Here is a 72,089-nt window from a genome sequence, read left to right on the forward strand (position 1 = left end):
CTCCCCCCCCCTTCACCCGCTCGACACCAACCGGGGGGCCTCCACTCCTTTTATCGCTTGGGGCCTCCAACACCCTAAATCCGCCACTGCATAAACAGACTACATAAGCAGGCAGTCTGCCTGCTCTCATGGTTGAAAGGTCTGAAGTTACCCTTAACAACTTCAACCCCCGTTTCACGGTGGTCGGCTGTTTCAACAACGGTAAAACGTGAAGAAAAACCTCTAACTTGCTTTACCGCAAATATTGATCAACTATGTTTGAAATTGAAACGATAAACAAAGTTTCAGGGAATAGATAACAAAATAGAGGACACAGGACATAGGCTTTGATGCCGTGTTTGAACGGTTTTTTAGTGTTGGGTAAAGTGCTACTGTACCCACTGTACGCATAGCACAGTGCGGATGCGCTAGCACTTTTCACACCTTGCGCACACTTCGCGCAGTACACACTCTTCGCAGAGATATCAGAGTTACATATTTTTTTTTAAATATAAAATAGTAGGATTTTTATACCTGGTTACAGGGTTTTTTTTCCAGGGGTTCTCATAGTTGTGGGCCACTTCCTTGATTATTTTCAATGGAAAGTGAACTTCATATGGTGGAAATTGACACCATTTTGGACAGGGTGGAGAAAGCCATACCTGTTTGTACAGGCTCCAAGAAACCTCCTATTGGATTTGGCCAACGAGGATGTTATAGAGCCCAAATCCTATTACATTAAGTTCATTACATTTGGCGTAAGAAAGAGTTGATACAGGGTTTTCCATTCCAATTAACAAATTGTAGTGACCGGAGGAGGAAATACGCTTTTCGGATCTCATTAATACGCCACGCACTCACAGTATATGTGTTCCAGCTGACAGTTCTAACTCAACTGACAATTTATTTTTCTTCACTTCTATTCCTTGTCCTTCTCTCACTGTTGATACAACTATCCATTTATGTCTTTTTTTCTCGCTCTCTCTCTTCCTCCCATACCTTATAATCCCTACACAAATATCCACAGTTTACTAGCAATCCTTGATTTGAAAAACACGATTGTCTACTACTTACAAACAAGTCAAGTCGTTTTTGGTACACTGTCCAATTCAATTTCACAATTGTCGTCTTCGAAAACACACGTCAGATACGGCACAGTTTGTTTTGGTTTTGGCTGGAACGGAATTTATTGTTTCGATAATAGATTGATATGTTTGTTCGTATCTATTTTCGTCGTTTTCAAAACTATGACGTTTCATACGTGGATCGTGTAACATTGCTTGATTTACAATCGTGTTTCGAAACATGGGATCAAATCTTTCATCAAGAACATTAATAAAATAGTTTTCTAATATTCAAACTGAACATTTTAATTCTTCGTTCAATAAATCAGAAGGTTAAGTGATGAGAATTTTTATAAGAGGTCCGATGTGTGATAATGTAATAATACTATTTTTTTTCTGATGAAGCATTTATTGCAGCGAAGTTTTGTAAAATTTTGATTGCCTGTTCTATCACTATCCAGTCTTTGTTTGTAGAGAAGTTTTCATCTTGATTGTATCTTAACAAGATAGTAATGGTATTTTGTTCTTTAAAAAACATTCCGCAAGTCGAATTCCAACGAGTAACTATGTCTTGTTTTAGATTAAGAATGGGAGAATTCAACTGGGTTGGCTCTTCAGAATGTTTTTAAGTTGCCGTACTGCCGTTTTTTAAAGAACGTGTAGCGACCTTGGCTTGGTCGCAACGATTTCGGCTGGTAATGCGGCGGCTACTAATACGGCGGCCGATGATAAGGAGGTGGTCAACGATTACGAGCGCGACCGACCGAATGAACGAAACCGAAGATGACGAAGAGGACAATATCGGGGTGATCGACGAGATGGAGAGAAACTGCGTCTCTCTTAGCTGGTGACGGTCGTAGTGTACGGATCGAATGAGAAGCCGAATAAATTGTAGATTAAACTTAAAACTACCTTTTAGTCTTTTCAAACGATTGCTTTTTCTATCGACTTTTTTACAACTAAACTTAAAGTATGCAAAAAACAAAAAATGATCTACATGTTTTAATTCTCTTGCAGCTGATGACCTTTCAGTTACAATAGCAACTACTTCTTCATTGGCACAACAACCTGTAGAGACCAGACCGCCATCTGGCGCTAGAATAATCAAGCGATCGTGACAGTCTAGGATAAAGACACGGATCTCCGCGAAGCGCACTCACCAGGCACACGAACGTGTCAAGGTGACGTGCGCCGCGTGTCCAGCGCTTCACTTCCTGCTGTCAGCGAGCATATTCTTTCTCTTTCAACACCGACCTCGAAGACGAACAGACCTCTTCCTTCGCTCCGCGATCGTAAAACTCCTCGACTCAAATCAATCTAGAATGAACGTACGCAACCGTTCTGAATAATAGAGTAGAATAAAATCCATCATTACGAACTCACAAAACTAACCGCGTTCGCGATTAAAATTAGGGAAAATGTTAGATTCGAAATACTTAACCCCCCTAAAAACCGTTGTCGGCCAAGGCCTGCCTGCCCACTTGTGAAGTGAGCTTAGCTTTCAGTGACTTATTGTTACCATAGCAAGATAGTCAGTCTTACGTATGGGGGCACGATGCATTGGGGGCTTGAACCCATGACGGGCATGTTGTTACGTCGTTCGAGTTGATTCATTTAATGATGTATGTACTGCCTAGATCGTTTTCGTTGCTATGTACACTGGCTCAAACGCTTCAACATATTCTTTTACGGATTGCCATTGTTCTATAATGTCTGTAAGTAGAAGAAATTATCAGATTTAATTAAAACCAACCTTTTGATGAGTTGAATAATACAACCTAGTTCCGAGTACTGTTGGCCCAGGTCACTGAAGAGTTCCTCACGCTCACTAAAATATTTCAGCATTTCAAAAATGCCTCCCCATCTCGTTTTGGAGTATAACGGTGGATTTGACTCTTCGCTAAACATGGACTTGTTTGCTATTTTACGGCAGTTGTTTGCTACCAATATACATTTGCGTAGTTCCACATCGTATGCCTTCATCACATCACTCACCGAAAGCTGCATAGTATGTACAGCACATCTCACTAACCATCGTCGTCCGTTGGTGTGTTTAACAGGGTTTGAAGTTCGGATTGCAATTGCTTAACAGCAGCTATCATGTTCGCCCCGTTATCGCAAGTTACCGTGAATATCTGCTCTAGTGAAACATTGTATAGAGCGAGTATTTCCAATATCTTGCTTTTCAATAATAATCCAGTGTGTCTATTGTTTTATTCCAGCATGCCTTTAGAAGCATTGATATTTTCATTTTGGAAGCATGTTCAAAGATTGAAAGAATATAAATCAAATTGAAATTATTTTTGCGGTTGATAATTAATTTTAATTTTTCTAAGACGTATTACCTATGGTGTAAATTACAACATCTTTTTTCATTGTGTCATAAAATTGTATGTTCACTCCTCTGTGTCGTCCGAGCTGGGTTGCACTGTCGATCTTGAGACAAAGTAGTTTTCCTTTAACTACCGAGGATATTTCACTCCGAACTTTTCCTGCAGCAGCTCCTGACAAGGTGGCAGACAAGGTTCTGACGATTCAGCTGTATTTTTTATGCATCACATATAGGTTGAAGGATTATCCTCAAACCTTCCCATTCGACGCAGAGCATGGGTACATTATCCATGCATATTAATTTGATCATGCCTTCTAATAATTTTTGTCGGTCGATGATTACTGGAACTTTCGCAATTTTTTTTTTTGCTTCGATGGAGCTGCAGCTTCTTCTTGCATGAGTCCACATGATTTAGCCATCACTGGGTGAGCCGTTTGTATGTGTCGGATGAAGTTCCCCGGATCATACTTTTCGCTCTTTTGGCGGTATTTGCAACCATTAACATTGTCAATAGTGCACACCATATGTCCATTTTCCACAGCCACGCAGTCATCGATCAATATACTGCGTAGATTCGAAAGAGGCGAAAGAACTCCGCAGGAGCCAAAGCCTCTCTAAACCATACTAACAACAACAACAACTGCGTAGATTTCGTTTCCCTCCCGATGTGCTGGCCGTAATTTTTTCGACCATTGCTCTAATGTTTCGTAATTAATATCACACTCAAAATTATCCACTTTTTCACTTAATATTACACTCAACTTGCTACGTGTTTTGATCAAGATTCGAGCGATAATCGTATTGACACAAACAAAAACTAGTGAAACGAAAGCCTTTTCATCGCAAGCTTTGTTGTAGTTTGACATGAATACGGCCATTTGCAATACGACACAGTTCACGATTCATACAGGTTGGCGAATGTCAACTGAATGTATCTTGAAAATGTCTTCATGTCAAATGACATTTTTTGACGGGAATGTCAAATGACAGAGAGAGATGCTGATGGGAAGCTTCAAATCCAATGAATGTTTACGATTTTATGTCGATGAATATCACCGTTCGCATCACTGTAGAAGGCTCTCTTCTCATCATCGGTGCTCCCAAGATGCGGACTGTGCATATTTATAATGCTCAGGGTGAAGAATCTGCCACGATTCCTCAACCTGCATGTCCGTTTGTTGATCGGTTGCCACCCGATCACTCTCTGCTGCTTGTCACCTAGCACCATGTACCGAGCTCGCGCGTTACCGTAGTTTCCTACCAATTTTGGTTGGGGACTTAAATCAACGGAAGAACCTCGCTAAACAATTCGTTCGAACAGTTTTTTTACGCGAAATTGCTTTCCATATTGGTCAATTTCATCGCTCCCTCATAAACGATATTTTTTGTGGAATTTTGAACAAGAAATTTTAATGTTAAGGCCTGTAGTAAGCTTTAATTTATGCTGTCCGAGCTTTTGGTCGGGTGCTATACATATAATTGCTAAAATTATGGGCGAAAAAACTGCTTGCTCTCACAATCTGCTTATATGCTATGATGCTGGGGCTATGAAGTTGTACAGAGTGAGAGGCCTCATGCGAGCTCTCCGACTGTTCGAATTTGTTTAGCGGGAATACCGTAATTTAAAAATTAAACAAAAAGGCAAGAATGCTATCGATTACTTTAGTATCCGACGTTGTATCAATTTCCTTTAATTAAACTCTTCCTTAAATACATAATTTCTCAAGCCAACTCAACATCGTAACACTATTTTTCGAACATGTAAAACGATTGTCAACATCGTACAAACAATTCGAATCCGTGAATTCTTTTCGATTTGGTAACACTAGGTTTTGAACGCGTAAAATCCCAACTCGAATCTGGAAAATGTATAATGGGTGACAAGACAGCCAACATACATTTTCCAGATTCGCCTAGTGTTACCAAATCGAAAAGAGTTTACCGATTCGAATTGTATGTATGATGTTGACAATCGTTTAACATGTTCGAAAAATAGTGTTACGTTGTTGAGCTGGCTTGAGAAACTCTGTAAATTTGGATATTTCGCACTGAATTTATATGCAAGATATCCCATTATGTAATGCAGTCCATCACTTTCATGTTCTGATATGTCTAAATTGCTGCTACTAACGCAGCCAAAAATTTCATTTTCAGCGTTGTTACTTTCCGCCAGGTTGTTAACTTCTTCACTCAAAATTTCTGGCAGTGTTTGAGGAATATCTGCAATGTAAAATAACGTGGCAGACAGATATTCCTCATTGTGCTTTCCTTCGTTGTTTGGTGTGTTGCTGTTATTTGAATTATTTTTTACTTCATATGATGTGTGATTTTTCTAAATAGTATTCGTCTTTCCCAAAATCATTCTTCGAATTCTGTATAAACAACTTAACGGTTAAGGATAATCGTATATTTCTCCTTGTTGACGAATTTGTGACAAAAATATCCTAAGAACATCTTGGTTGAGCTGAGAATGAGATGAACATAATGATAAAGAGGATTCATGACACAATTGAAATCAAATAATGTTAAATAATATTTACCTTATGCGTTGATATAAATATTATTTGATGTTTTTCTTTCATGGCTTCAAACAGCATTCTTAGTGATGTAATATGCATCAATATTGATTTTTGAAAAAAAAAAATGCATATTATTTTTACCTGTTGGTATTGCTTTCGACATGAGATCAAACATATCGTTTAACGCTTGATTTTGATTTTCATTTGCATTAAACGATTTTTTATAGGATTTTATGGATTTTTGCTACCGGAGTGTACGAATTTGAAATATTGAACCAAAGATCAAGTTTTCCAACAAAATCGGCTGATTGTTTGGCATCTGTACGGGTCGGAAAATATATCCTTAAAGCTGTAGCAGTGTTTCGCGATATTAGCTCAGCTGCTTTACGTACATTTTGCCGCTCTTGTGGGGACATGTGATGTTGGGTGAGCTTAAACAACTGAGTTGTCGCGGATTTAGTTCTTTCGAGGACTAATTCACGAAGAATATGAGTACTTATATGATTGTTTTTAAATTTAAAACCGGTGTCTAGTAACGAATTTCTAGTTAATTTTAGTAAGGAAGGTGCATCCGGAAAAACATAAACTTTTTTTTTTTGGTTGCTTAGTGAGGAAAGTGAGGACTTAGGTAATTATGTGCACCAAAGTCTTTCCCGCATCCAACATTCGCCTGACAATTATCACTAACTATTGGTTGCTTCCAATTTCTGAAGAGACCCCAAGCCATTACTACTTGCCAAATAGCTATAAGGTTCAACAATTTCATTAGCTGTTGGATCATATTCAAAATTCTTACATACTTTCATCTCATCAAAGCTCAAGACGCATTCTCGATCAATCTCAGAAAATTCACCAGCAAAATTTTCGATAAAAATTAATTTGTCGTTGAGGATTCCTTGCTTAAGATCCAGTTTTCTTGCGTAGCGTTGCAATGTTGATATGGATGGCATCGTTATATTTAAATCAAATATTACAGTTGCGTACGAGCTGTCGAACAGATCGGACGTGTTTTTCGGTTGCTGCGCGCGTACGACAAACACCTACAATAGCAACTTCGAGATAGTACGTGTGTGTGCCATGTGGCCTGGCGCAATGAGAAGAGACAGAGGAAAAGAGAATGAGCAAAACCGATCGCGATCGAACAGCGAGAGTTCGAGAGATTCAAAACGCTCCAAAATAAATGTGGTAAACAGTGTGGAAGAAAGAGAGGCTCTTACCACTACTAGTATGGATACTGGTGAATTCTTCGAAGTTCATCGCAAAGGACAAAAGCGCGTCCAAAACGCTCAACCCATCGTCAACGATGGTGCCTCAACATCTGCTTCCCCGAAGCAAACCACACAAACCAATACAAGATTACCACCTATTGTGGTTAAATCTCTGTCTCTTGCCTCCCTACGCCCGGAGCTGCAAGCTAGAAAACTATACGCAGAATTTCAACTCAGTGGTATAGGATTTTTCGCAAAAAATCTTGCTGATCATCGTACAATAATCAACACGCTCGAAAGCAAAAAAGCTGAGTTCTCCGCGCATGATTTGAAAGAGGATCGACCCTTCAAAGCTGTCATTCGGGGTCTCCTACTAATGGAAATAGATGATATCGTAGATGAACTTAAAATCAGCTATAAGCTAGAGGTAACGGAAGTTCATCGCATCAAGAGAAGAGATGAAACAAACCAAAATTACCATCAACAGCTCTATCTTGCCCACTTCAAACGAGGCTCGTGTTCAATGAACAAGCTCCAAGCTGTACGAACGATCCAATCGGTAATCATCAAGTGGGAATCCTACCGAGGCGGCCACAAAGGTCCCACCCAATGTCTGCGATGCCAAGGTTTCGGACATGGCACCCGTAACTGCCGCATCCTTCCACGTTGTGCGATCTGCGCGGAACCCCACCTTACTGACATTTGTAACGTAAACAATCTTAAAAGTACAGTTGCAAAATGTGCCAACTGCGGAGCCAGTCATCGAGCGCGCGGTGTGGAATGCCCCCAGCGTGCCAAATATCAACAAATACGCAAACTGGCGAATGAACGCGGCCACAGACACCATACTGCTGCCGAAAAACCAAGAGCTCCTCCTCCGAATCTCTCCTCACAAGTGCATTTTCCCTCCGCAGGCATGCCGTCTTCTGCTTCTGCGTCTTCTGCTTTCCAGTACAACCTGACTCAACGCTTGATTGACGCAAAGAAAGTGGCTCCTGAACCGATACCCACTGAAAACGAAAACTTACACGACACAACTACACTCTTGCAAATTTTTAAAGAAACGAGTTCAAAGCTCCGTGCCTGCAAAACAAAGGCCGATCAAATCGCCGTTCTAGGTGAACTTATCATGACCTATGAATAAGCTTAGAATTATAATATGGAACGCCCAATCGGTAAAAGCCAAAGCTATACCACTGAATGACTTTCTACTCCAACAGAACATCGACATTGCACTTCTGGTAGAAACGTTTCTTAAACCGGATCTGAACCTTTTCATCGCAAACTTTATCATACATAGACTCGATCGGCCGGGGGAAACAAGAGGAGGTGGAGTAGCGATTGCAATCAGGAAATCGATTCAACATAGTTTACTCCCACATTTCAATACCAGCGTCATCGAGGCAATAGGTATTAAAATTGAAGGGCTAACTGGAAAATTTAATCTAATATCGGCCTACTGTCCTAAACAATGTTCGCCTTCCAGCGGTACGGCCTCTTTGTTCAAAAAAGATCACCTAACATTGCTTAATACCAATACCCGTACGATAATTGGAGCTGATCTGAACGCTCGAAACACACTTTGGGGTAATGTCAAAAACAACACAAATGGAGCAATACTTTCAGAATTATCACTACTCGGAAGTTTTACATTTGAATACCCAGACAGCTACACCCATATCCCACACCGAGGAAACCCGAGTATAATTGATTTTTTCATAACTAATACCACTATCAGCAAACCGATAACAATTCGGATCACTTTCCGGTACTGACCGAAATCGATAGCAGCGATCCACCAACAAAGCGTTTCAACTATCATCAAGCTGACTGGGCTCGATTCGGTCAAGTTATTGACCTACACATCGCTAGCAAGGAAGTACAAACAACTTCCAACATCGATAAGGCTATCGAAACTCTAGAAAGGTCCATAAAGACTGCTGAAAAAGAGTGTATACCTGAAGTTATAATCAGGAACAAGATAATCCAACTCGATACAGAGACTAAGCAATTCATCGGTAAGAGAAATATGTTGAGACGGCAACATCAGCGAACCGGAAATATCATTTTTAAACAGCAAGCGTCATTTCTAAGTAGATTAATTTCCTTCAAAGTTGATGAGATTCGCAACCGTAACTTTGCAAACCATTTAGAAAAGCTTAAACCATATTCTAATGCTTTCTGGAAAATAGCCAAAGTTTGTGCAAAAAAACCAAGACAACAGTTCGGTTTTCGACCGGGTCACTCGACTATACACCAACTAGTTCGATTGCGCAACACTGTCGAGCACAAAAAACAACATGCAAGGTCCACAGCTGTCATTATGCTAGACTTTGAAAAAGCTTTTGACAACGTGTGGCATGATGGGCTGCTCTCAAAAATGATCAACAAAGGAATTCCAACCTTCATCATTAAAGTGATTCGGAGTTATCTTTGCCAGAGATCCTTTCGAGTCTCTTTAGGTAAACAGTTCTCTGGAAACACCATCATTCCGGCTGGAGTTCCACAAGGAAGTATTCTGGCCCCCACACTCTTCATGATATACCTGTGGCGACCACGTTATAGCCTCACCACAGTCCGGAGCTGACGTCAACCGTCAATTCAAAATATCGGGCACTCTAATTCGAACACCCCGCTGCGCAAAGCGACGCAAGAAATCATGGAGTTCTGAGAATTTTATCATGCCTTCCTTTTCTCTCCAACGGCAAATTTGTCGAGCAGCTCGTCGAGCTACCCGTCCTTGGCTCCGCCTCATACCCCTCGCCTGAGCGCGCTGCCGAAGGTTTGAATGTGTTGGTGCGTCAGACGGCCAATCGCTGTCAGCCGTCGTCCGTGCTTTTTCCCTCCATAGCGCTATCTCTTTCTCGCGTGTGGACAATGCTCGCGGGCTGTTGTGGCGCCTAAAAATGCCGTTAAAAAACATTGCGGCGATGAAGTTGCATTTTCACAAATCAAACCAAAAAAGCGCAATAAGTTCAATTGCTGCAATGTAAAAAAGACTAAGGAATCGCTAGCGCACGATGGAGGGTTTGCTGTGCAACACGCAGAACCCTAATTCGCTCTAACACGTTTCTAACACTAAGCTTTTGCTTTCGTCTGTTGTGGATTACATAGATATGCTAAGCATCCTGCGCATGATTGTGAGTGTGCGTGTGTATGCAAAACTGTCGCCAAATGTAATTTCTTCCGGAATGTTATGATCCATCGGTCAAAGAAAGGAAGAAAGGAAGGTGTTCGTGAAAGGCGGAAAGACGAATTAGGACCCCTACGATCATCGGTCACAGGCCCTAAAATTGTTGTCGCCATGGGGGGAGGGGAGGTGCAAATGGTTCTCCAGCCACGGAGCCCCAACGACCATCTTTCCGGGGGCCCTTGTCGTTAATACTCTGTCCACTTGTAAACATACGGCATACTACAGACTAGAGATCATCGGCGACCGCCTAGTCCGCCTACCGTTAGGTCCGCCGCTGGTTCATGACGGTGTTATTTTTTATCGTGGAGGTGCATCCTTCCCCCTGCCTGCAGCGTATGCATCGAGCAGGAGACAGTGTGGCAGAATGCAAGTTACCCGCTGGATAGGAGCGGTCGCGCGGCAACGCCATCATTCCGCACATCTGTATGCCCGTCGTGGGTTCTAACCGCGTATGAACCGTTCGCCGTAGCAAGAGCTGACTATCCGGCTACGTGGTACTCAAGTCCTGAAATGGCCGGCATGACCGCGTAGGCCATTACGCCAATAATAATAATAATAATAAGAAGAAGAAGAAGAAGAAGAACTTTGCATAGCAGTCCACACTCGGGGAAGGTTTTTGTTTTGACTGTGGTGCTACCGGGTCTGATGCTGTGGCGCGACAAATGCACGGAATGCACTCGACTAAAACATGAACCTACCGATCCGAACCCATTCCAAGGCATTGCCGGTCAACCGGCGTCATGATAACTACTCCAAACCAACAAGCCACCAGATTCTGGACGGACAGGTGCAGCACCATACGCGCACCGTAATAAACAAATCCAGAATCCTCTTTTGTATGGATTCAATTCAAAATGTTGTTTCCACTGGCATCCGCTAGCTGAATTAGAAATAAATGTGCAACATATCACACGCACGTTTGCTTTGACCGTGTGTCTTTGTAATACCCCCAACAGCAGAGCCGATCGCAAAGATGCCAATGCCAAGGGTTGTGTTGTTTCTCAGGTAGCGAGATCGAAAATGCGTGGTATTTTGTAGCCGCAGCGGATGAAAATGTACGCATCAGAATCAAAAAGTTTTGGGGTTTCCAAACGCACGCACACACACAAACACACAAACACGCGCGCGCAAACTCACACACAAACACGCGCACGCAAACTCGCACACACACATACACACACGCGCGCGCGCACACATGCATGAACGCGCGCACGCCAGCACGCACGCACGCACACACACGAGCATGAAAGCGCGCACGCCAGCACGCACCCACGAAAGCGCGCTCGCGAGCACGCACCCCCGAAGTCGCGCAAGCACGCACTCCCCCCCCCCCCCCCCTCCACGCATGATCGATTACGGCTACCTTTTCGGTAGAACGGTTGGTTCAGCTTTCTTGTAGCATCCTCATCCCTAGCGCCGGGCGGGGTGGGGAATCGCGACATGATAGAGTGAACGGTCACTTTCCCCGCGCTGTGTGTGTGCATGTGTGTGACGAGACCCGAAAACGCGAGACAGATTTCGGCACATTAAAAAAAATATTTTATTGCCACTATACACTGTGCTACATGATGCTTAGAAGGTCGTTGAAGCATCAAAAATGTTCAAATTAAAAAATATTAGATTAGTGTTAGACGTTCTCCTACTCTTGTTTTAAATAGGCTTCTTCACCCTCAACTGGCAGGGGCATCGAATGGTCTCATCAGCAGCGGCACGAAATAAAATAAACCATCAATACACCGATAACACTTTGAATCCCAATCCAGCTTCTCCCACAGCGTCTCAAGGTCACACACTAATTAATAAATGCTAACACCCACCAATAACAATACACAACCGCAATGCACATATGAGTATCAACGCATACGCCACAACAGCCAATCAGCTGGCGGCGGAAGGCACGGGCAGAAGCGCAAGTAAGGCAAGGCAGGGTGAGGGAGGCGAAATGGACGAACTATTTATGGCGGCGGAGCAAAAAAAACGGTCAAAAAAATTTAAAAAAATTGGAGCCCATTTTTTCGTCCGCTTCTTCCTCTCCTCTCCCTCCTTCACCCTGGCTTGCCTTACTTGAGCTTCAGCCCGTGCCTTCCGCCGCCAGCTGATTGGGTGTTGTGGTGTATGCGTTGATACTTATATGTGCATTGCGGTTGTGTATTGTTATTGGTGGGTGTTAGCATTTATTAATTTGTGTGTGACCTTGAGACGCTGTGGGAGAAGCTGGATTGGGATTCAAAGTGTATCGGTGTATTGATGGTTTATTTTATTTCGTGCTGCTTCTGATGAGACCATTCGATGCCCCTGCTAGTTGAGGGTGAAGAAGCCTATTTAAAACAAGCGTAGGAGAACGTCTAACACTAATCTAATATTTTTTTTATTTGAACATGTTTGATGCTTCAACGACCTTCTAAGCATCATGTAGCACAATGTATAGTGGCTATAATTTTTTTTGTTAATGTGCCGAAATTTGTCTCGAGTTTTCGGGTCTCGACACACACACACAGCGCGTAGAAAGTGACCGTTCACTCTATCATGCCGCGATCCCCCACCCCACCCGGCGCTTTGAATGAGGATGCGCTACAAGAAGGCTGAACCAGCCGTTCTACCGAAAAGGTAGCCGCACTCGCTCGTGCGGGAAGGGGGGGGGGGGGGGGGTCTAGTGAGGGGGGGGGGGGAGTGCGTGCCTGCGCGACTTCGGGGGTGCGTGCTCGCGAGCACGCTTTCGTGGGTGCGTGCTGGCGTGCCCGCGTTTATGCAAGTGTGTGTGTGTGTGTGTGTGTGTGTGTGTGTGTGTGTGTGTTTGTGTGTGTGTGTGTGTGTGTGTGTGTGTGTGTGTGTGTGAGTGTGTGTGTGTGTGTGTGTGTGTGTGTGTGTGTGTGTGTGTGTGTGTGTGTGTGTGTGTGTGTGTGTGTGTGTGTGTGTGTGTGTGTGTGTGCGTGTGTGTGTGTGTGTGTGTGTGCGTGTGCGAGTTTGCGCGCGCGTGTTTGTGTGTGAGTTTGCGCGCGCGTGTTTGTGTGTTTGTGTGTGTGCGTGCGTTTGGAAACCCCAAAACTATTTGATTCTGATGCGTACATCTTCATCCGCTGCGGCTACAACGTCCACGCATTTTCGATCTCGCTACCTGAGAGACAACACAACCATTGGCATTGGCATCTTTGCGATCGGCTCTGCTGTTGGGGGTATTAAAAAGACACATGATTTAAGCAAACGTGCGTGTTATTTTTGGCACATTTATTTCTAATTCAGCTAGCGGATGCAAGTGGAAACAACATTTTGAATTGAATCCATGCAAAAGAGGATTCTGGATTTGTTTATTACGGTGCGCGTATGATGCTGCACCTGTCCGTCCAGAATCTGGTGGCTTGTTGGTTTGGAGTAGTTATCATGACGCCGATTGACCGGCAATGCCTTGGAATGGGTTCGGATCGGTAGGCTCATGTTTTGGTCGAGTGCATTCCGTGCATTTGTCGCGCCACAGCAGTAGACCCGGCAGCAACAAAATCAAGACAAACTCTTACCCGGGTGTGGACTGCTACGCTTAGTTCTTTTTATTATTATTATTATTATTATTATTATTATTATTGGCGTAATAGCCAACGCGATCATGCCGGCCTTTTCACGACTTGAGTACCACGTAGCCGGATAGTCACCTCTTGCTACGGCGGACGGTTCATACGCGGTTAGAACCCACGACGGGGTTACTGCCACACTGTCTCCTGCTCGATGTATACGCTGCAGGCAGGGGGAAGGATGGACCTCCACGATAAAAAAAAACACCGTCATGAACCAGCGGCGGACCTAACGGTAGGCGGACTAGGCGGTCGCCGATGATCTCTACAAGTGGACAGAGTATTAACGACAAGGGCCCCCGGAAAGATGGTCGTTAGGGCTCCGTGGCTGGAGAACCATTTGCACCTCCCCTCCCCCCATGGCGACAACAATTTTAGGGCCTGTGACTAACGATCGTAGGGGTCCCATGGCCAAGCCCCCCGCCCCCCCCCCCCCCCCCATCCAGGATGCTGGTTTCACAATCAGGTTGCGTTCTTGATGCTGGTGGAACGGAAAGTGCGAAAATCAGCGCCGGGCTGAACGTGTAAATGCGAATTAGAGTTCTGCGCGTTACACAGCAAACCCTCCAGCTTGAGCTAGCGTTTCCTTGGTCATTTTTACATTGCAGCAATTGAACTTATTGCGCTTTTTTGGTTTGATTTGTGAAAATGCAACTTCATCGCCGCGATGTTTGTTAACGGCATTTTTAGGCGCCACAACAGCTCGAGAGCATTGACCACACGCGAGAATGAGATAGCACTAGGGAGGGAAAGAGCACGGACGATGGCTGACAGCGATTGGCCGTCTGACGCACCAACACATCCAAACCTTCGGCAGCGTGCTCAGGCGAGGGGAATGAGGCGGAGCCAGGGACGGGCAGCTCGACGAGCTGCTCGACAAATTTGCCGTTGGAGAGAAAAAGAGGGCATGATAAAATTCTCAGAACGCCTTGATTTCTTCCGTTGCTTTGCACAGCGGGAAGAGCAACGATTCCATCGTTCCAGCCCGGACAAAAGAAAGCGCTCCTTGTAAAGCCGTTGACTGCCGCCATTTTGCACGTTCGACGCCATTGACAGCCGCCATTTTTGTCTCGCTGAAGTAAGCCCAACTCCCGACTACCACGTCACTTCTTTTGTTCTCGCTTCTCGTGAAACCACGTGCTCGCAAGCGAATGAAAGATGATGCAACATAGTCCAGAACAAAGTGGGTATATGGACTAGGTGGGCTTATAGGTTTGGCGGGAAGGCCATATTGGACGAACGAATGACAGGAGGGGATTCGATTGTGATACGTAGTTTTTCACCTACACTACGACACATCAACCAAAACAGCCATTGGAATTCTCACGCATACATCAACAAATGATCGAATCCCCTCCTGTCATTTCGTTTTCATTTTTCTACAGCCCGGCTGTCAAATTGTTCGGGATAAGCCCACCTGTATAATAAACCCACTTTGGTCCAGAACGCCAACCCGCTCCCCAAGCGGCAACGCACGATGCACCCCCGGTGAACACGGAGAGAACTGGCACGTCCCAAGCAACAAATGTCATGACAGCAGCAGAAACGGCAAGTGATCCTCGAGTGGAAGCAGCACAGGCCGCTCGACTGAGTGTACCCGAAATGGACCTGCACAATTTGCCTGCGTACTTTTGTGCACTGGAGCATTGGTTCGCCGCGACCGGAATCACCGCCAAAATGGACCATAAGCGCTACCACGTATTGATGGCCCAAATTCCTCTTCGAGTGTATAACGAAATCCAACCGATAATCGAGAATGTACCTGCGACGGAACGGTACAATTACATCAAGCGGAACATCCTCCAGCATTTCGGGGAATCCCAGCGTAGCCGCCTCCATCGTCTCCTATACGGCATGGACTTAGGGGACCGCAAGCCATCCCAGCTGCTAGCTGAAATGCACCGAGCCTCCAGCGACACGTTGGCCAGTACGCTCCTCACCGACCTTTGGATCAACAAGCTTCCGCCACATGTGCAATCGGCCGTCGTTGCTGCACCCGAAAGTGTAACTGAGAAAGCTGCCGTCGCCGATACTATGATGGAGTGCCTGTCCGCATCCAACAACACCAGTGTGCACCATGCCGTAGCCGGGGTGCGCACCACACCCAACGATTTCGAGCAACGCATTTCGCGCCAGGTGGACGAACTCACACAGCAACTTAACGACTTCATCACAGAGTGTCGTAACCGTGACCAACACCAAAGTCGACCGCGCCCACGTCCACCAGTGTCATCTCGTATCGGTACAGAACCATCTGATGGAGAGTGCTACTACCATCGACGTTACGGAACAGCCGCCCGGACCTTCCGTCAGCCCTGTTCGTTTCCAGCCCCTGTCAGCCAGCGCGTCGGCCAGCCGTCGTCTTCAGCCTGAGGATACGCTGGAGATATCGGATCGCAGGTGGCTACCATCTCACCTGTGAGCAGTCGGTTGATGGTGATCGACCGACGAACCAACCAACGTTACCTGATCGATACTGGTGCCGATGTCTCCGTGTTACCGAAGCCAGCCAACTACACCCCCCCGACGCCGTCCACCATGCGACTGTTTGCAGCCAACGGTACTCCGATCATGGTATTTGGTGAGTCCCTCCGTACACTTGATTTTAGTTTACGCCGCCCCTTTGTGTGGAATTTTATTATCGCGGACGTAAGCTCTGCTATCATTGGAGCGGACTTTCTTCGCCATTACCATCTTCTAGTAGACCTTCGACAGCGCTGTTTGGTGGATGCCCAAACCAACCTACGTGTGCCAGGACTTCCGGATACCACTCGACAAACCGCCGTCAAGGTGTGCGACGCAAATTCACCGATGGCCGACCTGCTGAACGAGTTTCCTACACTCATCACAAACTCACCGGGTGTGCGGATGCAATCCGAGGTGGTACATCGTATCGAAACAACGGGTCCTCCAACTTTCGCCCGTTCGCGTCGTCTTCCACCCGACAAGTACCAAGCAGCCAAAGCAGAATTCGACTCCCTCGTGCAGCTAGGAATTTGCAGACCGTCCAGTAGCAGTTGGGCCAGCCCGCTGCATATGGTTAAAAAGGCTGATGGTTCCTGGCATCCGTGCGGTGATTATCGGTCCCTCAACGCGCGTACCACCCCTGACCGGTATCCATTGCCTTATCTACAAGACTTCACGATGCAACTGGGAGGAAAAACCGTTTTCTCAAAGGTGGATCTACAGAAAGCCTACCACCAGATCTCCATCCATCCAGAGGACATTCCGAAGACAGCGATCATCACTCCTTTCGGCCTATTTGAGTACGTGACGATGCCCTTCGGATTACGCAATGCGGCGCAGACGTTCCAACGGCTAATCCACGATGTGCTACGCGGCTTGAACTTTGTGTTTCCCTATATCGACGACATTATAGTGGCCTCGAAGACACCAGAAGAACATCGCGAACACCTGCGACTGCTATTTGCTCGCCTCACGCAGCACGGTTTGACCATCAACCTTGCGAAGTGCGAGTTTGCCCAGCCTGAGATCTCCTTCCTGGGACACCGTGTTACGTCTGAAGGCATCCTACCACTGGAAGAGAAAGTCGACACCATACGTCAGTTCCCGAAGCCAAACACTGTCATGGAGCTTAAGCGATTTTTGGCGATGATCAACTTCTACAGGCGCTTCATCCCCCACGCGCTGCGAGCACAAGGACCGCTCCTGGAGATGATTCCCGGCAACAAACGGCGAGATAAGTCATCGCTGACGTGGACCCCAGCTACCGACACGGCCTTTGAGGACTGCAAGCGGCAACTTGCACAGGCTACCATGCTGGTACACCCTGTACCATCCGCCGAACTATCACTGTGGTGTGATACTTCCGATTTCGCTGCCGGCGCCGCCTTACATCAGGTCATCGACGGGCAGATGCAGCCGCTCGGTTTCTTCTCCCGAAAGTTCGACAACGCACAGCGCCGATATTCCACGTACGATCGCGAACTAGCAGCTGTTTACTTGGCCGTCCGGTATTTTCGTCATCAGTTGGAAGGACGTCCTTTCCATATTTACACGGATCATAAACCTCTGATTTATGCTTTCCGCCAGTCGCTGGATAAGGCCTCTCCTAGACAAGCACGGCACCTTGACTTTATTGGCCAGTTCACCACCGACATCCGACATGTTGAAGGCCAGGAAAACGTCACTGCCGACTTGCTGTCCCGAATCGAACCCATCCAGTCATCAACATCCATCGACTACGAGAAATTGGCCGAAGACCAGACCCGAGATCCCGAGCTCGCCGACATCCTCAGCGGGAAAACAAGGACGGACCTGGTCCTTCAACGAGTTCCAATACCTGGCAGCAGCAAGGCTTTGTACTGCGATTGCCCCACCGGCATCATTCGTCCGTATGTCACGAAACCGTTTCGTCAACAACTACTACGCGCGGTTCATCAGATGAGTCATCCCGGAGCGAAAACTACCACGAAGCTGATGACGGAGAGATTCGTCTGGCTGAACATCCGCCGAGATACGCGAGATTTCGTCCGCCACTGCTTAGCGTGTCAGGCTACGAAGGTGCAACGCCATACCCGCAGCCCTCTAGGACGCTACCCGGTACCGGATGCTAGGTTCGCACACATCAACCTGGACCTGGTTGGACCGTTCCCGATCAGCAATGGACATCGTTACTGCCTCACCATCATCGATCGCTTCACACGCTGGCCAGAAGCTATTCCCATCCCTGACATAACATCAACGACTGTAGCCGCAGCCCTACTCAGTGGATGGATAGCTCGCTTTGGCGTTCCATCGTTCATCACCACGGATCAAGGCAGGCAGTTCGAGTCGACGCTTTTCGCGGAGCTGAACCAGTTACTGGGCATCAAACATCTACGCACAACGGCTTATCATCCGCAGGCCAACGGCTTGATAGAACGATGGCACCGTACGCTGAAGACAGCTATTTGTACCAAAAACACCGCTCATTGGACCGACCACCTTCCCATCATACTCCTTGGATTGCGCACAGCGTACAAAGACGACATCAAAGCTTCGCCAGCAGAGCTGGTTTATGGAAGCACGCTAAAGATCCCAGCGGAGTTTTTTAATAGCAGCCCGATGACCAGCCTGCCAGACACCACCGAGTTCACCAAGTCGCTTAAGTATGCCATGAACACCATTCGCCCATCACAAACGGCCTGGCATGACAAAGCAACACCCTTCGTCCATTCGGATCTTCGGACATGCAGCCACGTCTTCGTCCGGAATGACACCGTCCGCCCAGCCCTTACCCCGCCGTACCAAGGGCCTTACAAGGTGCTTAGGCGTAGTGACAAGTCATTCGAAGTCCTGATCAACGAGAGGGCAACTAACATCTCTATTGACCGCCTGAAACCGTGCTACTCACTCCAGCAACCCGAGCCAGTGACACAGCTTACGCCACCATCTGCAGAAGAGTATACGCAACCCCCACCAGCGCTACCACCACCAGCTTCACCACCATCAGCGCCACCACCACCAACTTCACCACCACCGACAGAACCGTCACCTCCGAACGACTTCTCGACCGGAGTTACGCGTTCACAGCGACGTGTCATCATCCCCGTTCGTTACCGGTAACTCCAGTCTAGCAGGGGATCACTGTGGCGACCACGTTATAGCCTCACCACAGTCCGGAGCTGACGTCAACCGTCAATTCAAAATATCGGGCACTCTAATTCGAACACCCTAATTCAACCCAAGTAGAAAAATCGAGCAGTTTTTTGTTCTTTTCTATTTGACATCTCCCGTTTTCAGCTTAGCGGGAGATGGGATTGCACGCACACATGTCCAAGTTTTCGCGGAGACACGCACACATTGAAACCAATGGCAAATAGGTGACAGCAGGCGAAAAAAAATATAGGTTATGTGATTGTAAACATTCTATTTATTCCAGCCTTCGCATCGGATTGAAACCGCGCCTACTTTCTCAAGTTTCCCAGTGCATTGACTCCGTACATAGCTGTGAATTATAGTAGAGAATATTATATACAGGTTGGTTATTAAATTTTGTGTACTTACGCAGATTTGATCGCAGTTCCATCGTTCAGCCGGCACTACCTCAATGAGATGTACTGCTTTCCGGATTTGCGTGAGCTGCGTTAATTGAGAACAAAAGTAATTGAATTGGTTTTACCTTTATAGGAAAATGTCTGAAGCGCCGGTCAACAACAGCAACAACAACAACAACAACGATAGCAACAACAACATCGTAAAACATCAGCATAAAAACCATCTCATACAAATTGGTCCAGCAGAAAGACAGCAATCGCGCGTTCCGGTTAGTGTATCTCCAGGTGACACATTAAATTCACCTCCCCTGCTTGTTCGCACCACGTCCTTATCCTTTCCAAGTTCTTCAGGAGTTCACAACATTTCATTCCCTTCTCTGCCCCCCAAAATCACAACTCCCAATCCAATCCCAGTCCCTCCACGTACCTCTTCGTTGTTCCGTCCAACTTCGATTGTGCAAAACGTTTCGTTCCGGCATTCTGTTTCCCTCCCTCTCAGTCCTACCGTGCCACCACGCACGACTTCTCTGTCCCTTCCATGTTCTCCTGTACAACCACCTGTGCCAATCCGTCCTGATCCAATAGTTTTCGATCGATCAAGTTCCTTGCTCAATTCTTCCGTTGCTTCGCATGTTCCCGTCGTACCTCCTCGAACCAGTTCCTTACCCATTTCCAACACCAATCATCCGACCCTTAAAAAAAATCACCTGGAGATACACAGTTAGACCGTTCAGAAAAGAAAATAGATATTTTATCAAAAGTATGTTGCCACACTTCACAAGAGGTCAGCCTAGTTTTAAAAAATACAAGCGGCATGAAAAATTCTGAGAGCTTACAGGGACACTTTAAAAGATTAGAAACCCTAGAAATGCTTGAGGAAATGGAGGAAAAACTGAAAACGAACAGCATTTTCATGGCAGAAACAATATACCTGCTTGTAAATATATTGAAAGGTATCAGTGATGTTAATGAAAGATTATCCAGCACGTTAGATCTACTCTTTGATAGAGAGTTCTTTTCGTTGTTTACGTGGTCAGGAAAAAGCATACCAGAACCAAAACTACCTTTGGAAAAATATATACATGTAATAGCTCTTTTCAAATTTGTAGGCGGTAGTAACATGGTATCAGTTTCAGATGGAACTGTAAAAGATTTTCTAGTTAAGAAACTTAACCATGGAAAGGCACGAAGTGATGTGAAAGGGTTACGACATACGGTAAAACGTAAAAAAGAAGCTTAGATTTAGATAGATATAATGGTCCATTAATTGTAAAAGTTTTTTTATTGAATTAATGATTTAGGCATTTATACAATTAGGATATGAGTTGTGATTCAAGTTGTGATATGAACTATGTTGGAGTAAACGTATATGAATTTTATAAGTAAAAATTATATATGAAATACCAACAATGTGTTCTAGTTCTTAAGGCATTTCCTCCTTGCATTTTGCCTTATCCCGGGCATACTCGGCTATTTTATTCTAATCATTTTAATACAAAACTAAACTAATAAAAATATTTACATAAACTTAAACCTTTACTACCTATTCTAAGCCTAACAGCTTACATATAACAATTAAGATCTAACTTTCAAATGTATGTAAAAGAGGACTGAAATAAAATGTATTACCCTGATCTAAACTAACTGCCACTAGCTTGCATTTAATTTCTTTTAATTCTATCCTGACTATTTCCTGTGATAAATCTTCTACCCTAGCTGTAAAGTTATAAATAATCGCCGAGCTACATGGTTGGCTAAAAGTGGGTTGTTTCTCCTTTAAGAGTCGTCCTTCTATAAAATATGAATCTGATGACTTTTCTGCAGTACAATACCTTACTATCTGATCCTCCTGTGTTAAAAACCATCCATTTCTATTGCCTTTTCTTAACATAAATTTTGGTTTGACTAGCAAAATTACCTCATCTTTTTTACCTTTAGTGATGGATACACTCTATCATCCTTTTTCCTTGCATCTGCTGCCTCTAATTGCGTTAGTTCTATTAATCTACACACTATCTGGTTTAAAGTTCTATGTCCTGTTCTAGCTAAGTTTTTCATAAACCTAACTTGTCCTCAATACGATAAGTTGATAAAAATGGAAGAGGCCCGAAATTTTCAACATCTGCTGCTACATGTAGTAAATTATGAACGTTAATTGTTAAATGTGTTCGACTATAAACTGTGCTATATTCTAATACAAATTGTTCGAGCAACTGACCAGCAAATATCCAATATTGTTCAAATAATCTTGAAGAGAATAAATTTACCGCAATGAAAAAAAGCTTATGGTGCTCATAGGCTACATCTGATATTCTGTTTTTTAACAAAGGTATGCTAACGTGATGTAAAAATGCTGACAATTCGGACCCCTTCCAAAACCCTAAATATTTTAATGCCCTAGGCTTACGATGTATCTCTGACGGGTATTCGATCCTGACTAAAATATTTGAAATTTCTAACTGCTCCTGTTTTGACCACTTCGGAAAAGGGTGTAAAGCACCAGTTGTAAAACCTTTAAGTAATTTTTTTCTATTCCTAGTGCGAACAAGTGAAGGTCATCGGCTATCGTTGTTTGTGTTACGATGTCTACTTCATCTATATCTAATAATGGCGTGTAATATTTTTGGTGTTTCACGTAGTCTCCGTTTCTAAATTCTTTGTCGGTCCGAACTTCAGCTGTTCCTTCATATATTGTTTTGGTTCCGTCATGGCTGCCAACTATTTTGCACTTAATACATGCTTCCAGCCCAGGAGGATACGTTACTCCTAAAAATATATAATAAATTTGCTGTTACTCTCTACTTCTCTTTGAAAATTCTCATTTCGTACAATTAAGTTTACTGTGTCATTCTTACCTTTGATGAACGCACGAGCTGGTGTATCTGCTACAATAGCTTTCAGGCGAAAGTCGATGATAATTCCGTTAACATCAATGCCTTGCACCAGTACGCGGTTGATATCATCCACTAAAGGCCGGAGAAACCCTTCCAAACAGCTCGGTTTTGTCGCACCACAAAATACACCCAGCACCATGATTGGCAGTGCTGGTAGATTAACTATGTGCATTAATATAGGCCATAGCTGCGTTGGTCCACTATTATGCATCGGAAGTCCATCTACCGCGATATTAGCTTCTATCAATCTGATGACTGGTGGTACAGATCTAGAACGAAAAAGTAACCCAAAAATTACCACATGTTCATTCCAAACAGTCATATTATTCTTACCGATAATATTGTTGGAGAGTGCTTTGTATTCCTTGGTACCAAAGCTGCCCTTCTCCAACGGCCGTAAAATGTCTCTCCACCTGTTTCGGAGTCTTCAGTAGCGTCTTTGCACACCTAGGAAGAGAAATATTTGTAGTTTCACGAGTCAACACCAGCAAATCACTCAATGCAGAATGCGTTATTTTATGAGTTAAAGCCCATATCCTAAGCCTGCTAGCATAAGCATTGCCTTCGGGGGCTTCATCAGCATCAAAATACTCATCCTCATTGACTTCGTCCTCCAATACGCCTTCACTCCAATCGTCTTCCAACACCGAGCAATCAGCGTCTTCATCGTCATCAGAAACGTAATCCGCTGCTTCTGATTCCAAGGGCATATCGGCAACTTCCTCGGCATCCGGCTGCACATTCCCGTATGATGATGCTGTAATGTGTAATAATATTCAATAACAAATTATTGCTCTGCTTGCATTCTCCATACTTCATACAATTTCAGCACAAACATAACTTACCTTGTTGATCGACACCGCTGCTTGTTCCCGGAAGATTTTCCTCTTCCCATTCCTTTTCAAAGCGCTCCCAAATTGCTTTGGCACGCTTGCTCGCCACTCCACTTTTCTTCAAGCGTTTGGAAGGATCCATTTTCACTTGGTTTTATGCAAAACAAATAAGAAAAACAACTTTAAGTTCGAAGCAAAAGAAATCACTTTCATCCGTTTCCAACACCAGTTTGTTTTGATTTGAAAATGCACCCGCAGCTCTTGACGTTTACACACACCACCATACATTTGATGCTCTTCCACACGGATCGAGCAGATTTTTACCATTCCCCCCCTGTTTTACCCACATTTCGCCTGACAATTTCTACTTGGGAAGCACCCTAATTCGAGCAACCTTATTCGAGCACCCTAATTCGAGCAATAGTTACCAACTTAGCCAGACTAAACTATTTCCCGTTAAAAGATTATAAAAAGCCGTCGTTCCCACCACGCGTTCTCTTCTCTTTTCGTTCTTATCCGCTAGTAGACGTGCTCCCGTAACTGCGTAACCCGTGATAAAGAACATTGTAAAAAATTGTATTTTGTGACATCTTGGGAATCCAAATAAAAAAGTGGTCTACCCACGAGGTAGCCAAATATCTATCAGACATACAGTATCGGACAGAATGATAGGACCCTAGTGTTTTCAACGCAGCATGCACGCGTTGGGACAGGTTTATGTGTGGTTTGTGTGTTTGTGTTTGTGTGTGTGTGCATGTATGTGTATGTGTGTGTACATGTGTGTGTGCATGTGTGTGTGGATGTATGTTTGAGTGTGTATTGGTGTGTGTGTTTGTTTCACAAGTATGTCGTTTCGGATAGTTTTGTTAGTAGTTTTTTTGTGTTTTGGGTTAGGTTTTTGATGAAATAAGCAGGACCACTGCCCTCGCGATCAGTGTTTTTTCGATCTATTAACAATTTTACGGTCTTCTTTCGCCGTGGCCTTCTGAAGACGTCCGGTTGACTTGCGCGTTTCGGTTGTCCAAGCGCGTTTCGGTTGTCCAAGCACGTTTCGGTTGTCCGAAGCGCGTTTGCCACAAAAGTGCGCGATCGTTCCATTACGAACTCGATCGTTCTGCGCTTAATGCCAGCAGCCGCCATTCGCTTAATGATATGGCGCTGATAATCGGTACAATGTTTACCTCGACCCATTGTTACTAACATTGCTTGCTTGGACCGTCATGAACGCGCTGGTTAAAAACATGGACACGGCTGATCCCGTGCTCTGCCTGCGTTCTACTTCTATACGCGATGAATTACATCGTTGTCGAGCAGCGAAAACATCGCATGGATAAAAACTATCAACGAGTACGCGAGTAAGCGTCTTCCCTTCAAAATCGAGAACAGAATACTGCCGCGCTCATGAAACAAAACGCACATTGAAAAGAACACCTGCGCGCCAGCTCAATGCACGCACAAAGTTTACCATTCGCACACAACGTGCAACGCAGAGATGCACGAAGGCCTTTCAATGGCGTGCACTGGAGAAACACCTGTGAGGGAATGCCGAGTTCATTGCTATTGTGCGCGTGTCCATTTCGCATCGCTGCGCATGCACATTCATCAATCAGCACACCTGCGTTGTCGTCCGAGGAACAAGAGCTACTGTCGATGCAAACCTTAGCTTTTATCCAAGTGTAAACGCACGATGTTTCACATGATAACACACATTATCAGAATACTTTCAACGCAATTTGACATAATGGCAAGCAACGTTTTTCAGACACAAACCCGAGCACTTGCAAATACATATTAAAAAGCACACTCTCTTTCTACTACACACACACACACACACACACACACACACACACACACACACACACACACACACACACACACACACACACACACACACACACACACACACACACACACACACACACACACACACACACACACACACACACACACACACACACACACACACACACACACACACACACACACACACACACACACACACACACACACACACACACATACATACACACACACACACACACACACACACACACACACACACACACACACACACACACACACACACACACACACACACACACACACACACACTCACACACACACACACACACACTCACACACACACTCACACACACACTAACACACACACACACACACACACACACACACATCCAAACACAAGTAACGTGGCAAAACAAGTGCACGGTGCGTTGAAAAAACCAGGGTCCTATCTTATTGTCCGATACTGTACTACCTCTTCCTCATTATTGTGAACTATTTCTCTTCGCCGACGACACGGCCATAGCAGTTCAGGGAAGTACTGTAAACGAACTCAAAAACAGGGCCCAGAAATGTGTTGATATTATAACCAAATACATCCAGGAGTGGAAACTGAAACTTAATGAAGACAAAACACAAGCAATAATATTTCCCTATAGAATGAAAACAGCACTTCTTAGACCGACAGGTAACGATATTAAAATAGGCAACACTACCATCGAATGGTCTAACACAATTAAATATCTAGGAATAATATTCGATCAAAAACTACTCTTTCGAGATCATATAAACAACCTTATAACTAAATGTATAATATTTACCAAAAAATTATACCCACTCATTAATAGAAGATCTAAGCTTTCCCAGATTAACAAACTAGTGATCTAATAAAACATAATATTACCTGCCATAACATACGCAATTACTATTTGTAATGACTGCGCAAATTCCCGTCGTAAGCGTCTTCAAGCAAGTCTCAACAAAATTATAAGGATGGTACTCAACGAACCCTACGGCATTGGATCAATTGAATTATATAACAAAGGAAATACGCTAAGCCTAGATGAAATAGCTTATCACATTACGATACATATTCGAACCACTAGCCAAGCATCGCATTTTGATATGATTAGAAACCTCTTTGATTAACATGAATTCCCCTACATTAAAAATAGACTTGAAATTGATATAAACTGTAAGATTTAGATTTAGAGTAGATTAGATAAAATTAGATTTATATAAAATGATATCATTACAAACACCCTCATATACAAAACTATACAACTGCTTAGGCAGCAACTTAAACTGCGCTGAAAAACTAACACGTTGTATCTCGCATAAATCCTCACAAAATGCTAATGAAAAATGTGAAATAAAATTACAATGAACTGAACTAAATCAAATATTATATACAGGGTGTGCGGGCTAAATTTGACACCTGCCCTTTGGGTTTATATCTCAGGGTTGAGTTGACGTATCGAAATTATTGATATGTCATTCGATTGCTAAAAGTTGTGCGAACAAGTGTAAAAAATGTCTAGCTCCGTAAATATGTGGAACCCGTCCGAATTGTACAATAATACAAGCGCGTAACGTGTGTTATGATGGTTCGTGCCGGCCATACTAATGCCGAAATTTGGAATGCGGCGATATGTTCGCTGAACACCGTAAATACAATACGGTAGACAATGGGCGGCCGTACGTTTGGCAGCAGGATTCTGCACCATACCATACGGACGTAAACACGCCAATGGCTCACTGCCAATTTCAACCGATACACCAGCACTGACGTTTGGCCACCCAGCTCCCCTGACCTTAATCCTATGGATTACTTTGTGTGGGGCACAGTTGAGCGGGACACCAACAGGGCGTCCTGCAATACCAAAGCGGAGCTGGTGGCCAGAATAAAGGCCGTGTTTGCGGCCATCCCCAGAGACATGGTTGTCCGGGCTTGCGCGTGGTTCCGGAAGCGGGTGCTGGCGGCCATCGACGCGGAGGGGGGGTACTTCGAATAAAAAATGCAGCAAACATGGTAAGCTAAACTTTGTAGATTTTTTTAAATATTTCACATAACTTTGATAAAAATTCCTTTCCTATTCCTTCAGAAACTGTCAAATTTATCTCGAACACCCTGTATTATTGGATCATTGAATGAAATACCTAAGTGTAAACGCCCTACAAATTTCAGCTTTTGTACATCTTCCACGATTTTTTGTCCAATAATCAAATCAATTTGATTAGATGAAAGTGTTTGTTTTAAGGCATCTTTCATCTTTGCCAAAAATTGGGATGATGGAATGGTCGAAGTTTTAAAATCGCTCAGTTCTACTTTAATACTCGCCTGCTTCATTTTTCAAAACAGCCATCTGCTTTAAAGCGTATTCTAATTGATTAGCAATGAATCGATTAGCTTCTAGCTAATTTTCATTTTTTTTCTTAAAGTTGTCATTGGAATCAAGCAATTATTTTATCTCTGATTCATTTTTGATACATTGTCTGCAAATATCAGTATCATTAGTATGTTCCATTAGTTCATTAAATTTTGGGTGTTTTAGTATTGGTTCTATTGTTTCTGTATCATCTAGCATGTTTGTTTTCACAATAGGTTCAATTAAAATCAATGGTTCTGCTGTCTGCACAATTTCAGGTGTTTGATGGAAAATATTTATTTTTACAGCATTGCCAAACTTAAAAGCAATGTTTACAAAAGTGAAAATATTATAACTATGATTTGAAAGCGATATGCGACCATGCGATAAAGATAACTCTAGAATATTAATTCAACGGAAACCCTCATAACGTGTTCCCTCTTACAACGAGTTTTTCGCATACCCGTCTTAACGACTAAAATCTCGCATAACGATTAATTTTTGTTCCCGATAAGAAATCGTGATCATATCGAAAGTTTCAATACTTTAAATCGTTAAATATCAAGCTATTTTCAAAAGAAGCAGGTAAAAGTGACGAGGAAAAGTTTATGGGGTGTGACACATTAACACCCATTGCCAGTCCAAAACTCACGGAGTCATACAAACATAAAAAAGCCGGAGCGGGCCGTGAGCGCAATCACTACGGGAAGCTGAGAGTTTTGCTGCGCTTATCGACTGCTGGAGTAAGTGAGGCAGTGTCACTTCACTTTAATTATTCCATTTATTTCCTTATTTTTTGACAGTATTGGAAGCTCTCTTCGGCTTCGGCCGTGGAAGTGGTCAGGACGTGGATTGTAATGTGTAGTTTACTTCCCTTAGAAGCGTGTGTCAGAAGTTTGAGGTATATTGATGAGTGTGTTCTTGCATGCATTCTTGATATACTTGCAGATGAAGTAAAAAAATTAAATAGCAATAATTGATCAATGGATTACTGTTGCCACTTGGAGGTGTTCCGTATGGTTCTGATGTATATAATTCCTATATACCTGCACTTTTGTAAACCTGGAACCAATTATTTCACTGTCCATACACATTGTATGATAAAGAGCATTTCGTGTTGTATTAGGTTTTTATATTATAGTATATTATATTATGTTAACCGTGTATGCAATGCACTAGATACGACTAAAAATATAGGAAGCAAATGTCCAGAGAACAAAATCGGTCGATACATAATGTGTTGAAAATCCGGCCGAAGCCGTAATAATATGAATTTAAATAAATTAATGCAATAAAAATATGATTTCATATTATATTTTAAAATATCATATTGAATTATATGTTGTTTGCTTCAAAGCTTTAAATGTTACAAATACATGTTCAACATATTAGTTGGTTTAAGTTTTTTCAACACCCTCCTATCTTCATTTATAGTTGCATGTAGGGGAAGTCGGGGTTGGTTCGACACTGCGGGTAAGTTCGACACCTTGCCGTTTTTGTATTTATAGAACTTTTTGAAGACAAAAAACTTATACATATTATTTATGTCAACTATTTCGAATATTTGAGTCACATTTCACTGATCAGAAACCTGTCAATTGTCAAAAAACAACAAAATAAACACATGGTGGTTCTGATTGACAGCCGATGTAAGTTTTTACTTCTGGGACTTAAGGAATTGTGGCGTTATTTCAACAAAATTATAGTTTCCGTGTTAATAGTATTGTTTTATAAATACTATTGATTAGTTCTGTATCACAGGGCGTAATTTTTAAATTAAACTTTACAATATAAAATGTCACTAAAACTTGTGCGGTCAATGGGGGTAAATTCGACACCCCACTTGGTAATGCTTATTTGTAGCATGTTAACTTTTTTTATATCGTAATTTGAAAGTGCCTGTATTTTATAAAGATGTCCCTTAACGATGTGCGACAAACGTAATAATCAAGCTGAACAAACACGCAATTAAAAATACCGTAGAAGCTTTAAAATTCAAGATGTCAACAAACCTAGGAAGTTATAATTATGGAATTTAGCTATTATTCTCTCACAGAACGTTTACCAAACTCGGACTCAAAACATGTACTTTGTACATGGTTTAGGCTTATGAAAATTAATATTGTTATGGCTTTGACCGTATTTAAGGCTGGCTTTAGGCCGAGTAATCTTAACTGAAGAAAAAATAGTCGCTGGTTTGAAATCACATTGACCGATGTTCGCCTTTTGGCTTTCGAGTTGGCAGAGAAAAATAAAATTGAACACCCTTCGATTTTATAAAAAAAGAAAAAGATTACTGGAAGATGGCCAGGTTATTTTTTTAATGGAATCTTAACCAATTATTCCGTAAACCAGGTGCTATTGCCGCAGCTTCTACTATATGGAGTCTGGTCCGATGCTATTTGTAATGAAATTTTTGTTCTTGCTTGTATCTTCATTTTTTTCGTATATTTCACAACTGTTTTGTGTTAATTTTTCATAAAATTGGTACGAAATACTTTGATGAACTTCAATGGCAACTACAGGCCATCAGAGTTTGTTATTTTAAAAACTAAAACCAATGTGATGAAATCACCCCCAAGGTGTCGATTTTACCCCATCATGGTGTCGGACTTACCCGCACTACAGTCGTGACGCAACAAAAACCACACTTTTTTATTTTTATCAAAATGATATCAAAATCAATCCAGGAACCGTAGTTTCTCGTAAGATGGTACATAATACACCAAAAAAGCTTTTTCGATGTCTACTAGTAAGTTTACATTGGCAAAAGTATTGCAATCAGAGGAAAACCTTAAGGTGTCGGAGCTACCCCCAGTTCCCCTACCATTTGATAATCTTCCTGAAAGAAGTGTAATGAACAAATAACGTGTATGGTATGGTGAACTATAAAAACGAGAGAATTCGGGAAGCAAGAATCAGTCGATGTACAACTTTTAAACAATACACGTCAATAAAGAGAACTTTACATTTGGTATCAGAAGTCGGATGAGCACGGATGAGCACGGATGATCAAGGATGTGCACGGATGAGCGCGGAGGATATTGGAAAAGGACGTGATATTGGAGGATAAAGGTGTATGCGACTCGGAATTTGTTGTTGACGAAATTCCTACGAGCGACGTGTGTGTGTGCTTCCCAACAGTCAAAAGCCGAAGATTTTATATTGACCTTTCACTTTTTCTATCTGTCTCTCGCTCTAATTTGAGCGATTTTCCCCTGATGAGTGTCCCCGAGCCTCCTCGTGTGGTTGTTGTTGTTGGAAGTTGAAACCGAAACCCCTTCGTGCGCTGCCAAAATCAGCGAAGAACGAAATCGAGTGGCTCAAGCGAAAAAACGAAAAAAAATGACGAACGAGTGTGCTGTGAGAATAACACGCACGCACAAGGCGACACCCGAAATCTGGTGCGATACCGGCTTTCAGTGGAGCAAGTACACACATGCACACATTTGACCATACCAGCGCTCTGTTCTAGTGCAGGTAGTTTTCTGCAGTCCACGGTGATACTACACACAGCCACGCACTTGGCAATACACGCTGTGTGGTGGACGGTCAGAATTCAGTGGTGCAAATGTGCAAATTCAGTGGCTTGCGTGCTGCGTTCTGGAGCGGATGCGCAACCGGTATACGCGAAGACGTGTTTGCTTGTCCAACCAGCAAAACCGAAGCTATTGGAAAACTTTCCTGTGTGCCAAAGCGAGAGAGCATGTCTTCTTTCTCCAGATTTTGGACGGCACAACGCCGGTCGTGTGGTCTATGAACGAAATTTTTTTTTATCAATGTACATCGGTCGACGAGGCTGTCCAATCGTTTAATGCTTTGTTAACCTCTGCACTCCTTTCATGTACATCTATTTTTCGTTCCCCTCCTAATCCTCCCTGGTCCAATCGTACTCTTCGCAACCTGAGAAAGGATAGAATGAAATATCTTAGGAGGTATCGTCTGAACCGATCTGCTTTCAACTTTCGTTTATTTAAGTACGCTGCCTCTGCGCATCGACTATACAACAGGGCTCTTTTTGAGGCCTATTCGAGTAGACTGCAATCGCGTTTCCGTTCTGATCCAGCATCCTTCTGGCAATTTGTTAGGATTCGAAGAGGGTGCAATACGTTACCTAATGAAATGGTACTTGATTCTCGAACTGCCTCTACGCCTGTTGAGATCTGTGAGCTATTCTCTGCACATTTTTCCCAAATGTTTGAGCCACCGGTTAGTGACCCTAACCTTATTGAGGGTGGGCTACTGTACACGCCAGAGAACTTAATTAATCTCTCCGATATTTCGGTTAGCTCTGAAACAGTTGTACAGGTGTTATTTGGGTTGAAACGTTCTTTTACTCCTGGTCCAGATGGCATTCCTGCCTCTGTTTTAATAAACTGTAAGGACGTGCTTGCTCCACACCTTGCTAAAATTTTCAACCTTTCACTTTCTCTCGGGGTATTTCCTGCTCTTTGGAAATCCTGTTGGCTTTTTCCGGTACACAAAAAGGGATGCCGTAGCATTGTCTCTAATTATCGTGGGATAACTCAAACATGTGCCACAGCCAAAACTTTTGAGCTATGTATCTATTAATTTCGGATATGAAATTCGCGAAGTCGCGGAAGGTTAGATGATCGGTTCAGACAAAAAACTCTGTACACGGGTGCACAGTTAGGCGTCAGAATTGTAAGTGTTTATTCAGATTCAAAATGAATTCTTATATACTAATTTCTTCAAGTTCTATTTTGGGAAGGTTATTTTCTCTTCCTTTTTCGCATATGTTCGTGTCGCTAGCCTTTTCCTTTTTGCCACGCCTACGCATTCTCCTAGGAGGTTTTCTGGTTCTGGTGTGCTGTTTTATGTCAAGCGATCCTGAAGGAAATGTGATCCCTTTTTTATTGCTTTCTCTGGTGAGAACAAATTGTTGCATTGATTGCAGGCGTTGTGGTTTTCCCTTTTTGGCGTAACTGTACCTAACACTTGACTTCTGTGGTGCATGTTCCGGATGTATCGCATCATTGACAAATACTTGAACTTATTGCCCCTCGAAATCTTATCTGGTTCATGTTATTAACGCATCTATGTTTGAGAGATTTTTAGGTTTAACGATTTTACGGCCGTGAGAAAAATGGATGTGGAATTTTCCTACGCTTCTCGGAGTTGGTCTAGCTTGGCACACATGCATGCTGTAATCCTAAGTTAATCGTTATAGGTTCGAAACGAATTGAAGTAATTGACTGCTAAAAAATGCAAGTCAAAATACCCAGATGGCCCTACTTGAAGGGTTTAGGATTACATTAAGTTTGTCTCCTTGATGGTACGTCTGTTCTCGAGTATGTTTGAACTATCATATTTTATTCTATTTTATGGTTAGAAAGAAATATAAAAAATCTGGATTGTCGCGTTCGCAACATACCGGCCCTCGTAAAACTACAAGTTTTACAAAATAAAAGCGACTTAATAAAATTATAAGATTGAATTTAAATGCAATGAAGAAAAAGATGAAATTGTAATAGTGTTAATTATTCACCTAATTGCAATCATTTTGGGAGTTGTAGGGAAATGCGCTGGAGTGAAGCTGGTGCGAAGGTGAAACTGGACGTGTTGTCATCTCGTTGTACGACTCAGTTGTTTTTCGATGGAATAACTACGTGGATCATTTGGATGCTAGTTGTTTCGTTATTCAACGCTTTAAAGGTGGATCTCTTATTGTATGTTGAGTTGTTTTCTGTGACTTCGATGGCTCGATTTTTGAGCAAGTCAAGTGCCACTTATTGCAGCGGATTTCGAACGGAACTCTGGCTCAAATGTCGATTATCGTTTATAAGGCGCTCAAATGTCGATGTTATTTTTCTAGGTGCTTCGTTTGTTTATTTGAATTGCAGCATTCTATTATTTGAAACCATGCATACAGAACTGGCGTAGTATTTCAATGGCAATTTTAGCTTTCGTATATTGATTAATATACAAGAATGGCAATTATTATACTTTGTCTACTGCCGTGTAGCCGGAATTGGTTACCGTTGCATACACATTGTGCAGTGTCGTTAAAATAACCTCGACAAGAGATTATGTGAAGAGATTTGGGTTTCTCCTTTCGCCATAGAGTGTTCGAAATGCAATTGATTTTTGCTTAGATGATCCAAAAGTTTTTCGCTTATTGTCGTTGTAAGCTGGTCTCCAAATGAGGTAGCCGTACTCTGGATCCAAGCGCTAACCCATCGTATGTACGCATACGAGCCGCTGCGCAGTGTAAGCTGATCGCATGATGGTTGCTGTAATTACGTAATCGTATAACCCGATTTCGTATTCGTAGTATACTAGCTCATCTTCTCAGTCGAAGCTCGGTGTTGATAAGTTTCGCCGCTGCATGCTGAACCCTTGATGCTGCCAACGATGAGCGCTTTCCCTCTGGTCATGTGATTGCGACGCAATTCCCTAACTTTTACATTAACGGATTAAGAATTTTACAGTTTTGAATTCTTTAACTATGCACGCATAGCCGTTTTCGTAATCTGATGTGAGCGAGAACGCGCTACAATATTTAATTGATTCGTTAATAATGACATTGCATTGATAATATTTTTTGTATTTATGTCTTTCATTGGTATGATACCAGATGCTACGTCCATAAGGGAGAAATTGGTAATATTTACTTCGTTATTAGAACAGTCATATGCCTTTAATTCCTTTGTTGAATTCCCAAGTGCTTCAGCTGTAAGAAACAAAAACGTTAGTATCATGATTGTAAAGGAATTTGATTTCGTAAATTGTAAAGTGTTTGCTTGACGAAAATTTTCTTCATTCGTCGACTCCGGCCCTCGTTTTGAGATTGGCTCGGTGGAAACGGACGTCATTGGTACTTCATTTTCAAGAATTTTACCAGGGAGTTCGGTTGTTTTTTTGTTTCCGTTTGCTTTCGTCTTACGGTGTACTTTAGCGTGTACATTGAGGACAGCCTTTTCTTTAACCTTTTGTATGATATTCTCTTTGTGATGCCCTACGTACACTATGGTTTTTTCTTCGGAAGGTATATTCCTTTTAATGCTGGATGTTTTTGTACTTTGATTATTTCTCTCTAATCGACCAAAACATGATTCCATCATTTTGTATAAAGTATCGTCGTCAAGACGTTTTAATGCTGTTAATAAGGAATAATGATTGTCTTCTTTATTATTTGTTTGTCCGTAGAGTACCCAACCTAATTTTGTTTTTGTTGCAATTGGTTCGTCGATTTTATGACTCCTGCTTTCAAGCCCCATTAACAAATGGCTATTATTAAGACCAATCATTATTGTAGGACGGATCCTTTCATGGCTTTGAATCGGCAGATTTCTAAGATGCGGATGCTTTGCACACAAATCTTCATAATTTAATGAATGAAGCGGCAATTGCAAATTTTTAATAGTTCTTGCGTCTTTCACATTAAACCCTTTTTTGGTTGTTCCTTTAATCCTCAAATTCACTTCTCGACTGGATTCTTGGAAAGATGAAGTTCCTTGCGTCCAAGTCATTTCAAGTGGTTTGTTAGGACCTGTTAGTTCTAACTGACGTGCAACGTCTTCTTCTAACAGTGTTACTGACGAACCTGGGTCCAAAAATGCGTATGTTTTAATTTTCCTATGTTGGTTAATTAGAGTTACCGGTAGGACTTGAAAAAGCGTCGAAGAAGATATTGTTGTGTTTTGAATCTTCTTTTTCCCCTTTTTGCGTTTTTGGTTTACATGCAGAACAGTGTTATTTTTATTTATTAGTGTTACTGGTAACACTTGATTATGCGTGGAAGATGCGCTTTGTACCTCGTGATGGTTATTTGCCACTTCTCTTTCAACTGCTGGGATTGATTCTGTAGAATGAAGCATTTTATGATGTTTAGCTGTACATCCGTTAATACCACACGTTTGCGCACTTCTGCAAACGTTTATACCGTGATTGTTAGATTTCAAACATCCGGCACAAAGTCGTTTGTTACGAACTATCTGTTGACGCTCTGTTATAGTTTTGTTTACTAAGGCGTAACATTTAATAGTTTCGTGGGATTTATTGCATATTAAACATTTTATAGATGGTTTGTTTTGATTTGGTTTATTATTGTCCTGCCATTTTGGCTTAGATTTATGTTCAAATTTTTGCTCATGTATGTTTAGATGTCCTTTGTTATTAATCGATTGTGCGGCACTCATGAGACTGGCTCTTTTGGCAAAGGGTTTTAACCATTCACACAATTCATCTAAGGTTTGATTTTCTAAATCTACCTTTTGTGCTATAATATAATCCGTCCTTTTGACTTGGATGTCGTAGGGGAGTTTGGACACTAATTCCAAAACCAGTCTATGATCGTTTAGATAAGACGGTTTATTCATGAGTTTTACCGTGTGCACTAGATTTTCTAATGCATTGGTCAATTCATAAATCATGGTTTTTGACTCTTTTTTAATTTTCTGTAGATTATTTAGGAGTTCAAGATAAACTAAATCATTTCTTCCATATTCCTCTTCTAACCTCGACATAATTTCTTTAACGTTATTGGATTCCATCATTAGCTGTTGAACGTGCTGCAACGCTTTTCCGTTCAAAGCCTGTGTTAAACGGTTTAGATTTTCTAAGTCCGTAAAACTGCCCTCTTCGTTTGTTTTATCAAACGTTTGTTTGAATTTCGTCCATTCTTTTGGATCGCCTCCAAACTTGGGCAACTGCATCAAGGATTGCCTTCTGATAAGGGTTTCCACGTGCGATGGTTCCTTTTTATCATCAACTAATATTTTGATGACGTTAAAAATGTCTTTCATCTGATCCTTTTGGCTGATGATAAAATCTTTTATGGAGGTTTCAATGCTTGTTTCTTGTTCCTTTCCCTCCTTGCCCTTGTCGGTTTCCTTTGTCAAGCTTGTAAGACGATTAATTTCGTACTTGATGCCTTGACATTTCGGACATAACCAATATTCTTCTCGTTTAGGCAGTCGTTGTAATTTAACACACGACAAGTGGAACCAACGATCGCATTCATTGCATTGCGTCATCGTTGGTTCGCTCGTGTCCACCCCGGTACACAATCGGCATGCGCCGTTCGGATTGGTAACAAATTTTACAGGCATTTTGGACGATGATTTCCTTGCCTTTTGTTAGTTTTAATAAGGAATTGGCTTACCTGGATAAGTTCCTTTATTTCCTTTTGAAGTGACGCAGGGTGACGTTCTCCTTGTCTGGACCTTGGCTGCGCTGTGATGAATTATTACAAGCACAATTGTTCAGTAATTTGATAAACAAACACTGCTGGTTCAGATTACGAGTTTTTTTTGTTTTGTTTAATTAACGAGTTTAACGGACGAGGAGGAAATTGTTCTTTCACAAGAACGGTAAGAAATATGATTTGACGTTACAATTTAACACCCTTTTGTGTAAACTCATTCACTAACTTTTTTGTTCACTTCGTTCACTGGAGTAGATATAAAAAAAATAAAGTTTTGGAGTTTTCCTATTTCTTTACACTACTCCTCTCTGGAGCCACCATTATTAATTTCGGATATGAAATTCGCGAAGTCGCGGAAGGTTAGATGATCGGTTCAGACAAAAAACTCTGTACACGGGTGCACAGTTAGGCGTCAGAATTGTAAGTGTTTATTCAGATTCAAAATGAATTCTTATATACTAATTTCTTCAAGTTCTATTTTGGGAAGGTTATTTTCTCTTCCTTTTTCGCATATGTTCGTGTCGCTAGCCTTTTCCTTTTTGCCACGCCTACGCATTCTCCTAGGAGGTTTTCTGGTTCTGGTGTGCTGTTTTATGTCAAGCGATCCTGAAGGAAATGTGATCCCTTTTTTATTGCTTTCTCTGGTGAGAACAAATTGTTGCATTGATTGCAGGCGTTGTGGTTTTCCCTTTTTGGCGTAACTGTACCTAACACTTGACTTCTGTGGTGCATGTTCCGGATGTATCGCATCATTGACAAATACTTGAACTTATTGCCCCTCGAAATCTTATCTGGTTCATGTTATTAACGCATCTATGTTTGAGAGATTTTTAGGTTTAACGATTTTACGGCCGTGAGAAAAATGGATGTGGAATTTTCCTACGCTTCTCGGAGTTGGTCTAGCTTGGCACACATGCATGCTGTAATCCTAAGTTAATCGTTATAGGTTCGAAACGAATTGAAGTAATTGACTGCTAAAAAATGCAAGTCAAAATACCCAGATGGCCCTACTTGAAGGGTTTAGGATTACATTAAGTTTGTCTCCTTGATGGTACGTCTGTTCTCGAGTATGTTTGAACTATCATATTTTATTCTATTTTATGGTTAGAAAGAAATATAAAAAATCTGGATTGTCGCGTTCGCAACAGTATCTTTCCAACCATACTTCATAGTTGTAGTTCCGCTATTAGCCCTAAACAGCATGGGTTTATGCCTGGTAGGTCTACTTCTACTAATCTCATGTCTTTTGTTACCAAAATTTTCAGATCTTTTGAGGCAGGTACCCAACTTGATGCAATATACACTGACTTTCATGCTGCATTTGATAGTTTGCCCCACTCTTTACTATTAGCTAAACTATCTAAACTTGGTTTTGGTGATGGCATTATTAGCTGGCTGTCCTCATACTTAAGTAATCGATCTTGCAGGGTTAAAACCGGGTCGTACTTATCTTAGGAGTTTTTTTGTACGTCAGGTGTCCCTCAGGGTTGTGTGCTAAGTCCACTTCTGTTTTCTTTGTTCATCAATGATGTCTGTAATGTTTTACCTCCTGATGGTCATCTCCTTTATGCGGATGATATCAAAATCTTTTTACCTGTGTCCTCTTCTTCTGATTGTATGAGTCTTCAGCATTACCTTAATGCATTTGTTCATTGGTGTTCATCCAATTTACTTCGCTTGTGCCCTGATAAATGTTCTGTTATTTCTTTCTCTCACTCTCTTTCTCCTATTTCATTTAACTATACTCTCTCTAACTCGTCTCTCTCTCGTGTTTTGTCCATCCGTGACCTTGGTATTATACTCGACAGTCGTCTTAACTTTAAACTGCAGCTTGATGAGGTTCTACTAAAAGCTAATCGAACTCTTGGGTTTATTTTACGTTTTACCTCTATTTTTAGAGATCAAAGCTTCTTAAGAAACCTTTATTGTGCTCTGGTAAGGCCTCTTCTTGAATATGCTAGCATCATCTGGAATCCTCCTACTATTGATGGCTGTTCGAGAATTGAAAGCATTCAGCGCCTTTTTACCAGGGTTGCTTTTCGTCGTTTGTTCGGTGCTGCCTCACTCCCTCCCTATGAAACGCGATTGCAGTTATTCAATCTTCACTCTTTAAGCTTCCGCCGCCAAGTGTCTCAGGCATGTTTTATTGGTGGCTTATTACTTTCTGATACTGATGCTCCTGATTTACTCTCGTCCATCTCGTTGTATGTTCCCTCTCGTTCCCTTCGTCCTCGTGATCCTCTGTCAATTGAAACACGTCATACTCTTTATACTTTCAATGATCCTATTCTATCCTGTTTCAGGTTGTTTAACCACTTTTACTCTCTCTTTGATTTCGACTCCTCTCTCAACTCTTTCCGTAACCGTATTTTTTCTTCTAATTCTCTTTAATTATTCTTCTAAGTTTCATTAAGTTTTGATAGTCTCTACGCTCTACCTATGTTTTTTTTCTTTAATTTTTTTGCTAGGTCTAGACTAGTTTAGTTAGGCTTAGTTTTTTCATGAATTATTTTGTTTATTTGTTAGGGTTTATTTAGTTTTAAGTCTGCCTTATTTAGCCTTGATGGCGGATATTGTATTAATAAATGAAATGAAATGAAATGAAATGAAAAACGGGAGAAGGGGAAACCGATATCCTTCGAGTGACACACACGCATGCATCTGCATGCGTATTCCGCTGAACCGAGACTACACATCTCTCTCGATCTCCCATGATTTTTCTGCTATCGCGCTCATCCGGGTGTTAGGCATTCTCAGTCTGTCCAGAACTTTCACTGTGGAAGGATGTGTTGGAGTGATGTGTGATTTCTTGTGCCCCGTACTTTGCTCGTTTACGTTTTGTGCCGTGTTCCTTCTTCTTCAATTATGGAATGATTTATCCTTGTAAATTTCTAAGGTAAGTTTCTTGTGTGTGCTTGAATGTGTACATTAAACTAACGCTTGTCGTCTAAAAAGTTACAGGTGCACGCGCATGTTAATCGACGGTTGCCAACATCCCGCAAAACGATCGACGGAAGGAAAACGGTGTCCGGTTTTAAAATATAAAGGTAAGCGTTTCTATAATCCTATGTGCAAAATATTGTTCAGTTTGTTATAAAAAACATGGATTAATTATTGGTTAATTTTCATCAACAGATTTCATTACAGCTCTTTCGTAGAAGAGCGCACTTCAATGACGCCTAGGATACGGCTAAACATGCGCAGCACCAGTCCGTGACGTCATTTCCAGACAGGCGCCGGCTGAACACGCGCAGCACCAGTCGAGGATGTCCTAGCGCAGAGGGTAGAAGGAAGAACGAGAGGAAGGGTAATAGAAAGCAACCGCAGCATTTGGAAGGGGTGAAGCATCTTGCCGTATACGGAGTGTGAGTGTGCCAAAACGCATGTGGAAAGAGGAAGTCCAATAAATAGCATGCGAAAGTGTGCATAAAGCAAAAAGAAAAAGCGTCACTACTACAACCAGCAATCCGAAAATATAAGGGGAGGGATAAATTCAAATGTATGCGTAAGTAGGACCAGCAATCCAAGCATTTGAATGTGTGCGTCAGTTTGTGCCGTGCTGAAAGTTTTTACTTTAGCTGCTGCTAGTGTAAAAACTTAAGGAAAGCTTAAAGTAAAAATTTTTTACACGGGGCGCCTTCGGAAATTGTTGGCTGGGTGTGTGTGCGCATCGGGGCAATTTGAAGTCGTGTGTTCGCTTGTGTGTGCTCGTTGAGACGGTCGCGCAATCGGCAAACAAGAAAGACGCGCGTTTGGATATGTGTCTGTGTTGAGGGATGAAACGGGTGCAACCGACAAACTTAATCGTAGAGTTGGCAACCAGATTTACACACGTAAGTTGGCAACCGGCATACCCGGGTATTCCACACGTTTTAATGCAAAAAATTAACGATTTTCATAGGTAAACAATGCTTTCTCTATTATAATGCTGTAAGCAAGTAATACCGACCATATATTCCCTTCTAAATGAAAAATAAATGAAATATTCATTAAGTTTTTTTTCATTTTATTATAAAACTAACAGTCAAATTGAAATTTGGAATCGCTTGAATTTGACTCGAAAATAAGCACAATACGAAAAGAGGAAGAAGAGAAACGTCATTCTCCATATGTCGCGCACACGAAAGTGTCTTTCGGAGCAGCAGCTTAAGACAGGCACAGTACACGCCGACTTAAGCACAATAATGAACGCACCAACTGGCTCTTGGCAAATAATCGCTTCATTAATTTATTCAATTGATTTTATACTCTTAAAAATGCTGACCGTCGTCGATCAGCATATTCTTCTTAATCTATTCTTCTTAGCCTATTTTTCCATTTAATCGTTAAACCAGCGCACATCGCTGGCACGTTGCATAACATAGCTAGTCAGCATTTATTGACCTAGCAACGCTTTGTTTTTTAAGCCTAAATTGTCGTCAGCGACACCATACAAAATGTATGGAATACCCGGGTATGCTGGTTGCCAACGTACGTGGCAAAGTTAAAAAAAAAATCAAAATAAAATACTTAGAGGCTGTTTAAAATTACAACTTATGCACCAAAAAATCAGAAATTAAAAGTTGGGAGGCTACGGAAAATTTCAGGTCAATAAAAGCAATGAATCAAAAGTTATTGCAGTTTAAAGTAGAAAAAAATACCCGGGTATCCGGTTGCCAACTTAAAGGTTAATCAGTGTTGTGACAACTGCCCCAAGCGAAATTTTTCGGGGATAATGAACATAAACTCATGCCATCTCTTTCTATTCATCAGCTCTACTCTCTCACACGTATCGATAAACTTTTACACATCTCTTTGTTCATTGTGCTATATTTGAAGGGTTTAAAACTGATAGATAACGATGCATGTTTATGAACTAGTAGTGGTCAAATGGTAATGGTGTAATGTTTGCACCATGGTCGACATGAGTTCAATTCCATTTTTATTGTTTTCATTGATGTTAATAATTTTCTTTTATTTATAAAACATCCAGCTCCAGAAGCTTCAGACCCCTTTACTCGTTGTTAGAAATGCGTGCTTAATAGTCAATCTGTTATTTTTATTGTTTTATTTATTTCTTTTAATTCATTTGGTATCAGTACCCCTTCATACAACAAAACAAGCAAATAGCACGATCATGAATAATAATATGGTGGCGCAACTGGCAAAGTGATTCGAAGTAGAATTAGCGATGTGGTTGGTAGCATCAAGGATGAAGCATGAGCATGAATTGGAATATGAGGGAAGGGAATGAATCCGAATGTTCATTTCTATTTTTAGCTCTTTTTTGCATGGGTTCATCCTTCACGTGTGTTCACTATCCTCGAAAATGATCTGTATTTCGCTGGTCTTTTCGGGGATAATTCGTTAACGAATTATCCCCGAAAAGACCAGCGAAAACCAGCGTGGTCGGAAGCTTGGGGCGTTTGTTTACTTTGGCCTAACTCCACAACTTTTATTGATCGTGCGAATTTATAGGGTTCTGCGACAAAGGTCGACGGAGGGATACAGTGCATACCATTTTGCAACAACGGTTGTGATGGCGGTGGGGAGAAAAGAGATAAATACCCCCGAAATACGCGCCCTCGATCTCGTTGTACGCCACAACACCAGAAGAAAAGAATAAAAACTAAATTTGTGATTTTTATTCCCAGTAAATATCTACATTTTCTCCTATTCTTTCGGTATTTCGCAACAATCAGTGTTTCACTTTATTTGACTGGCACCAACCTACGAGATTCTCCAGTCCAGTTTGTCCAGTCAATTAAATACAATAAACAATTAAACCTTTAAACAAACGGAAGCAAACATAACTCAAGCGACTTTCCGTCATTTGATTGCTACGGAAATTACTACCACGTGTAGAAAATCGCATAAATCGTAAGTAAGAACGAAACGAATAAATTGAAATGTGTTCATAACAGACATAATACCTTTTTAACATTAGAACCGCCGAATCGCATTCGAGAACTTATTCCGCTTGCCGTCGTGACAACTCATTGAAATTTTTTGACTTTTATTTATTTTTAACGATCTTTTGAATGCACCTGTAACATTTTTTTAAATCTCATATGGTATTTAAAAAAATCATTTTCAACCTAAAACCGCCATATGGGACATTTATGTCCCATACCGTAGCAATAAACGATGCGCAATCTCAGATTGCGCATATATTTATCTGTCAAACGGGTCGATTTGATATATTTATCTGTCAAAATAATTTTATATATCTCGGACATATAAATCTCGAAAATTTATGCGCAATCTTAGCGCAATCTTGAAATAATAAGTTTGTTTGCATATAGCGGTAGGTATTGAAACGAATAAATATGAGATGATGCGTTGATTTTTGAACCAAAAATCTAATTATGTTTTGATTTCAGCCATGGAGAACGAATTGTCGAACGTGCCGAATCGCCGGAATTATGAAAAATTGGTAAATATATAATTATTCTGTTTTTGCTACCGGTGTTTTTGTAGTGGAAGCAATTCTTGGGTGTATTTTTGTAGATTTATTTTTACTCGTATTTTATTTAAATCGTATATGTTCAGTGTTTGTGATTTGTGTATGCGGTAGAAATTTAGAAATATGGGCAACGATTGAATTATTGTTCAATTTTGATTATTTTCCGGCTTGGAAAAAACATAACCTCTGCTGCTTCTCCAGCTACCGGCAATTTTTTTTTAAACGACAGTTGCCTTGGAGTTTGTGAAAAAATTGTAAAATATATAGATTGTAAAAATTTTAAATTGTAAAAATTGTAGATTGTAAAAAAGTTTAAATTGTAAAAATTGTAAATTGTACTAATTTTATGTACCTAGCTAGCCTTTATTTTTGCAGGAATATACCATTGAACTGAAATGTTTTATTTGTACATTGCAGCTCTTTGAGAACTGACCTGGCTGTACCACGGAATGTTGTGTTTCTTATTAGTCCGCATACACTAATAATGATTTGGAATCCTGGAATCTAGGTTATACGGTTTTGGTCTTCTTCCAACAGGATATATTTCATCTGATCCGGAAAATCAACTATTCCTTCTGGCCCTGTTTTCCTGCACCATTTTTGCTGCAACCTCTACCCCAACTGCTACAATGGAAGCTATTGCTGTTGCCGCTGCGATAAAAAAAAGTTTCTTATTTTTACAGTAACGTTTATGTGTATTTTAATATTTTATATTACAGCTCTTTCGAGGTTGAGGACTGATAATGAAAGAAAACTGCTGCATCTTCCGGGCCATCAACATAATAACGGGGTTGTGGGGATGGTGAATGATAAGTAATTGAGTCGAGATTAATAGTTTTTTATTATTGATTTGCTTCCAGAACGTTGAGCAAAGCCTTCGGCTAATTGCCGAGGTGGAACGACGGCCTGCTTTATGGCAAAAGCGGTCGGAGTTTTACAAGAACGGAATTCGGCGTAGGGATGCGTGGACCGAGATTGGTGGAATCTTGGAACTTACCGTCGAAGAGGCCAGTTACCAGTGGAGGAAGCTGCTGACCAGCTACCGGACGTATAAGTCCAAGCTGCGTAAAAGTCAGCAAAGCGGAGCAGGTACTCATCAAATTTAAAATAATATGAAACTGTTCAATGAAAAAATTTTATCATTCGTAGCGGCTGAGGACGTTTTTCGGCCAAGATGGTTCGCCTTCGACGCAATGAAGTTCCTTGACGATACCATGAAGGACGGCACGCATCTCGATACGGTAAGTTGTTTTGTTATTTATCAGTAAATTTTATATTTCACTGCGAGTTAAGGGCGGTCCTGTGGCACAGCAACAACATGCCCGTCATGGGTTGAAGCCCCATATGGACCGTTCTAGTGATGGGCGGGTCGACCCGAACCTATGGGGTCGGAGCCATCCGTAAGCGACCCGGAGTCGTTCGGGTCGACCCGAAAGGTACAAGTAGGTTCAGTGGGTGCAACTACTCCGGTAGGTGCAAGAAAGCATAAGCGACTCCGACCCGTTGGTGCAACGAGTTCGGGTTGGGCCACGGTAGGTTCAGTTTGACCCAAGGGTGCAGCGAGTTCGGGTCGACCCGAAAGATCAGTAGGTGCGAGAAAGCATAAGCCACTCCAACCTGTTGGTGCAGCGAGTTCGGGTCGGGTATTGAACCTACCTTGACACGACCCGTCATCATCATACTCATCAGTCGGGTCGACCCTAACTCGCTGCACTCGCGGGTCGGATTTGATTCCGACTCCGACCTAGCGCACTCGCTGCACCCACGGGTCGGAATCGATTCCGACTGGCTCGCACCCGACTCCGGCTCGCTCGCTCGCGGCCGGCTGGCTCGCACCCGAACAGCAAGAACTCGCGTTGTACTGAATTAAGTTTTGAAAGTCTGTATAGGTCGGCATGTGCGCGTAGGACGTTTATGCCAAATAGAAGATGTATGATAACGATAAAATAATGTTTTCAAATTTGATAAGCTCTGTAGCGCGTTACTGTAAAATTTTATTTCATACGGTATTTTATTTTGCTCAACACGCGAAGCTTTCGTGGAATGAGTATAACAAATAGTTGTATTAGTACTTCTGTTGCTAGTTCATGTTTCATTATTCTCATAAAGGAATTCGTTTTTGAAAAAAAAATCATCAAGCATTAATACAGGAGCCTTAATCATACGCGTGTTCCCTACAATACACTTGTGTTTCTACACACTTGTGTTGTGTTTGGTGTTTCTAAAACGATCGCAAATAAATCGTTTTATCTTAATAACTTGCCAAGCGTGATTCACGTTGAACCATTCTTTCATCTAAACAATGGTGGGTGGACAATGCATAGGTACAAGTGTAGTAGCGACGATGTGGGTTAGCATATTATACATATAATGTGTAACTGCATGTAATCTACGCACATTCTACGATTTAATAACTAATTATCAACTTAATAAATGGCACATACAAAGAGTTGTATTGCATTAATGATTAAGTTGGTTATTATACTTAAGATCATGTGCAATGTGTAAACGTATATTCAACAAGTCGTTTGGCGTGCGACAGGGTATGCCTTGTAGTCCGCTCATTGTAGTTGGAGCTCTCTCGCCTTCTACAAAACGCCCATTGACGACCCTGTCAAAAGATGAAGGGCGAGTGTATGTATTGCGTGAAGCACTCTGTCGAAGAAAATTATGGAGATATATTGTTGTCATAATAACCGTTTTAGCTTCTTCTGGCTCTAGCAGAATCGGGCTTTTAAAAATTCGGAAACGGTTGGCTAAAATCCCGAACACATTTTCAACGATCATTCGAGCACGAGAGTGACGTTTGTTGAAAACTCTTTCAATTGTCCCTTCCGCATGCATGCCTCCAAATGGTCGAATGCAGTACCTGGTAAAAGCAAACGCTTTATCGCCTAAAAGGAAGTACGGTACTCGCATTGCATATGGAACTCGCAGTGGTTCAGGTTCCGGAACGTTCAAACTGTTGTTTTCCAGCCTCTGGTACAAGCGTGTGTTTTTAAACACACCTCCGTCAGATATTCCACCTTTTCCTCCAATATCTGCATGTAAAAAGTTGTAATCGGCATCTACTACCGCAAGTAAAACAATGCTGAAATAATGTTGATAGTTGTAATACTCTGATCCACTATTACTAGGCTTTTCCACTTGTACGTGTTTGCCATCAATGGACCCAATTGCATGCGGAAAATTCCACCTTTGTTCAAACTTTTTTGATTTCTCCTTCCATTCTTCTGCTGTGGACGGCATCTGAAATGATAATAACACATACAAAGATAAATTAATTATATATTTCATAAATTTAACTCATATGTATTGCCCGTCGTTGGATATCAATGCAACCTTATTTATTTTGTAACTTTTTGATTATGCTATCTCATTATTTTTTATCTCTCTTTTCAGTTCGATGACGACCTAGAACAACACACCTCCACCCAAACCCACCCAATCCCTTCTTGTTCCTATTCCTCAATTCCGCCGCAACCAACAATCCCAGCACCAACCCCAGCACCAATCCCAGCACCAACCCCAGCACCAATCCCAGCACCAACCCCAGCACCAAGCCCAGCACCAACCTCAGCGATGGAAAATTATTTCTCCATGTTTGGCCAGTGGGTGGGGGCATGGTTAAACCATTTACCACGCGAGCAACAGAACGATGCCACAAATCGTTTGCGGCAGACGATGCTGGAGTGGGATCTCCAATATAATAAAAAATAATAAAAATATTTACAAAACCATACCTTTACATAGCTCCGCAAATGTTTATTTAAACAAGCACACACATCATTCACAATTTTGGCAATCGACGATTTAGAAACCTAAAATTATACAATACTCATTATAATCCGAACATGTCATTTTAAGTTGTTCAACATTCGGCTCTTGCATGGTTTTCGATTGCTGACTTCTCTTCACTTGCTTTTGTCCGAAAAAGTTTTATCAGTCCTGCGTACGAGGAGACGGTTTGAATGAGATTCGATGCTGCCACGGTGCTGCCATGGAAAAGCCCGACGCAGCTACCGTCTCCAATCGGACGGCCGAAACAAGAAAAAAAACAAAACATACTTACCCGAAACAAGTATTGCAAACTTGCAAATGTCTCCCCCGTTGCCAAATACCGCAATGTTATTAAAAGCCTTTCTTGGGCCGTGATCGCTTCTCGCATATTTGTATCCATGCGGCTTATTTCTGGACCGACCAAGGCATAAAGACGATCGAAATCTTCGTGTTTCATCCGCATAAAATTTTTTATCGTATCGTTTACCATTTCGGCCTTGATGTCGTCCAACAGACGATTTCCATCCTGTCTTCTGCGGAAGAAAACTGGTCGCATCCACCACCGACGGTTTCGCCGAAGACGCCGGTTGTAATTATGATCGTTGTTTGATAAATCATCACTCATGGCTGGAAAATGAAGCTGCTCACGAATTAACTCGCTCAATTGTGGCGGAAACCAAAACAAAACAACTCAACGCATGCAAATGATGTTTATAGCTCAGGGTTGGCTTCGCGGAAACGATATATCTTTTTGACAGATAAATATATGCGCAATCTGAGATTGCGCATCGTCTATTGCTACGGTAAACAAAATTAATTGTAATGACTGGCCTCTCTGATGTAAACGAGTGACGGGTGTGCTTTTGCAAGTCTGGCAGCACTGGCGTGGCGTGTTTTCGTGACAAGGCATGTCAATACGAATAGAACAATAAAAGTGCGCGAAAGTATTCAACTACTTTACTACTTGCTTACACTCCACTGCAATTTTATTAGTAGCACTGGTTCGTCTGAGAGTCCCTATCCTCCGCTCTCCACCCAAATCATCGACTACTGGCTAGTTCGTATTGGGATCCCCAGCACAATACTTGCAGGTCCAAACAAGTAGCCTACACGTTTCAATTGGTCCGGTTTGCTTGGTCACTGTGTATGCTCTCCCAACACCCGCGCAACCAGTTTGCCTGGTGCACTAAGGACAATGCAATTGTTTGCAAGGTGCAATATTTATTTGTGCGCCATCTCAATATAACGCTCCAGCTTGGTTTACGACCCGGAGAGATTGTCGATGCTCTGAACAACAGTGATCAATCAGAAGGGGATACTCTGTCGGATACCTCAGATTGCGATTTTTTTATCGATTGGTATGCTCATCTAGTGAATCATCCGACAACAAGCATGAAGATTGTGTTCCAGAACAAGTACAGCACTCAGTTGAAGGCAAGTATCATACAACAGTAGTTTGGCTGGCAAACCACTTTTATAAACTTTTTCACACATATGCTATCAACAAAAATATTTTATTTTATGTTTATTTCAGATAAACAATCTACATGTCAATGCCCTGGAAGAAAGCGTACCTCCGTCACAGACATCGGTACTGGGCCTTCAATTCCTTCTTTTTTGAATATTCTGGATTTGGTGGGAATCAATGTTTGGGTCTTGTACAAAGAACTTTCAAAAGAAAAGATATCAAGACGTGATTTTCTTTTCTAGCTAGGGAAGATCTTGCCGAAGAGTACGTTGAAATGTCTCGTCGGCGCTGCCAGGTTGAAATGTCTTGTCACGAGGGCAAAAGTGCTAACGAATGCTTCACATGCAACAGACCAGTATGTAAAACATGTATTAAAAGAGTTTCGTACCTATGCGTTTCATGTGAGCCAGGTTCTGATGTAGCAATATAATATTTTGTCCTGATGCCAAGAAACCTAAAGATGTGTTATAGATGCTTGATATAATTAATCTAGGTGTTCCGTTTGCTTTTGAAAAAGCTTTGCCGTCTTCTTTTGACCATTTAGAACTGTATTGATATCAAATTTTTGTAATGGTTCTAGAGGGAGTCACAGACGCCCACGTAGACCAAAAGAACGAAGAACAAAAGACTTGTTTCATTATCTTATCACTTAAAACTCTACTTATCACTTGATTGTTTAAATAATATATAGTTATAAGCCTAGATTTACTATCGTTCAACTCTGTAAGGAATAATTATTAGCGTTTATCACTTAAAGCCCAATACTATTATATTAATGCAAAGAAAAAACCATGGTATGCGGTTGATATGATCGCAATTCGTTTTTTTTTTATTGATTGAGTTGTTTATAAAGATTTATTATTCTTATTTATGAAGTTAATTAATTATATTGCCACAAGAAACCCTTAGGAAATAATAAACATGTTTAAATATGTACAAATAACGAATGGGACAAAATTATCCCTTATGGCGGTTTTAGTAAGGTTGAAAAGTCCGGCGGTTCTAGTGTGAAGCAATATTTAATATTCGATTTTCAGGCAAAAAGCTGAAGGACGTACTATTAGAGTAGAATATGAAAAAATGGTCGATATGATGAAAATTGCTCGAAACATCGCCAGAGCATTGTTTAAAGGCAATCAAACCCGATTCTGGACTAATTTGGTAGAAAATCTAAATGCACTAGGGCCGCCAATGAGACCCTCTGTCACATAGAAGCGTGTTTGGTTTGACTACAAGTGTGCTGTAAAGGCCTCGCTACGCGAACCGAAAACTCGAGTCGAAAACTCAAAAATCTGAAATCTTTACGTCAAAAAGATTTCGGGTCGTGTGGACGCGTTTTGTGCACCACCGAAAACACAAAGCCGCTGTCAATTGAAGCAAGCGATAACTTTCTGTCAGTAAGGGAAAGCGGGGCAAAATGGGCATGTTAAGCAGTTTACTGAATATTCCTTTCAATATGTCACAAAACACAATTTTTCTTTCATTATCGTATGCCTCCACCCTTTATCTATGGATTAAAATTGCCAAACAGGATGAAAACAACTTATAATCATGAAAACAATGTAAAATAAAAGTTGATGTTTTACGAGAAGCTTTTTTGACACGCGGGGTAAAATGGGCATAGCCCTGGGGCAAAATAGGCATATGTAAACAAACTGTGAAACGTCAAAACACTGGGGCAAAATGGGGAACAACAACTGCGCTTAGATAATGGTCTATGCTTTTGCGCACGTTTCGTAAAATCTGTTTTCGTTTTAGTTTTTGTTTTGCTGGTCAGGGAAGCCCTTAAAATTCTTCCAAAAATATGTTATCAAAATTAAAACAGTTTTTACACGTTTAAATCTACAAAATCGAAACTTTTGAAGCTGTGTCTGTTATCACTATTGAGGCGACAAATACAACACCATAGCCTCACCAAGCGCCGTATGTCAAAAGCATCTGCCCATTTTGCCCCAAGCGTAACTGCCCATTTTGCCCCACGTGTAGCATTTTTGTATTTTTTTTATATTAGTAAAAATACTCATTCAATCACCTTGATTTCTTCAGACAAATTGTATAGAAATATCATATCTTTAAAAATATATCATGTAAAACTTCAACGCATCCCTGAGACACTTACTTACTTACTTACTTATCCGGCGCTACAACCGCTTTGCGGTCTTGGCCTGCCTCAGGAGTGTCCGAAACCGCTCACGGTCTCGCGCCTTCGTCTGCCAGTCCGTTATCCCGGCCTTAATGGCGGACGCCTCCACGCCATCTTGCCACCTCAATTTGGGCCTACCACGCCTCCTCTGTCCTTGTGGACGGCCTAAAAAGATTTTACGGGCTGGGTCGTCCGTTTCCATGCGTACAACATGGCCAGCCCACCGGAGCCTGGCGAGCTTAATACGCTGTACGACAGTGAGGTCGCCGTACATCTCGTATAGCTCGTCATTATAGCGGCTCCTCCATTGTCCTTCCACACATACGGGGCCAAGTATCCTTCTGAGCATCTTCCTCTCGAACGCGGCTAAGAGGGCTTCGTCAGATTTGGACAGTGTCCATGTCTCAGAGGCGTATGTGAGTACTGGTACTATATAGGTACTATATAGTCCCAGCTTCGTCCGTCGCGACAGGTTCTTTGAGGTGAACTGCTTTTTCAGGCTGTAGAATGACCGGTTGGTAGCCAGCATCCTTGCGCGCAACTCAACTTCCATACTGTTGTCGTTGCTGACCTTTGACCCAAGATAGGAGAATTCTGGGACGACTTCAAAAGTGCGTTCACCTATCTGTACATCACGCCTACGTAGATTTGGATTATTGATTGGTAGCTCCGCTGATGTTGCCACCATCAGTTTGGTCTTTGCCTCGTTTATCTGCAATCCGAGGTTCTCTGCCGCCTGCTCAATCCCTTGGTAGGCTTCTGCTACATAGGAGAGCCGCAGACCAATGATGTCTATATCATCAGCGTATGCCAGGATCTGGGTTGACTTATAGAAGATGGTTCCCGTAGTCTCCACCCTCGAGTCGCGGATGGCCCTCTCTAGCGCCAAGTTGAATAGGAGACAGGCAAGCCCGTCCCCCTGGCGCAGACCTTTGGTGGTAGCAAAAGGTCCTGAGAGTTTTCCATCCACCCTCACCTGGCATGTGACGTTGGTCATAGTCATTCTAACTAGCCTTATCAGTTTGGCCGGGATTCCAAATGAGCTCATAGCGTCGTACAGTTTTACCCTGGCTATGCTATCGTATGCGGCTTTGAAGTCTATGAAGAGATGGTATGTGTCGTTTTTGTATTCAGCCATCTTCTCCAAGATCTGCCGCATGGTGAAGATCTGATCAGTGGTTGATTTTCCGTTTCGGAATCCTCTTTGATAGTTTCCAACTAAATCTTCGACGTGCGGGACAAGGCGATCCTGAAGGATCAGGGAGAATATTTTATAGGCGGTATTCAACACCGTAATACCCCTGTAGTTGTTGCAGTCCAACCTATCTCCCTTCTTGTATATGGGGTAGATGATGCCGAGATTCCAATCACAAGGCATCGATTCGCTATCCCACACCTCAGTAACAATTTGATGAATCTCGTTTTCTAGTCGTGCACCTCCATTCTTGACCAGTTCGGCTGCAATTCCGTCGGTTCCGGGTGCCTTGTTATTTTTCAGCCGACGGATAGCCTTTCGTGTTTCATCTATGCTAGGTGGCAGTAGCATGACATTATCTGCTAGTGGCGCTTCTAGCTGTTCGCTAAACTGGTCATTGAGTAATTCATCAAAGTACTGAGCCCACCGCGAGAGGACCTCTGGCTGGTTACTGACCAGATCTCCATCCTTGTTGCGACAGCAGGTTACCTTAGGTACAACGTTGTTTCGGTGACCTGCTATCGCTTGGTAAAACTTTCGTGTCGGTCCGTACGCCTCTCTGGTTTGCTCGAGTTCCCGCATGTTTTGCTCTTCCAAAGCATGCTTCTTGGAGCGGTGAACTCGTTTCTCTTCGCGTCTAAGCCGTGAATATTCCTCTGCGCATGCCCGCGTTCTATGCCGTTGCTGCATTGCTCGGTATGCAGTATTCTTACGTTCGGTCACTTGTCTGCATTCATCGTCGAACCAGCCAGATTTGGTGTTGCCACGACGTGGTGGGAGTGTATTTCTTGCACAGTTTATTATTTTTGTTTTTAGAGCGTTCCACCTCTCGCTCGTAGTTTCGTATCTGTCTTCTGGTAGTAGAGACTCTTCTAAAGCGGTTTTGAATTCCTGTTGGACAGCAATGTCCCTTAGAGAGTCCGTGTTGAGCCGAGCCTGCGTGTTTTCTCCGCCCCCATTGGCGCGGGGGCGGGCGATTCTACAACGTATCACTAAGCCAACCAAGTAGTGATCGGAATCGATATTGGCTCCTCGATATGTTCTGACATTTAACAGACTCGACTGTCGTCGGCGGCTTATTAACACGTGGTCGATCTGGTTGAAGGATTCTCCACCCGGGTGCGCCCACGTAATCTTGTGGATTTTTTTGCGCGCAAATTTGGTACTTCCTACAACCAGATTGTTCGCTGCGGCGTACTGGACCAATCTACTACCATTATCATTACTGTGCTCATGCAGACTGTGACAGCCAGTGTATTGGCGGTACATTGGCTCCCTACCGACTTTTGCGTTGAAGTCCCCCAGGATGATTATGAGGTCATGCCTGGGGCAAGCATCTACAATTCTAGCGAGGCGGCCGTAAAAAAGGTCCTTCTCCTCTTCCTCTTTGTCTTCGGTAGGGGCGTGAACGTTTATGAGGCTTATATTAAAGAATTTGCCTCGCATGCGCAGGGTGCATAGCCTATCATTTATAGCCTTGAAATCCATGATTGCGGGTTTCATCCGGGGACCTACGGCGAAACCCGTTCCGAGCACGCGGTGGCGGTCGTGGCAGCTGAAATATATGTCGTAGCAATGCTTACCACGCCTGTTGTGCACACCGTTCCCTAGCCACCGAATCTCTTGTAAAGCTACGAGGTCCCTGAGACACTAAAATAAGCTTATTTTCGAAGTGGCAAAAATTACATCAATTTGCTACTAAACCTTATTTTGCATTTTTCTTGGTTGTTTGTTATGCAATGGTTATGAAACTTACATGGTGTTCATAGAACACTCTAATGAATACATTTTGTGCATTGGAAAGTATCTTTGTAGTCAAATAATGCTTAAATTGAGGGTTCCCATTTTGCCCCACATGCCCATTTTGCCCCGCTTTCCCTACTGTCTGTTCAAATGTTTGTTTACAAGCAGAATCGTTTACGCGTTGTTATCGATTGTGTATAAATTTATCCGGATAAAAATGGATACTCTTTTAATGAGTGACTAGTTAAGGCCCGGTAAAACCTACCGGGTACACGCGAGTTGCGAGGTGCTCACAAACTCGGATTAGCCTGTAAACTCTGGAAGCATGAGAAGTAGCAATACAACTCATGTGCTTACAGTGAACAGACGATTTATACATCAATTTACCTTTTGTTTTGGAACCACAATCCTTTGCTTTTACGACTCAATGATTTGTATTTTAAAGAATGTGATGTTATACTTACTTCGAATTATTTGTCATAAGGATTCGTTTTCTGCTTTTAGAGATTAGTAATATATCCTGATTACATTTTGAAAATCATATACTATATAGTATGTTTTTATTGCAATATTCATAGACTGCTCCAAAAAAATTAGAAGTAAGACCTCTAGTTCGACAATGATTTCATTACAGTCAGTCGAACTATGTGCGTCTAACAGTTGAATTACGTTGAAGCGTCAACAACTTCCTTGTAGACGATGTTTTTCGTGGATACTCCTTGGTCATCTTGTTTTTCAGGATTGCCAATCAGTATGCTCATATTTTCCCTAGACGTGACGCGCTAAAATGCAACGTATAGTTGACCATGAGCAAACACATTCATTGGTAGATACAAACCCACATGATTGAACGATTGTTCTTGTGACTTGTTTATCGTCATCGCGAAGCAAGTTTGGATAGGAAATTGCCTTCGACGGATCTGGAATAGTGCTCCTTTGTCGTTACTATCGCAATAGATTTTTGGAAGCAGCACGTCGTCACCACGACGCTTGCCTGTAAGAATACAGGCATGAATGCAATTCGCCTTCATTTCGATGATCTGCAACCGTGTGCCATTGCACAATCCCATCGCGGTATTGAGGTTGCGCAGCAGCAAAACTGGGACGTATCTCTTTAATCGCAGACGGTGTACAGGTATGCCGCTCAAGTTAATTGAGTTAAGGTACTCTGGCGGCAGTTTAAGATGTTCCTGCTCCTCTGGATTCACAAGTGAGTCAACTGAACGGTACTCCATGACCCTCTCGGGTAGTCGGTCCAATACAACATTATTAATGGTAGTAACATCAGCGTTCAACGGCGATAGTATGGATCGATCCGAGAAGAATTTTGGGTCCCGATAGTAGCGATGGAGTTCTGGATACACCTTGGTAATCAGTGAGCGCAAATCATCTTCCAGTTTGTTGGTGCGGGGCAAAATCATGTCAATTGGTAGCTTTGCCAGTGATTGATCCAATCCGGAAAATGTAGCATGATGCCCCTCACCAATTTGAAGCAAAAAGTCAGCAAAGTTTTGCAAATCGCTGGCATGACTTGCGTCGGGTGCCGATCGCACTCGCATGTTGATAGTCAGCCGCTGCTTGATAAAGTGCTGCCAAAGTACGCTATGCTTGATGCACTGATCGATTATCTGTGTCTCCGTCCCCTTAGGTACAATCGGAAGAATCTGACGGAAATCACCTGAGAGCAGCATAACTTTACCTCCGAAAGGCCGCCGAACACCGATGATATCTTGAAGTGTGCGATCGACTGCTTCAAGCGCGTACCGACTGCCCTTGGAAGCTTCATCCCATACGATAAGCGAAGTCTCGCGTATTAACTCGGCTAGTTTAGACTGTACGGGTATAGCACATGTAGAACGATCGTCCAGATCGAGTGGTAGCTTAAAGGTCGAATGCACGGTTTTACCACCGCTAAGCAGCAAGGCGGCAATCCCGCTCGACGCTGTCGCTAGTGCGATTTTACCTTGACGTCGCGTATATGCAAGAATCGTCTCGAGTAGGTAAGATTTTCCGGTACAGTATCGGACATTAAAATAGGACCCTTTTTTTTTTCAATGCACCGTGCACTTGTTTTGCCACGTTACTTGTGTTTGTGTGTGTGTATGTGTGTATGTGTGTGTGTATGTGTGTGTGAGTGTGTGTGTGTGTATGTGTGTGTGTGTGTGCATGTGTGTGTGTGTGTAGTAGTAGAAAGAGAGTGTGCTTTTTAATGTGTATTAGCAAGTGCGCGGGTTTGTGTCTGAAAAACATAGCTTGCCATGATGTCATATTGCGTTGAAATTATTCTTATTATGTGTGTTATCATGTGAAACATTGTGCGTTTACACTTGGATAAAAACTAAAGTTTGCATCGACAGCAGCGCTTGTTCCTCGGACGAATGCGACGTTTCATGAATGTGAATGCGACACCGGTGCGAAATGGACACGCGCACAATAGCAATGAACTCGGCATTCCCTCACAGGTGTTTCTCCAGTGCACGCCATTGAAAGGCCTTCGTGCATCTCTGCGTTGCACGTTGTGTGCGAATGGTAAACTTTGTGCGTGCATTGAGCTGGCGCGCAGTTATTCTTTTCAATGGGCGTTTTGTTTCATGAGCGCGGCAGTATTCTTTTCTCGATTTTGAAGGGAAGACGCTTACTCGCGTACTCGCTGATAGTTTTTATCCATGCGATGTTTTCGCTGCTCCAAAACGATGTAATTCATCGCGTATAGAAGTAGAACGCAGGCAGAGCACGGGATCAGCCGTGTCCAAGTTTTTAACCAGCGCGTTCTTGACGGTCCAAGCAAGCAATGTTAGTAACAATGGGTCGAGGTAAACGTTGTACCGATCATCAGCGCCATATGTAAAAGCGAATGGCTGCTGCTGGCATTAAGCGCAAAAGGACCGAGTTCGTAATGGAACGATCGCGCACTTTTGTGGCAAACGCGCTTCGGACAACCGAAACGTGCTTAGACAACTGAAACGCGCTTGGACAACCGAAACGCGCAAGTCAACCGGACGTCCTCAGAAGACCACGGCGAAAGAAGACCGTAACATTGTTAATATATCGAAAACACACTGATCGCGAGGGCGGTGGTCCTGCTTATCACACCAAAAACCTAACCCAAAACAGAAAAAAACTACTTACAAATCTATCCGAAACGACCTACTTGTGAAACAAACACACACATCAATACACATTCAAACATACATCCACACACACATACACACACACACACACACAAACACACATACACACACATACACACACACACAAACACAAGCACATACAAACCACACATAAACTTGGCCCAACGGGTGCACGGTGCGTTAAAAAACCAATGCCCTATCTTTCTGTCCGATACTGTACCTCCCGGGCCGTCAAGGAAAAATAGTCTTTCATCCTCATTGTGTGTGGAGTCCAAAGCATTTTTTAATTTTAGGTCAAATACCCTACGTTGGTACTCATTCAGCAGATCCACGGCAGCAAGTGTATTATTGAGAACGCTCGCAGAGTAGTTTTGTTCAGCGGCGATCAATGAGTTCGTACCGTCATTGATTAGGTACTCTTGAACGTGAGCATAGTCGGCGAGCTGCGGCATATTCGGATAGCACGTTAGATCCTTTGGCGGTGTAGCACGTCGAAGGAAGTGATCAATTTCGCTGAGGGCACGAAAATGCTCGATGTCACACAGTAGTCGGTTATGGTCATTCGCTTCATCCGCCGTGTACCGGCCTCGATTTTCGCGACGAAAGTCTTCTGTGAAATGCTCAGCAAAAGTGTCCCATAGAAGTCGTGGATTCTGTGGTTGTCCACACGTTAGTATTGTGACGAAGCAATACCTTAGCGGTCGAGGCATTTGAAACGATGCAGCTTCTCTAAGAGTCCTATCCCACACAGTGTCGTCCTGCAATAGACCCTCCATGACGGCGGGTTGTTGGTAAGTGGAGCACACTGTTCCACGGACAGTGCGTAAATCCAAAAAAGACTTGGGTCCTTTGCGGTAGCATAAAAGCAGCCGTAAGCAATATCGCTCCATATCCGTCATGGGTACATATACCATTCGGCCGATGATCATTTTTTCGTTACGGCTGCGTCTAATCCACTGATTGCCTGTGCCGTGCCACTGCTGTCGCTGAGCTGCTGTAGGTTTGGTAAAGCGATAATGCGTTGGAATTTCGTGTTATAGGAGATTCTTAGCAAAATCGTCATGCGTTGCAAGCTCGAAAAAGCAAGTCAACATGGTATTTTTACCCCGTTCTAATACCGTTTCAAGCGATTTCTCTGGCCTGTAAAGGACACTTTGCTGATTCATCAGATGGATCGGTAGGGTGACTACGACATGTGATTTCGCCTGCACTTCGAAACGCATTATTCTCCAGCATGCTTCGGAAGCCGAAATGTAACGCGCGTCCTCATACATTTTGATTTCATTCATGTCCCTTGAAAAGGTATTTATAAAGATACTTGACTCCTGTAATAGATGTACATATCTCTACGTTAAAATGACAATCATATTTGTGGGATAGCCACGGGTTGTAGGGAACAACATGTCGGTTGTCTAGCTGTACCCCTTTCACCGTTACGGTGCGTCCGTTGTTCCGACGACGGTATTCTGGGTATCCGTTATCGCTGGCATGCGTCTGGTCGCAGAAGGGTTTCGGGTAACGTTTCGAACAAACCCCGTCCTTCATACACGGAGATTGCCGATTGTGACTTCCACACGGGCCGTGCATCATGCACTGAGTTACGGTGTGGTAAAGTTGTTCGTTGGTCGGGTCCGGGATTTCGGCAGAAACGAATTTATCATAATCATCCGGCGTCTGAGGCTTGTCGTTGTCCCCGAGAATAAGTAATAGATGCGCATGTGGCAATCCACGCTTCTGAAATTCTATAACGTACACATTTGCGACCTCCACGCCAAGTGCACCTTTGTGTAGATCGTCCAGTATTGCGTTTTTCTTTTCATGAAATACTCGAGCCGTGAGATCGGGGCGATCGGACGCATGTTGACCTGGTAGGAGATTTTCCGTGATCTCAGGCCACTTGGGATTGCACGTGATGGTTATGAAAAGATCTGGTTTTCCAAGAGCTCGAACGATGGCCATCGCATCCTGGTACTGTGCTCGCATGTACCTGTCGCTGCCGACAAAGGATGGAGCCAAAATCAAACGTGTTCCCGTGGTAGCAAGTGTAGGGGGATTGTTGTTGTAATTATCTGCACTGGAAAGCAGCTGTTCACTGGCAAGAACGTCCCAGACGCCCTGGTACAGCTCTGCTCGAAGCTGTTGTTGATGAGTACGTTGGAACAAAAGACGTTGGGATTCTACTTTGCAGTACAAATCAACACATTATTGCTGGAAAAGCCTTCCTGCGCGATGGAACAGGGTGTTATCTGTCGGTCGCCAGCATAACCTATATGCAGCATACTCTCGTGGAGTTATTTGCCTGTTTGATGCTTCGGGTTCCGTAGCCCGTTCGCCACGATTTCCTGCTGTTCGTTGACGCATCTTAGGAAGTCCAATCGTCCAGCCTACTTCAGCGTATGGATGTAATAGAGGGAATTGCATGGCATCTCTTGCTGGATGTTGTTCAAATATTTTAATCAACCACCCAGTATTGCGGGTCTGCACCATTAGGTCCCGAACTGGTGCAGTTTGTCCCTCGATCAAAAGTCCTCCTACCTCTGCCACCGACGGCCGGTTGTATCGACGTTGATCAATACCTTCGATCCGAGAGTGCAGACGGATTTGAATGTTTTGGCATGAACCTGCTGACATTCGCTCGTACGCGTGCTTAAATAACCCCGCCAAAGAGTTGTGTTCTGTGACTACACGTTGTAGGATCGACATGATGGACCGATCCAAACCCGAACAGAAGGACATCCTTGTCTCCAGCATTGCGTTGTACTGGTTAGCATCACTGGAGTCATAAAAGTATAACTGAGCAAATGAAGGCGCACGTCCAGGAAGATTTGTCAGGGAACCAATGCGGTGACATAGTGCTCCCTGTATACGGTAATTATATACCCCACCAGTAGCAACAGTCTCGTCTTGTCGTACGGGATCATTAGCTCTGGCCGAGGCGCCCATCGACGTGAAAGCAAACGCGTTGTTGTACTTACGGATGTCCTTAATAAAGGTGGTATTGTTAAATAATTGAATCAACTCTGATGGAGGTTGGTCGAACGGTGACAGTATCACCTGGCCACTGTTGCAGCATACCGTAGGTGCTTCACCAGGCCACTTAGGCGCACTACAATATGCACAGCTCCGTTGTGAACCCAGCCGATGGCGTTCTGGGTGGTTGTAGTGCTCATGGTAACCCAATCCAACACGCAGTGTGCTGCTACCATGTCGCGCAATGAGAAGACGCTGCCGTGCTGCTTCGGTTTCCCGACGTAGTCGCAAGTCATCCGGATTAAAATGCAGCATAGAAGGCTGCTGCGGCAACGATGGCGCAGCTGATGGTTCAGGAAGCAAAGTCTCCGGTTGTGCAACTGTTTGCAATTGTAGATTACGACGATGAAAAGCTTCCAGCTTACGTGCAAGTCGTCGTTTTTTCGCAGCAGGTGTTTCGTTTGGAGGGGTGGCAAACTCACCATCCAACGATACGTCCAAGTCAGAGTCGACATTAATTGCGTTCTGTCCTTGTTGTAGAGCAGCAGTAGATGTGGTTATGGAGCCCGTCCTCGGCTCTGATACATCCTCCAAGGTAGATTCCCGTACTCGTTTGCGATGCCGGTAAAGCGCACTGTTAATTCGTGCAAAGCGCTTCCTGCGCTCACCCGTCGTTTCGAATTGGGGAGCCGGATATCTCGCCCGAATTTCTGCTTCAATCGCTTCTTCCTGCCTAGCGCCTGATGTACCTCCGACTCCGTTCATGATGAGAGCAATTTTTTGTTTTTAACTGTTTTACCAAAAACATTGAAAAGATCAAACATGGACACACATTACACACAAACATAGTCTACATATAATAGATAACTCTAAAAAAAACACCAAAGGCACTAAGAATCTTACTTGCAACGGCCGCTTCTCTTGCACAGCACTAATTGTTCCACTTGTTCCACAGCAATGCAATGCAATGAAATCTTTTCCGAACCTCGGAGAGATCTACAGTTTTTTGTAATACTAATCAAACGTTATGTAATGTGTTCAAGAAGCTAACTGTTAACATACAGCATCCTTTGATCCCAGTCAAAGGTATAATACCAAGGTGGCTAGATAGAGTACAGTTGGGTTGTTAGGTTGAATTTGGTAGCCATGATGGATGGAGTTATCTACAAAATTTTCAAATTTTGTGATATGTGATATTTTTATTTTAAAAAAATACAAATCATGTTTAAGTACCGTATTTTATTAATTTATAGATAATAGATAGGATTATCAAAAAAATATTCCACCATAAAGATGCTTCACATTTCTCACAATCGGCAAGCCGAAAATGTAAGTAACCTTTTTCATTACTCGTTCATGTTCACACACACTGGTTGAGGGATAAAGAAGAGAGAGATAGGAAGAATAGAAATACGTGGTGGATGATATCTTCACACGCAACGCAACTTACCAACGCGCGTTGCTAAGCGAGCTCTGCTCTCAGCACTCTCTCTCTTTCTCCTCGCTGAACGTTTGCTCTCACGTCATTGTGGCGATTTTCGATTTTATATATAGTGAGAAGAATGGTTGGCTTCGCTATCGTGGGCGGTAGAACTAAACGTGGAACAGCTAAGGGGTCGCAACCAGCGAATTGTGCGCAGCTGGTGTATGCGACCAATGTTTTTTCAGCGACGTCAAGACGGCAACCGTTTGTTGGATGATATTGTCGCAGAACGGACCAACGAAACAATTAATACCTTCATTTGCGTAAAACCAGAAGATTTAGAATTTTTACTGCGAAGCATTGCGCCGGAAATAGATCGTATGAATACGAATATGCGCGATGCCATCACCACTCAAGAAAGATTGCTAATATTGCTTCACTACATAGCTACAGGCCATACCTTCAGTAGCTTGCAATTTTTATTTCGTGTTGATATGATTAGCACGGCTTAAAAACGGAAAATAATTATTTTTTTTTATTTCAGGCGTCTCGTTCTTCGATTAGCAGAATTGTGAAAGAGACGAGTCTTTGCCTAAATAAAGTGTTACGTCCCTATTTGAAGGTAAGCGTTTGAATAGTGTTTGATGTATTAAAAAGTTCATGTTTTGTGTAAGCATTGTGCATTGTGATTCATGTGTGATTCATGTCATCATACAACTCAAGTTAAACTAATTATTCAATTAATTTTTAATTCATTTTTCATTTTCATTCAATACAGTTCAAAACATAAACACTACCTTAAAGCTACAATAAAAATTCAAAGTAGTAACTAAAACAAAATTCTAAATAAACCCTATCCTATCCTAATGCTATACTATATGCTAACAATTTACAAGACTATCTACTATCTAACTAACTATTAACTAATTATATACAACTATCTACATAACTCAGGGCTGATCCCCATCGCGACGGTTGGCCCGGTTGGCCAACACAAACTCCTCGGCATCTAGCATGGTTCGCTGAATCCTTGAGGTCACAACACGCTGTTCCTCTGGCGTTAACCTCGTCAGGAATTCAGCGACCCAGCGGCCAAACACATTCTCCGAGGAGTTTGCATTGGCCATCGTGGCCTCCGTCACGCGTGTGAGGGCCTCGCTCATACGAAGCCCCTCGTCGCTAGGGGTTCGTCGACGACGCCGTCCTTGCCGAGGATGGGACAGGTTTTGGATGGGAGAGGCTTGGGAAGGACTGGAGACTTGATGAGGAAAGGATACCTGAGAAGGGGAGGGAAGGGGAGAATTTCGGGAGCGTGTAGGATGACGAATTGGTTGATAGAGGTTGGAGGTTGGCTGGGACTGAAGAGGCTCGCTGGGATTGGGTGGAAAAAGTGTTTGTAGGGTCGGGACTAAGGGAACAAGGTGGATCATACTCAATGTATGAGTGATCGGCAAGGATCCGGGATCGTGCAACGGCCGAACCCGTTGTGACGAGGGAGTTCAGAGCGAGGCCCTCATCTTCCTCGTCAAGCTGAAATGAAAAATGGGTACAAAATTAATATAAATAATAATGGAAAAAAAATCTTGTTTGCAAGATAGAAAATGTATGCTTATATTAATAATCCTTTAATCTACCTAATAATACTTTATACACAATGAAAATTATGGGATAATCTCGCGTATTTTTTTTAAATTTAACATTTATTATTACTAATAAATAGTCTAAGGTTCATTACTTGTTTACTTTACAAAGGCTTTTGTCTTAATTTAAATGCACGCTAATTCAATGTTCCTTTTTATTTTCAGCTACCGTCCACTAAACAACAATGGCTGGAGGTATCACAAAGGTTTGAGCAGCGTTGGAACGTCCCCCATGCCATTGGTGCGATGGACGGAAAGCATGTCAAAATCCGCGCTTCTGCACACAGTGGATCCGATTACTACAATTGCAAAAACTTTTTTAGTATTGTGCTTCTAGTAATAGTGGACGCTGACTACAATTTTCTGTTCGCGGATGCGGGAGGAAAAGGAGGCATTTCGGATGGAGGAATACTTCGAAACAGTCGATTGTTTCAAAAACTGGAAAACAAGTTGTGAAATATACCTGATCCAGAGCCTTTGCGAGTACCATATAGAATTCCAGTACCGTACTTCTTGCTAGGAGACAAGGCTTTCGCCTATACCGATTACTGCATCCGTCCATTTGGTGGAATCCGTTCACCTGGAAGTTATCAGCGCATTTTCAACTATAGACATTCCCTAGCTCGAATGCCCGTTGAAAATGCGCTGGGAATTGTGACAAACAAATTCGAAGTATTAAGTGGGCCAATACGTCTTCCACCGGATGTAGCAAAACACGTTGTTTTAACGCCATTATATTTACACAATTTCTTGCGTAAAAGTGCTTCAAGGCATATCTACTCGCCACCATCTTCATTCGACAGAGTCGTTAACGGAAACTTGATACCTGGCGATTGGAGAGCAAATGAAGGGTTAGCAGGTCTGCCAGGTGTTTCGTCAAGGGCACCTGATCGATTGTTGAATATTCGAACGCATATAGCACTAGACTTCAAACATAATTATAATCATTATGGTTGAACTATTAACCATAATGGTCAGGTCGTTGCACAACATGTCAAATAAGAATAAGCCATTGAAATACAACGAATTTGTTTGAATTGATTTATCAACGACATCGTCCTTAACCTTCACTAATAACATGTTATGATATTGATGTGATATTATCTATATATTTAACATTAACCATACAAATTGACCAACACGCTGAAACTGCTACTTTTACGATGAAACTCATTGTGATTGCTGGACTCTCAAAACATGAAGACTAACATCAATAAAATCAACAGAAATATGAAATAAAATGAAATATAACTACAATTGCAAGTCGAGCGGAGTGAGTTTGAGATAACCTCTTTATTATACCGATCAAAACCGAATGTCGATCCCCAAATCCGATGTCGTTGGTGATGGTGATGTAGAATGCGGTTACAGGGTTACGCGGAATGCAGGGTTACGCATACGTAATTACTCTGGGGGGTAGAGAAGAGACGTCCTCGGCTCGTTGCATGCATTCACAATTAGAAGTTTTTCTCTTTCTCTTTTTTTTCAAATACGTTATAATAGTTCGATCTTATTTCTACTTATTTCCTATCTTAGCAAAGACCTTAACAGTTGGTACTAATTTTACTTAGTAATGAAAGATTTTTACTGATTTATCCTTTTCATAAATTTTTGTTGACAAAAATATTAGAGGATCACCTAATACTATTCATTATTTCATTCGTAGTTTATTTTAATTCGTTTAATTTTTCCCTTATGTCTTTTGATGCCTCTTACATTTTCAAAAGTTCGTTCTTTTATTTGACATGCTTTTGTTTTGATTGCTCTTGCCTGGGTTTTTGTTCGTATGTTGGGTATTACAAAAACGTCTTGATTTTCAACGATATTTGGAGGGTTTATCTTAGTTTCGTTTCTAGCTGTTTGTCTTTTCGTAGCTTTATCTAAATTATGTTTTGCTTCTTTAAACAATTTATTTACATTTTCTAGTATTTGAACTTCACTTCGCTCATTAGATTGGTTAAATGTCAGCTCGTTTGGAGTGAATTTTGTAGATGAGTGTATCGAGTCATTGTATAATGCTACTGATATCCTGACCATGGATTTTGTATCATGTCCAGTGTATTTATGTTTGTTGGAATTGTAAATTTCTGTTATGGTGCTGTGAGTTTTTTCTACTTGTCCGTTTGACTCAGAGCACGACGCATAATTCAGTACGACGCCTAAGGAAGATAGATAATTTCTCAGTTGTACAAATCTAAAAGTAGTTTCATGATCCGTTATTATTTCTTTGGGAATTCCATAAAGCGCAAAATACTTGGTGAGTTTTTGTTGAACTTGAGCCATATTTTTGTTTCTTAAGTAGAACATCTGGAGGTGTTTTGAAAATGAATCTACAATAGACAAGAAACTGCAATTATTAGTTATATAGATGTCCATATGTACTCGATCTAATGGTTTGCATGTGACTGGCCGTGGTGATATTTGTATATGGTAAGGCTTTCGTTCGTATTTTTCTGTCATACAGATCTCACAACTGTTTACAAATTTTTTGATGAATTTCTGCATTCCCGGAAAAAAATAATTACGTCGTAGCTTATTCTCTACTTCTGCAATTCCTCGATGGGCTCTATTGTGTTCAGTTGATATTAGAAAATTTTGCCTATCTGTATCTGGAACGTCTTCTATTGTTTTTGTTGTAATTATGAAGTGTCCTTTAATCGAAATTTTTTCTTTTACAGTATTTTGGATCAGTTGCAATAGTTCGGTTAGTGCGTATATTGCTGTTTGTTTTCCGTTGTGAATTTTGTTGATAAGGCTAACTATATCATCAGATTTGAATTCTTTTTTTATTATTGTTGTTCTATGAAAATACGGAAAAGGGATTTCATTGATGGTTTCTTCCCTATCTGATATTTTGAATATGATTTGATTTTTGTAATAGTTTATTGGGCGATGTGTCACATGAACGAAGTAATCGCCAGAATCATCAGCGGAGTGTACAGTAGAGCAGCTATCTATTAAATTTCTAGGTATGTTATTTTCGTTGTTTGAAGAAGTATCTGTTTCATTCATATTTACTTCGGGAAAACGGCTTAAAGCATCAGCTACTACGTTTCCTTTGCCTTCCTTATATTTTACGTCATAATCGAAATCTTCTAGCTCGAGTCTCCAGTTTAATATTTTTGAATTTTTAAATGAGGTCTTTATGAACGTTAAGGGTTTGTGATCGGTAATGAGAGTAAATTTTTTACCATACAAATATGCTTTGTATTTTCTTACCGCCCAAATTATCGCTAAAGCCTCTTTTTCGGTGGTAGAATAATTGCTTTCAGTTTTGTTCAGTGTTCTACTTCCAAATGCGATTGGCCTTTCATGATTTTCTTGCACTTGCGATAGAACGGCATCTAACGCATGATTACTTGCGTCGGTTGTAAGAATAAAAGGTAATTCAAAATTTGGATAAGCTAAAACTTGATCTGATGAGATAATTGCTTTCAAATCATTGAATGATTTTAAGTATGAATCATTTGTATGATCGACTATTGCTTCTTTCTTTAGACATTTCGTTAATGGTTTGGATATTGCTGCGTAGTCTCGAATAAACTTTCGGTAATACCCAGTTAATCCAAGGAATTGTTTCAACTCTTTTTGTGTTGACGGAACTTTCCAATCAACGATTTTCTTTATCAAATCTGGGTTCGGTTTAACGCCTTCGGAGGTAATTATATGTACCAAAAATTCAGTTTCTCTTTAGAAAATTACATTTTTTTAGTTGGATTTTCAGATTGAAATCTGATAAACGTTTAAGCACTGTATTAAGGTTATCAATATGAGATGTTAAGTTATTTCCAATAACAATTATATCATCCATGTATACAAAGCAAATTGTTCCAATTAAACCGATCAAGATATGATTCATAGCCCTTTGAAATGTTGCTGGAGCGTTTTTCAGGCCAAAAGGCATTCTGGTGAACTCGAAATGCCCTTGACTTGTAGAAAACGCAGTTTTTCCTGATAATCTGGATCCATCTGAATTTGGTGGAATCCTGATTTAAGGTCGAGAGTTGAGAAATACGTTGAGTTTCCTAAGTTATCAAGGATCTCTTCTATTTCAGGGATAGGGTATCTATCGTTTATAGTCTTCTCATTTAGTTTGCGGTAGTCAATGACTACTCTAACCTTTCTTTTTCCAGATGAATCTATTTTTTTGGGGACAACTCAGATTGGTGAGGAAAAGGGACTGTTAGAATGTGTTATGATACCATCTTCAAGCATTTCTTTAATTTGAATTTCAACGTCTGTTTTGAAACTGTTTGGAAACCTATATGATTTTGTGTATGTAGGCTCATTATCTTTTGTGATTATTTTATGCTTTATAATAGAGGTTGAAGATAGTCTTTCATTTTCTTTCAACAGAACTTGTTGATTGTCTAGAACTGTTTTCAATAGATTTTTTTTCTAGCAATGAAAGATGTTCTGTTGCAATAAGTTTTTCAATTACTAGTTCGTCTAGTTTTTCGTTATCTTGGAGCGGTATAGGGGAAATCGTTTCAAAATTGTTAACATTTATTCCAAATACCTTTTCATTAAGTGGCAATGAACTGCACGGGCTAATGATAAACACAGTTGTTTGCTTGTTTTTAGCGTGGTATAATCCGGGTTGAATTACAGCATTTTTGCAAAGGACTTGGTAGCTTGGTACAAACCAATCACCGTCTGATAACGTGTTAATTGTTACTATATGATTATATAGCTTTTGAGCGGAAATATATTTAAAATAAGGCAAGGAAGTTTCTTCTATTGTAAGTGTTTCGTTTTTATAGTTCAAAACACCACCGGTCATTGCTAAATATTCTGACCCTAGAATACCATCGAAAAAGTTATTTTGTATTTTGTTAAGTAGTTAGTTCATTTCGTAATAAGTTTGATCAGGTAATCGATGACCAAGTAGATTAATTGTACCTTTTGTTTTGATGCAATAGTCACCCGTTATATTTTTAATCATTGTTTCTTCACAAAATTCAACGGAGGGGATGATTCCTTTCTTGATGAGATTTTTGTTCGATCCTGAGTCTATTAACAATTTTACTTCCTTTTTTGAAACACTATTCTCACACAGGATATAAGGAAGATAGTCTACTTTGGAGGATGTTTTGTACTTGCCTCCCAAAAATTTACTAAAATTTTATTGCTTTCGCCCTCGTCGTTTTGTTTGCAGTCAAATGTTTCATTGTTATTGAATTCATTTCTGTTTATCGTTAACCTGGTTTTAGTAGTCGATGTATCCATGCCGTTTGGTGAACGAACTTGAAAAAATGATTTAGATGTTTGAGGTTGTGAGGGGTCGGTGCTATTATAATCATATGATCTTGTGCCATTTTTATTATAACTTTCCTGCACTCTGTTTGCATTCCCATTATTGCCTGAACTCTGTTGGCGATAAGTGCGCTTATGTTCCATGGGAAAAGATTCAAATTTGCAAAGAAAAGCATACGTGCTTTCCAGATCGAGTAGTTGAGCTGCTTGAACATAACCATAAAATGAATCGTTTAGTCCCGCGACAAATGCAGCCAGGCTTGTTTCGTCGATAAATTCGTTAATGGCGTCCCAACTGTATTTGTACTTCTCATTTTGTTTAGCAATAACTTTGACTTTTTGTATAAGTTCCTTAGTATGGGTGTAGTATTCCGAAATGCGTCTACTTCCCATTTTATTAAGCCATAGTTTACTCATATAGAAAGACAAATCTTTCCGATCACCTAGAGATTTTATCAGAATGTTCTTTACTTCTTCGAAGTTTTGTGGATTTCCCTCAGCGCTAATAATGTCTCTTGCCTTTCCTATTATTTTATTTTTTGCTGCATCGACATAAACTTTGTATAGAAGAGGATCAATACGATCTTTAAACAAATTCAGTGCATTTTCAACCGTTTGTATCCAAGAAAACAATTGTTTTTTATTTCCATCAAAACTAGGAATAATTTTGATCGGATCCGGTATGCGATAAAACGCTTCAAGGGTTTGTGCTTGCTCTAACCGGTTTTGCATCACTCTAGCTGCATCACTTTGCTGCTGTGAAGCAACGACATTATTTAGTGCCGTCGACAGCTGCAAAATTTGCTTTTGCAAAGATTCTATAGCCGTATCACCCATACTATTTCCCTGCGGGTTATTCGGGTCACTAACACTAGGCTCCATTGTACTTATGCACAAATTCTCTAAAGGGATCGCGATTGGTATAGAAATGTGTGCGAGATCGCCAGATTCTACGGATTCAGATTCTTGTTCCGAATCGGAAGCGATATTATTCGGATTTCTCCACATAAAACTAATTAGAGCTACGTCTATTTAATAGTGCGTCTCTATTTTCAATAATAAGCGCCTCTAGAGCAACTCGTTTATGAAATCGTATAGACCTATTTGATAGTATCTACGAGGCACGCAGCAAAAGTTTTTTTTTCTCTATTACGATACACGCATATGTGTGCGTAGCACGAAGAGATTAAAACCGAAATTTTGCTTACCTGCGATGCGTGCGGACACGCTTGAATCCTAACCTCAATTCTCAGCTATTCTAATAGAGAAAAGAAGCTGGTTCTATTTTGTAGGAATGTTGGAAACGGCGTTGTCACAAGTCTTCCGTGTTGTAAACGTTACACGGAGATGAAAATGTACCTCTATCTAATAGTAGGCACAAATCCGGACACACTGTGTAAGCTTTATTAATCACCTACTAGCACTGTTTGTTTTCTAACAATTCATCCTACCGGCTGCGCCAATTGCAAGTCGAGCGGAGTGAGTTTGAGATAACCTCTTTATTATACCGATCAAAACCGAATGTCGATCCCCAAATCCGATGTCGTTGGTGATGGTGATGTAGAATGCGGTTACAGGGTTACGCGGAATGCAGGGTTACGCATACGTAATTCTACATTAATCGATTATAAACGGTTTATTGGCAACAGTTGATTTACCGATCAATGAAAACAAATAATTATAATCCTTAACTAGTAAAAACATATATAATATTTTAATATTGATGAAATATATTGGTAATATAATAATGAGAGGCTTTACTCTGGTAAATTTAGGGTTCAGAGGTGAAAATAAAGTATTTAATAAAAACAACATTTGTAGAGTTGGAATGCTGGTACAAATCTCGATATGATGCCGGGCTTTTCTGCAGCAAACCATGGTCTTGGCCAAAGTGGGCAAGTTGCACGTAAGAAGGTATTAGTATGTTATAAATATACCATTTGTGACAACGCTGCTTCCGAAAACTTTTTGAAGTGATATCATGTAACAAGCTAACACGAAAAAACATAGAGCTTTCAAAGATATATCATATAAGATCAACAACAATGCATGTAACCACGCATGAATTGTAATAAACTCAGTTGATTTTGCAACGCATGTAAAATGCTAACTTTTTTAATAGAACACATAGGGCAAAAGTTATTGAAGTAACAGAAATGGTACACGTTGGTACAGTAGCACGTTGAAAGTATGTAATTCTAGGGATAATTTCAACGGTAAATAATTTTGTGAACATATTATCCTGTATCACATGGTTATTAATTCCATGGATGAACTTATTGCACCCCTGTTTGCATTGTAGTTATTATTTTGTATGGTCACCTTGAAACCATAGGCAGGGTCATTCGCCAATTGTTGCACACGACCAAATTATTGCTCAATATTGCACCAGAGCAAAAACTATACCGGTTTGATACTATTTAATGAAAATGGTATCAAGCTACCGACTAATTTCCTTCGATTGCGAAATATGAAACTATAGAATTTCAAGGCTGTGACGGTTTTGCGCATTATTTGCGCACTACGTGGTAGGTAGGAAATTAATTTATAATTTACAATATTTAGCCAATGGCTAAATGTTTTTTTACATTATTATCGATAATGTAACATAATAAAACCACTTTTCAAAAAAAGAAAGAGCTGATACATTTCATATCTTAAAGTGTGCAACTAATACATTTAATAACAAAGTGTGCGGTAGATCGATTAACAGAAACAAAAAAAAAAACAGATTATTCTTACCGTGTCTGCATGTTCAGCGTCCTCCGACGCATCGTTCATAAACGACAAAGCCTCCCAGGCTGGCCATCGCGGGCGATAAACTTCGGCGTAGGCTAAAATAGTCAACAGGTTAGTTGTAGCCTTTTAGCTTGAATAAACAAAAAAAAAAAAACAATTTACCTGACCCGGTCTGCATGCTCTGGCGCACTTTGGATCGGTATGACCGATATTTGGCCAGCATGTTGTGCCACATTTTTTTGGCCTCTGCCATGGTCAACCGAACTCTTCTGCGACACACATCCATGCATCATTTTGACGGTCTCGGTTTTTGTAACGCGGAGATTTTTTATTGTAGATGATGTTCTGTTTTTCCACCGCATTAGCCATCCGCAAGCAGAGCTCCAGGTCCTAGAATAGTAGTTAAAATAATTGAATAGTAGTTAATGAGACGTACGGTGTTTTAATTGTAACACATAATAAGGATAATAACTAAAGAAAACCGGCATAGAAAATGAGATGGTTGGATTTTTGGAGGAACACGATCCAATAGACACAGGTGCAGGAACAAAGGAAAAATTAAAAAAAAACCGGTTTAGTAATGAGTTTACAAGAGGCAAGTTGGCAAGAGGCAAGAGGCAAGATAAGTGTGGCCCTGGGGTAAATTCTTAAACCATGTAAGCACCACTACTACGAGCAACGGCAGTTGCAGCGATCTAGTTTTAACCTCATTCAATATAGTCACTCAGCCGTTGTTAATTAAGTACACCCATACTCACCTCTCGCATATATTTACGCGTTTCCCGTTCTGATCCCGAAGCCAGTCCTGCTCCCGATGCCAGGCCTGATCCCGAAGCCCGTCCTGCTCCCGATGCCGGTCCTGATCCCGATGCCCGTCCTGAAATCTGTGCCAGTCCTGATACCGGTGCCAATCCTGCTCCCGATGCCAATCCTGCTCCCGATGCCAAGCCTGATCCCGATGCCAACCCTATTCCCGAAGCCCGTCCTGATACCGGTGCCTTTCCTGATGCCAGAGCCCGTCCTGATACCGGTGCCTTTCCTGATGCCAGAGCCCGTCCTGATACCGGTGCCAGTACTGATACCGGTACCCGTCCTGATATCGGTGCCAGTACTGATATCGTTGCTAGTCCAGGTCCCGATTGCTGTACCGATTTCGATCGCTGTCCTGACGCCGTTCCCGGTCCTGATCCGTTCTGATTTACATTCATTTTTTTAAATGTTTTGTTTGGTTCTG

The 72,089-nt window shown here is 41.9% G+C and overlaps 3 protein-coding genes, 3 long non-coding RNA genes and 1 pseudogene across 7 annotated transcripts; 4 read left to right on the forward strand and 3 right to left on the reverse strand.

Annotated features, from left to right (window-relative positions):
• Nucleotides 1-2,634: 2,634 nt before the first annotated feature.
• On the reverse strand, nt 2,635-3,268 carry LOC133390965 (uncharacterized; annotated as a pseudogene).
• Nucleotides 3,269-19,546: 16,278 nt separating this feature from the next.
• Nucleotides 19,547-21,501, forward strand: LOC133391397 (uncharacterized). Of its 2 annotated transcripts, XR_009764899.1 has the most exons (3): nt 19,547-19,683; nt 19,743-19,840; nt 19,991-21,501. It is a non-coding gene; the product is annotated as an uncharacterized LOC133391397 (long non-coding RNA). The 2 variants fall into 2 exon arrangements; XR_009764898.1 differs by lacking the exon at nt 19,547-19,683 and having other exon boundaries at nt 19,692-19,840.
• On the reverse strand, nt 21,272-23,909 carry LOC1271447 (uncharacterized). Its single transcript, XM_310243.4, has 4 exons — nt 23,597-23,909; nt 23,085-23,508; nt 22,713-23,020; nt 21,272-22,623 (listed from the first exon to the last, which is right to left on the reverse strand). Exons 1-4 carry the CDS (start codon nt 23,724-23,726, stop codon nt 22,313-22,315), a joined length of 1,173 nt encoding a protein of 390 aa, XP_310243.4. The 5' UTR covers nt 23,727-23,909; the 3' UTR covers nt 21,272-22,312.
• Nucleotides 23,910-39,528: 15,619 nt separating this feature from the next.
• Nucleotides 39,529-40,458, forward strand: LOC133391441 (uncharacterized). The gene is made up of 3 exons (XR_009764932.1): nt 39,529-39,818; nt 39,878-39,969; nt 40,058-40,458. It is a non-coding gene; the product is annotated as an uncharacterized LOC133391441 (long non-coding RNA).
• A 3,648-nt stretch (nt 40,459-44,106) lies between these two features.
• On the forward strand, nt 44,107-47,109 carry LOC133391533 (uncharacterized). Its single transcript, XR_009765025.1, has 3 exons — nt 44,107-44,456; nt 44,517-44,608; nt 46,770-47,109. It is a non-coding gene; the product is annotated as an uncharacterized LOC133391533 (long non-coding RNA).
• LOC133391532 (uncharacterized) lies at nt 45,360-47,949 on the reverse strand. Its single transcript, XM_061646388.1, has 3 exons — nt 47,440-47,949; nt 47,111-47,188; nt 45,360-46,616 (listed from the first exon to the last, which is right to left on the reverse strand). Exons 1-3 carry the CDS (start codon nt 47,770-47,772, stop codon nt 45,828-45,830), a joined length of 1,200 nt encoding a protein of 399 aa, XP_061502372.1. The 5' UTR covers nt 47,773-47,949; the 3' UTR covers nt 45,360-45,827.
• Nucleotides 47,950-71,618: 23,669 nt separating this feature from the next.
• Nucleotides 71,619-72,085, forward strand: LOC133391589 (selenoprotein V-like). Its single transcript, XM_061646761.1, has one exon. The coding sequence runs from the start codon at nt 71,670-71,672 to the stop codon at nt 72,069-72,071; it is 402 nt and encodes a 133-aa protein (XP_061502745.1). The 5' UTR covers nt 71,619-71,669; the 3' UTR covers nt 72,072-72,085.
• Nucleotides 72,086-72,089: the final 4 nt, after the last annotated feature.

Source organism: Anopheles gambiae, chromosome 2 (assembly GCF_943734735.2).
Source record: "Anopheles gambiae chromosome 2, idAnoGambNW_F1_1, whole genome shotgun sequence".
NCBI lineage: Eukaryota > Metazoa > Arthropoda > Insecta > Diptera > Culicidae > Anopheles > Anopheles gambiae.

Bases quoted from the DNA above. Each gene is read 5' to 3' on its own strand.
- LOC1271447 (XM_310243.4), bottom strand. From the start codon at position 23,726: ATGGATCCTTCCAAACGCTTGAAGAAAAGTGGAGTGGCGAGCAAGCGT. The intron at 23,509-23,596 runs GTAAGTTATGTT...TACACATTACAG, and splicing joins CAGCGGTGTCGATCAACAAG to CATCATCATACGGGAATGTG. The intron at 23,021-23,084 runs GTAAGAATAATA...TTTTCGTTCTAG, and splicing joins ACTCTCCAACAATATTATCG to ATCTGTACCACCAGTCATCA.
- LOC133391532 (XM_061646388.1), bottom strand. From the start codon at position 47,772: ATGAGTGATGATTTATCAAACAACGATCATAATTACAACCGGCGTCTT. The intron at 47,189-47,439 runs GTAAGTATGTTT...GTATAATTTTAG, and splicing joins GTTTGCAATACTTGTTTCGG to GTTTCTAAATCGTCGATTGC. The intron at 46,617-47,110 runs GTATGGTTTTGT...TTATCATTTCAG, and splicing joins ATTTGCGGAGCTATGTAAAG to ATGCCGTCCACAGCAGAAGA.
- LOC133391589 (XM_061646761.1), top strand. From the start codon at position 71,670: ATGCCAGGCCTGATCCCGAAGCCCGTCCTGCTCCCGATGCCGGTCCTG.